Source organism: Fringilla coelebs (genome assembly GCF_963513975.1).
Source record: "Fringilla coelebs genome assembly, chromosome: 3".
Taxonomy (NCBI): Eukaryota; Metazoa; Chordata; class Aves; order Passeriformes; family Fringillidae; genus Fringilla; species Fringilla coelebs.
This window is the reverse complement of record NC_140030.1, coordinates 80,324,228-80,392,567: the sequence shown is the minus strand read 5'-3', so window position 1 is coordinate 80,392,567 and position 68,340 is coordinate 80,324,228.

Here is a 68,340-nt window from a genome sequence, read left to right as displayed (position 1 = left end):
GCAAAGGTGGCAGGCATGTTGTGGCAATTTTGCGCTCTCCTTGGGGCGCATTTCGCAGCTGCAGTGTGCCTGGAGCTGGGGGCTTTGTGGTTTCCGAGACGCTAACCCTAGGCCTAACCCTAACCATAACCCTAGGCAGGGAAATCCTTATTAGCCTAGCGCTGGTCCCAAGAAAAAAGCCATGGAGACAGGCATGTTGTGGCAATTTTGCGCTCTCGTTGGGGTGCCTTTCGCAGCTGCAGTGTGCCTGGAGCTGGGGGCTTTGTGGTTTCCGAGACGCTAACCCTAGGCGTAACCCTAACCCTAACCCTAGTTTGGCAAATCAGTCCTGGCCTAGGGCTGCTCCCAAGAAAAAAGCCGTGGCGGCAGAACTGTTGTGGCAATTTTGCGCTCTCCTTGGGGTGCCTTTCGCAGCTGCAGTGTGCCTGGAGCTGGGGGCTTTGTGGTTTCCGAGACGCTAACCCTAGGCGTAACCCTAACCCTAACCCTAGGCCAGGAAATCGGCCTGGGCCTAGGGATGCTCACAGGAAAAGAGTGCAGGAGGCACGAATGTTGTAGCAATTTTGCGCTCTCCTTGGGGTGCCTTTCGCAGCTGCAGTGTGCCTGGAGCTGGGGGCTTTGTGGTTTCCGGGATGCTAACCCTAGGCCTAACCCTAACCCTAACCCTAGGCAGGGAAATCAGACCTGGCCTAGGGCTGCTCCCAGAAAAAAGCTATGGAGACAGGCATGTTGTGGCAATTTTGCGCTCTCCTTGGGGCGCCTTTCGCAGCTGCAGTGTGCCTGGAGCTGGGGGCTTTGTGGTTTCCGAGATGCTAACCCTAGGCCAAACCGTAACCCTAACCCTAGTCCGGGAAATCATTATTAGCCTAGCGCTGGTCCCAAGAAGAAAGCCCAGGCGGCAGCCATGTTGTGGCAATTTTGCGCTCTCCTTGGGGTGCCTTTCGCAGCTGCAGTGTGCCTGGAGCTGGGGGCTTTGTGGTTTCCGAGACGCTAACCCTAGGCGTAACCCTAACCCTAACCCTAGGCAGGGAAATCGGTCCAGGCCTAGGGCTGCTCCCAAGAAAAAAGCCGTGGAGGCAGGCATGTTGTGGCAATTTTGCGCTCTCCTTGGGGCGCCTTTCGCAGCTGCAGTGTGCCTGGAGCTGGGGGCTTTGTGGTTTCCGAGACGCTAACCCTAGGCGTAACCCTAACCCTAACCCTAGGCAGGGAAATCAGTCCAGGCCTAGGGCTGCTCCCAAGAAGAAAGCAAAGGTGGCAGGCATGTTGTGGCAATTTTGCGCTCTCCTTGGGGTGCCTTTCGCAGCTGCAGTGTGCCTGGAGCTGGGGGCTTTGTGGTTTCCGAGACGCTAACCCTAGGCGTAACCCTAACCCTAACCCTAGGCAGGGAAATCAGTCCTGGCCTAGGGCTGCTCCCAAGGAAAATGCCGTGGAGGCCGATATGTTGTGGCAATTTTGCGCTCTCCTTGGGGTGCCTTTCGCAGCTGCTGTGTGCCTGGAGCTGGGGGCTTTGTGGTTTCCGAGACGCTAACCCTAGGCGTAACCCTAACCCTAACCCTAGGCAGGGAAATCAGTCCTGGCCTAGGGCTGCTCCCAAGAAGAAAGCAAAGGTGGCAGGCATGTTGTGGCAATTTTGCGCTCTCCTTGGGGCGCCTTTCGCCACTGCAGTGTGCCTGGAGCTGGGGGCTTTGTGGTTTCCGAGATGTTAAACCTAGGCCTAACCCTAACCCTAACCCTAGTCCGGGAAATCAGTCCTGGCCGAGGGCTGCTCCCAGAAAAAAGCTATGGAGACAGGCATGTTGTGGCAATTTTGCGCTCTCCTTGGGGCGCCTTTCGCAGCTGCAGTGTGCCTGGAGCTGGGGGCTTTGTGGTTTCCGAGATGCTAACCCTAGGCCAAACCCTTACCCTAACCCTAGGCAGGGAAATCATTATTAGCCTAGCGCTGGTCGCAAGAAATAAGCCACGGAGACAGGCATGTTGTGGCAATTTTGCGCTCTCCTTGGGGTGCCTTTCGCAGCTGCAGTGTGCCTGGAGCTGGGGGCTTTGTGGTTTCCGAGACGCTAACCCTAGGCGTAACCCTAACCCTAACCCTAGGCAGGGAAATCGGCCTGGGCCTAGGGATGCTCACAGGAAAAGAGTGCAGGAGGCAGGAATGTAGTAGGAATTTTGCGCTCTCCTTGGGGCGCCTTTCGCAGCTGCAGTGTGCCTGGAGCTGGGGGCTTTGTGGTTTCCGAGATGTTAAACCTAGGCCTAACCCTAACCCTAACCCTAGTCCGGGAAATCAGTCCTGGCCAAGGGCTGCTCCCAGAAAAAAGCTATGGAGACAGGCATGTTGTGGCAATTTTGCGCTCTCCTTGGGGCGCCTTTCGCAGCTGCAGTGTGCCTGGAGCTGGGGGCTTTGTGGTTTCCGAGATGCTAACCCTAGGCCAAACCCTAACCCTAACCCTAGGCAGGGAAATCATTATTAGCCTAGCGCTGGTCCCAAGAAAAAAGCCATGGAGACAGGCATGTTGTGGCAATTTTGCGCTCTCCTTGGGGTGCCTTTCGCAGCTGCAGTGTGCCTGGAGCTGGGGGCTTTGTGGTTTCCGAGACGCTAACCCTAGGCGTAACCCTAACCCTAACCCTAGGCCGGGAAATTGGCCTGTGCCTAGGGATGCTCCCAAGAAGAAAGCCCAGGCGGCAGCCATGTTGTGGCAATTTTGCGCTCTCCTTGGGGTGCCTTTCGCAGCTGCAGTGTGCCTGGAGCTGGGGGCTTTGTGGTTTCCGAGACGCTAACCCTAGGCGTAACCCTAACCCTAACCCTAGGCAGGGAAATCGGTCCAGGCCTAGGGCTGCTCCACAGAAAAAAGCCGTGGAGGCAGGCATGTTGTGGCAATTTTGCGCTCTCCTTGGGTTGCGTTTCGCAGCTACAGTGTGCCTGGAGCTGGGGGCTTTGTGGTTTCCGAGACGCTAACCCTAGGCGTAACCCTAACCCTAACCCTAGGCAGGGAAATCCTTATTAGCCTAGCGCTGGTCCCAAGAAAAAAGCGATGGAGACAGGCATGTTGTGGCAATTTTGCGCTCTCCTTGGGGTGCCTTTCGCAGCTGCAGTGTGCCTGGAGCTGGGGGCTTTGTGGTTTCCGAGACGCTAACCCTAGGCGTAACCCTAACCCTAACCCTAGGCAGGGAAATCGGCCAGGGCCTAGGGATGCTCCCAAGAAAAAAGCCCAGGCGGCAGCCATGTTGTGGCAATTTTGCGCTCTCCTTGGGGTGCCTTTCGCAGCTGCAGTGTGCCTGGAGCTGGGGGCTTTGTGGTTTCCGAGACGCTAACCCTAGGCGTAACCATAACCCTAACCCTAGGCAGGGAAATCGGCCTGGGCCTAGGGATGCTCACAGGAAAAGAGTGCAGGAGGCAGGAATATTGTAGGAATTTTGCGCTCTCCTTGGGGCGACTTTCGCAGCTGCAGTGTGCCTGGAGCTGGGGGCTTTGTGGTTTCCGAGATGCTAAACCTAGGCCTAACCCTAACCCTAACCCTAGGCAGGGAAATCAGACCTGGCCTAGGGCTGCTCCCAGAAAAAAGCTATGGAGACAGGCATGTTGTGGCAATTTTGCGCTCTCCTTGGGGCGCCTTTCGCAGCTGCAGTGTGCCTGGAGCTGGGGGCTTTGTGGTTTCCGAGATGCTAACCCTAGGCCAAACCGTAACCCTAACCCTAGTCCGGGAAATCATTATTAGCCTAGCGCTGGTCCCAAGAAAAAAGCCATGGAGGCAGGCATGTTGTGGCAATTTTGCGCTCTCCTTGGGGTGCCTTTCGCAGCTGCAGTGTGCCTGGAGCTGGGGGCTTTGTGGTTTCCGAGACGCTAACCCTAGGCGTAACCCTAACCCTTACCCTAGGCCGGGAAATTGGTCCAGGCCTAGGGATGCTCCCAAGAAGAAAGCCCAGGCGGCAGCCATGTTGTGGCAATTTTGCGCTCTCCTTGGGGTGCCTTTCGCAGCTGCAGTGTGCCTGGAGCTGGGGGCTTTGTGGTTTCCGAGACGCTAACCCTAGGCGTAACCCTAACCCTAACCCTAGGCAGGGAAATCGGCCTGGGCCTAGGGATGCTCACAGGAAAAGAGTGCAGGAGGCAGGAATGTAGTAGGAATTTTGCGCTCTCCTTGGGGCGCCTTTCGCAGCTGCAGTGTGCCTGGAGCTGGGGGCTTTGTGGTTTCCGAGATGTTAAACCTAGGCCTAACCCTAACCCTAACCCTAGTCCGGGAAATCAGTCCTGGCCAAGGGCTGCTCCCAGAAAAAAGCTATGGAGACAGGCATGTTGTGGCAATTTGGCGCTCTCCTTGGGGCGCCTTTCGCAGCTGCAGTGTGCCTGGAGCTGGGGGCTTTGTGGTTTCCGAGATGCTAACCCTAGGCCAAACCCTAACCCTAACCCTAGGCAGGGAAATCATTATTAGCCTAGCGCTGGTCCCAAGAAAAAAGCCATGGAGACAGGCATGTTGTGGCAATTTTGCGCTCTCCTTGTGGTGCCTTTTGCAGCTGCAGTGTGCCTGGAGCTGGGGGCTTTGTGGTTTCCGAGACGCTAACCCTAGGCGTAACCCTAACCCTAACCCTAGGCCGGGAAATTGGCCTGTGCCTAGGGATGCTCCCAAGAAGAAAGCCCAGGCGGCAGCCATGTTGTGGCAATTTTGCACTCTCCTTGGGGTGCCTTTCGCAGCTGCAGTGTGCCTGGAGCTGGGGGCTTTGTGGTTTCCGAGACGCTAACCCTAGGCGTAACCCTAACCCTAGGCAGGGAAATCGGTCCAGGCCTAGGGCTGCTCCCAAGAAAAAAGCCGTGGAGGCAGGCATGTTGTGGCAATTTTGCGCTCTCCTTGGGTTGCGTTTCGCAGCTACAGTGTGCCTGGAGCTGGGGGCTTTGTGGTTTCCGAGACGCTAACCCTAGGCGTAACCCTAACCCTAACCCTAGGCAGGGAAATCCTTATTAGCCTAGCGCTGGTCCCAAGAAAAAAGCGATGGAGACAGGAATGTTGTGGCAATTTTGCGCTCTCCTTGGGGTGCCTTTCGCAGCTGCAGTGTGCCTGGAGCTGGGGGCTTTGTGGTTTCCGAGACGCTAACCCTAGGCCTAACCCTAACCCTAACCCTAGTCCGGGAAATCACTCCTGGCCGAGGGCTGCTCCCAGAAAAAAGCTATGGAGACAGGCATGTTGTGGCAATTTTGCGCTCTCCTTGGGGCGCCTTTCGCAGCTGCAGTGTGCCTGGAGCTGGGGGCTTTGTGGTTTCCGAGACGCTAACCCTAGGCGTAACCCTAACCCTAACCCTAGGCAGGGAAATCGGCCTGGGCCTAGGGATGCTCACAGGAAAAGAGTGCAGGAGGCAGGAATGTAGTAGGAATTTTGCGCTCTCCTTGGGGCGCCTTTCGCAGCTGCAGTGTGCCTGGAGCTGGGGGCTTTGTGGTTTCCGAGATGTTAAACCTAGGCCTAACCCTAACCCTAACCCTAGTCCGGGAAATCAGTCCTGGCCAAGGGCTTCTCCCAGAAAAATGCTATGGAGACAGGCATGTTGTGGCAATTTGGCGCTCTCCTTGGGGCGCCTTTCGCAGCTGCAGTGTGCCTGGAGCTGGGGGCTTTGTGGTTTCCGAGATGCTAACCCTAGGCCAAACCCTAACCCTAACCCTAGGCAGGGAAATCATTATTAGCCTAGCGCTGGTCCCAAGATAAAAGCCATGGAGACAGGCATGTTGTGGCAATTTTGCGCTCTCCTTGTGGTGCCTTTTGCAGCTGCAGTGTGCCTGGAGCTGGGGGCTTTGTGGTTTCCGAGACGCTAACCCTAGGCGTAACCCTAACCCTAACCCTAGGCCGGGAAATTGGCCTGTGCCTAGGGATGCTCCCAAGAAGAAAGCCCAGGCGGCAGCCATGTTGTGGCAATTTTGCACTCTCCTTGGGGTGCCTTTCGCAGCTGCAGTGTGCCTGGAGCTGGGGGCTTTGTGGTTTCCGAGACGCTAACCCTAGGCGTAACCCTAACCCTAACCCTAGGCAGGGAAATCCTTATTAGCCTAGCGCTGGTCCCAAGAAAAAAGCGATGGAGACAGGCATGTTGTGGCAATTTTGCGCTCTCCTTGGGGTGCCTTTCGCAGCTGCAGTGTGCCTGGAGCTGGGGGCTTTGTGGTTTCCGAGACGCTAACCCTAGGCGTAACCCTAACCCTAACCCTAGGCAGGGAAATCGGCCAGGGCCTAGGGATGCTCCCAAGAAAAAAGCCCAGGCGGCAGCCATGTTGTGGCAATTTTGCGCTCTCCTTGGGGTGCCTTTCGCAGCTGCAGTGTGCCTGGAGCTGGGGCTTTGTGGTTTCCGAGACGCTAACCCTAGGCGTAACCCTAACCCTAACCCTAGTCCGAGAAATCAGTCCTGGCCTAGGGCTGCTCCCAAGAAAAAAGCCGTGGAGGCAGATATGTTGTGGCAATTTTGCGCTCTCCTTGGGGTGCCTTTCGCAGCTGCTGTGTGCCTGGAGCTGGGGGCTTTGTGGTTTCCGAGACGCTAACCCTAGGCGTAACCCTAACCCTAACCCTAGGCAGGGAAATCAGTCCTGGCCTAGGGCTGCTCCCAAGGAAAATGCCGTGGAGGCAGATATGTTGTGGCAATTTTGCGCTCTCCTTGGGGTGCCTTTCGCAGCTGCTGTGTGCCTGGAGCTGGGGGCTTTGTGGTTTCCGAGACGCTAACCCTAGGCGTAACCCTAACCCTAACCCTAGGCAGGGAAATCAGTCCTGTCCTAGGGCTGCTCCCAAGAAGAAAGCAAAGGTGGCAGGCATGTTGTGGCAATTTTGCGCTCTCCTTGGGGCGCCTTTCGCCGCTGCAGTGTGCCTGGAGCTGGGGGCTTTGTGGTTTCCGAGATGTTAAACCTAGGCCTAACCCTAACCCTAACCCTAGGCAGGGAAATCAGTCCTGGCCGAGGGCTGCTCCCAGAAAAAAGCTATGGAGACAGGCATGTTGTGGCAATTTTGCGCTCTCCTTGGGGCGCCTTTCGCAGCTGCAGTGTGCCTGGAGCTGGGGGCTTTGTGGTTTCCGAGACGCTAACCCTAGGCGTAACCCTAACCCTAACCCTAGGCAGGGAAATCGGCCTGGGCCTAGGGATGCTCACAAGAAAAGAGTGCAGGAGGCAGGAATGTAGTAGGAATTTTGCGCTCTCCTTGGGGTGCCTTTCGCAGCTGCAGTGTGCCTGGAGCTGGGGGCTTTGTGGTTTCCGAGATGTTAAACCTAGGCCTAACCCTAACCCTAACCCTAGTCCGGGAAATCAGTCCTGGCCAAGGGCTGCTCCCAGAAAAAAGCTATGGAGACAGGCATGTTGTGGCAATTTTGCGCTCTCCTTGGGGCGCCTTTCGCAGCTGCAGTGTGCCTGGAGCTGGGGGCTTTGTGGTTTCCGAGATGCTAACCCTAGGCCAAACCCTAACCCTAACCCTAGGCAGGGAAATCATTATTAGCCTAGCGCTGGTCCCAAGAAAAAAGCCATGGAGACAGGCATGTTGTGGCAATTTTGCGCTCTCCTTGGGGTGCCTTTCGCAGCTGCAGTGTGCCTGGAGCTGGGGGCTTTGTGGTTTCCGAGACGCTAACCCTAGGCGTAACCCTAACCCTAACCCTAGGCCGGGAAATTGGCCTGTGCCTAGGGATGCTCCCAAGAAGAAAGCCCAGGCGGCAGCCATGTTGTGGCAATTTTGCGCTCTCTTTGGGGTGCCTTTCGCAGCTGCAGTGTGCCTGGAGCTGGGGGCTTTGTGGTTTCCGAGACGCTAACCCTAGGCGTAACCCTAACCCTAACCCTAGGCAGGGAAATCGGTCCAGGCCTAGGGGTGCTCCACAGAAAAAAGCCGTGGAGGCAGGCATGTTGTGGCAATTTTGCGCTCTCCTTGGGTTGCGTTTCGCAGCTACAGTGTGCCTGGAGCTGGGGGCTTTGTGGTTTCCGAGACGCTAACCCTAGGCGTAACCCTAACCCTAACCCTAGGCAGGGAAATCCTTATTAGCCTAGCGCTGGTCCCAAGAAAAAAGCGATGGAGACAGGCATGTTGTGGCAATTTTGCGCTCTCCTTGGGGTGCCTTTCGCAGCTGCAGTGTGCCTGGAGCTGGGGGCTTTGTGGTTTCCGAGACGCTAACCCTAGGCGTAACCCTAACCCTAACCCTAGGCAGGGAAATCGGCCTGGGCCTAGGGATGCTCCCAAGAAAAAAGCCCAGGCGGCAGGCATGTTGTGGCAATTTTGCGCTCTCCTTGGGGTGCCTTTCGCAGCTGCAGTGTGCCTGGAGCTGGGGGCTTTGTGGTTTCCGAGATGCTAACCCTAGGCGTAACCCTAACCCTAACCCTAGTCCGGGAAATCAGTCCTGGCCTAGGGCTGCTCCCAGAAAAAAGCCGTGGAGGCAGGCATGTTGTGGCAATTTTGCGCTCTCCTTGGGGTGCCTTTCGCAGCTGCAATGTGTCTGGAGCTGGGGGCTTTGTGGTTTCCGAGATGCTAACCCTAGCTCTAACCCTAACCCTAACCCTAGGCAGGGAAATCATTATTAGCCTAGCGCTGGTCCCAAGAAAAAAGCCATGGAGACAGGCATGTTGTGGCAATTTTGCGCTCTCCTTGGGGTGCCTTTCGCAGCTGCAGTGTGCCTGGAGCTGGGGCTTTGTGGTTTCCGAGACGCTAACCCTAGGCGTAACCCTAACCCTAACCCTAGGCAGGGAAATCGGCCTGGGCCTAGGGATGCTCACAGGAAAAGAGTGCAGGAGGCAGGAATGTTGTAGGAATTTTGCGCTCTCCTTGGGGCGCTTTTCGCAGCTGCAGTGTGCCTGGAGCTGGGGGCTTTGTGGTTTCCGAGATGCTAACCCTAGGCCAAACCCTAACCCTAACCCCAGGCAGGGAAATCATTATTAGCCTAGCGCTGGTCCCAAGAAAAAAGCCATGGAGACAGGCATGTTGTGGCAATTTTGCGCTCTCCTTGGGGTGCCTTTCGCAGCTGCAGTGTGCCTGGAGCTGGGGGCTTTGTGGTTTCCGAGACGCTAACCCTAGGCGTAACCCTAACCCTAACCCTAGGCCGGGAAATCGGCCTGGGCCTAGGGATGCTCCCAAGAAAAAAGCCACGGAGACAGGCATGTTGTGGCAATTTTGCGCTCTCCTTGGGGTGCCTTTCGCAGCTGCAGTGTGCCTTGAGCTGGGGGCTTTGTGGATTCCGAGACGCTAACCCTAGGCGTAACCCTAACCCTAACCCTAGGCCGGGAAATCGGCCTGGGCCTAGGGATGCTCACAGGAAAAGAGTGCAGGAGGCACGAATGTTGTAGCAATTTTGCGCTCTCCTTGGGGTGCCTTTCGCAGCTGCTGTGTGCCTGGAGCTGGAGGCTTTGTGGTTTCCGAGATGCTAACCCTAGGCCTAACCCTAACCCTAACCCTAGGCAGGGAAATCATTATTAGCCTAGCGCTGGTCCCAAGAAATAAGCCACGGAGACAGGCATGTTGTGGCAATTTTGCGCTCTCCTTGGGGTGCCTTTCGCAGCTGCAGTGTGCCTGGAGCTGGGGGCTTTGTGGTTTCCGAGACGCTAACCCTAGGCGTAACCCTAACCCTAACCCTAGGCAGGGAAATCGGCCTGGGCCTAGGGATGCTCACAGGAAAAGAGTGCAGGAGGCAGGAATGTTGTAGGAATTTTGCGCTCTCCTTGGGGCGCCTTTCGCAGCTGCAGTGTGCCTGGAGCTGGGGGCTTTGTGGTTTCCGAGATGCTAACCCTAGGCCTAACCCTAACCCTAACCCTAGTTTGGGAAATCAGTCCTGGCCTAGGGCTGCTCCCAGAAAAAAGCCATGGAGACAGGCATGTTGTGGCAATTTTGCGCTCTCCTTGGGGTGCCTTTCGCAGCTGCAGTGTGCCTGGAGCTGGGGGCTTTGTGGTTTCCGAGACGCTAACCCTAGGCGTAACCCTAACCCTAACCCTAGGCCGGGAAATCGGCCTGGGCCTAGGGATGCTCCCAAGAAAAAAGCCACGGAGACAGGCATGTTGTGGCAATTTTGCGCTCTCCTTGGGGTGCCTTTCGCAGCTGCAGTGTGCCTTGAGCTGGGGGCTTTGTGGTTTCCGAGACGCTAACCCTAGGCGTAACCCTAACCCTAACCCTAGGCCGGGAAATCGGCCTGGGCCTAGGGATGCTCACAGGAAAAGAGTGCAGGAGGCACGAATGTTGTAGCAATTTTGCGCTCTCCTTGGGGTGCCTTTCGCAGCTGCTGTGTGCCTGGAGCTGGAGGCTTTGTGGTTTCCGAGATGCTAACCCTAGGCCTAACCCTAACCCTAACCCTAGGCAGGGAAATCATTATTATCCTAGCGCTGGTCCCAAGAAATAAGCCACGGAGACAGGCATGTTGTGGCAATTTTGCGCTCTCCTTGGGGTGCCTTTCGCAGCTGCAGTGTGCCTGGAGCTGGGGGCTTTGTGGTTTCCGAGACGCTAACCCTAGGCGTAACCCTAACCCTAACCCTAGGCAGGGAAATCGGCCTGGGCCTAGGGATGCTCACAGGAAAAGAGTGCAGGAGGCAGGAATGTTGTAGGAATTTTGCGCTCTCCTTGGGGCGCCTTTCGCAGCTGCAGTGTGCCTGGAGCTGGGGGCTTTGTGGTTTCCGAGATGCTAACCCTAGGCCTAACCCTAACCCTAACCCTAGGCAGGGAAATCATTATTAGCCTAGCGCTCGTCCCAAGAAATAAGCCACGGAGACAGGCATGTTGTGGCAATTTTGCGCTCTCCTTGGGGTGCCTTTCGCAGCTGCAGTGTGCCTGGAGCTGGGGGCTTTGTGGTTTCCGAGACGCTAACCCTAGGCGTAACCCTAACCCTAACCCTAGGCAGGGAAATCGGCCTGGGCCTAGGGATGCTCACAGGAAAAGAGTGCAGGAGGCAGGAATGTTGTAGGAATTTTGCGCTCTCCTTGGGGCGCCTTTCGCAGCTGCAGTGTGCCTGGAGCTGGGGGCTTTGTGGTTTCCGAGATGCTAACCCTAGGCCTAACCCTAACCCTAACCCTAGTTTGGGAAATCAGTCCTGGCCTAGGGCTGCTCCCAGAAAAAAGCCATGGAGACAGGCATGTTGTGGCAATTTTGCGCTCTCCTTGGGGTGCCTTTCGTAGCTGCAGTGTGCCTGGAGCTGGGGGCTTTGTGGTTTCCGAGATGCTAACCCTAGGCCAAACCCTAACCCTAACCCTAGGCAGGGAAATCATTATTAGCCTAGCGCTGGTCCCAAGAAAAAAGCCATGGAGACAGACATGTTGTGGCAATTTTGCGCTCTCCTTGTGGTGCCTTTCGCAGCTGCAGTGTGCCTGGAGCTGGGTGCTTTGTGGTTTCCGAGACGCTAACCCTAGGCGTAACCCTAACCCTAACCCTAGGCAGGGAAATCGGCCTGGGCCTAGGGATGCTCCCAAGAAAAAAGTCACGGAGAGAGACATGTTGTGGCAATTTTGCGCTCTCCTTGGGGTGCCTTTCGCAGCTGCTGTGTGCCTGGAGCTGGGGGCTTTGTGGTTTCCGAGACGCTAACCCTAGGCGTAACCCTAACCCTAGGCAGGGAAATCGGCCTGGGCCTAGGGATGCTCACAGGAAAAGAGTGCAGGAGGCAGGAATGTTGTAGCAATTTTGCGCTCTCCTTGGGGCGCCTTTCGCAGCTGCAGTGTGCCTGGAGCTGGGGGCTTTGTGGTTTCCGAGATGCTAACCCTAGGCCTAACCCTAACCCTAACCCTAGGCAGGGAAATCAGTCCTGGCCTAGGGCTGCTCCCAGAAAAAAGCCATGGAGACAGGCATATTGTGGCAATTTTGCGCTCTCCTTGGGGTGCCTTTCGTAGCTGCAGTTTGCCTGGAGCTGGGGGCTTTTTGGTTTCCGAGATGGTAACCCTTGGCCAAACCCTAACCCTAACCCTAGGCAGGGAAATCATTATTAGCCTAGCGCTGGTCCCAAGAAATAAGCCACGGAGACAGGCATGTTGTGGCAATTTTGCGCTCTCCTTGGGGTGCCTTTCGCAGCTGCAGTGTGCCTGGAGCTGGGGGCTTTGTGGTTTCCGAGACGCTAACCCTAGGCGTAACCCTAACCCTAACCCTAGGCAGGGAAATCAGTCCTGGCCTAGGGCTGATCCCAGAAAAAAGCCGTGCAGGCAGGCATGTTGTGGCAATTTTGCGCTCTCCTTGGGGTGCCTTTCGTAGCTGCAGTGTGCCTGGAGCTGGGGGCTTTGTGGTTTCCGAGACGCTAACCCTAGGCGTAACCCTAACCCTAACACTAGGCTGGGAAAATTATTTCTGGGTAAACGCTGCTCCAAAGTAAAAGGCAATGGAGGCAGATATGTCGTGGCAATTTTGCGCTCTCCTTGGGGTGCCTTTCGCAGCTGCAGTGTGCCTGGAGCTGGGTGCTTTGTGGTTTCCGAGACGCTAGCCCTAGGCGTAACCCTAACCCTAACCCTAGTCCGGGAAATCAGTCCTGGCCTAGGGCTGCTCCCAAGAAGAAAGCAAAGGTGGCAGGCATGTTGTGGCAATTTTGCGCTCTCCTTGGGGTGCCTTTCGCAGCTGCAGTGTGCCTGGAGCTGGGGGCTTTGTGGTTTCCGAGACGCTAACCCTAGGCGTAACCCTAACCCTAACCCTAGGCAGGGAAATCGGTCCAGGCCTAGGGCTGCTCCCAAGAAAAAAGCCGTGGAGGCAGGCATGTTGTGGCAATTTTGCGCTCTCCTTGGGGTGGCTTTCGCAGCTGCAGTGTGCCTGGAGCTGGGGGCTTTGTGGTTTCCGAGACGCTAACCCTAGGCGTAACCCTAACCCTAACCCTAGGCAGGGAAATCGGCCTGGGCCTAGGGATGCTCACAGGAGAAGAGTGCAGGAGGGAGGAATGTTGTAGCAATTTTGCGCTCTCCTTGGGGTGCCTTTCGCAGCTGCAGTGTGCCTGAAGCTGGGGGCTTTGTGGTTTCCGAGACGCTAACCCTAGGCGTAACCCTAACCCTAACCCTAGGCAGGGAAATCAGTCCAGGCCTACGGCTGCTCCCAAGAAAAAAGCCGTGGAGGCAGGCATGTTGTGGCAATTTTGCGCTCTCCTTGGGGTGCCTTTCGCAGCTGCAGTGTGCCTGGAGCTGGGGGCTTTGTGGTTTCCGAGACACTAACCCTAGGCGTAACCCTAACCCTAACCCTAGGCCGGGAAATCGGCCTGGGCCTAGGGATGCTCCCAAGAAAAAAGCCCAGGCGGCAGATATGTTGTGGCAATTTTGCGCTCTCCTTGGGGTGCCTTTCGCAGCTGCTGTGTGCCTGGAGCTGGGGGCTTTGTGGTTTCCGAGACGCTAACCCTAGGCGTAACCCTAACCCTAACCCTAGGCCGGGAAATCGGCCTGGGCCTAGGGATGCTCCCAAGAAAAAAGCCCAGGCGGCAGCCATGTTGTGGCAATTTTGCGCTCTCCTTGTGGTGCCTTTCGCAGCTGCAGTGTGCCTGGAGCTGGGGGCTTTGTGGTTTCCGAGACGCTAACCCTAGGCGTAACCCTAACCCTTACCCTAGGCAGGGAAATCAGTCCAGGCCTACGGCTGCTCCCAAGAAAAAAGCCGTTGAGGCAGAACTGTAGTGGCAATTTTGCGCTCTCCTTGGGGTGCCTTTCGCAGCTGCAGTGTGCCTGGAGCTGGGGGCTTTGTGGTTTCCGAGACGCTAACCCTAGGCGTAACCCTAACCCTAGGCCGGGAAATCGGCCTGGGTCTAGGGATGCTCACAGGAAAAGAGTGCAGGAGGCAGGAATGTAGTAGGAATTTTGCGCTCTCCTTGGGGCGCCTTTCGCAGCTGCAGTGTGCCTGGAGCTGGGGGCTTTGTGGTTTCCGAGATGCTAACCCTAGGCGTAACCCTAACCCTAACCCTAGGCCGGGAAATCGGCCTGGGCCTAGGGATGCTCCCAAGAAAAAATCCCAGGCGGCAGCCATGTTGTGGCAATTTTGCGCTCTCCTTGGGGTGCCTTTCGCAGCTGCAGTGTGCCTGGAGCTGGGGGCTTTGTGGTTTCCGAGACGCTAACCCTAGGCCTAACCCTAACCCTAACCCTAGGCAGGGAAATCAGTCCTGGCCTAGGGCTGCTCCCAAGAAAAAAGCCATGGAGACAGGCATGTTGTGGCAATTTTGCGCTCTCCTTGGGGCGCCTTTCGCAGCTGCAGTGTGCCTGGAGCTGGGGGCTTTGTGGTTTCCGAGACGCTAACCCTAGGCGTAACCCTAACCCTAACACTAGTCTGGGAAAATTATTTCTGGGTAAAGGCTGCTCCAAAGTAAAAGGCAATGGAGGCAGATATGTTGTGGCAATTTTGCGCTCCCCTTGGGGTGCCTTTCGCAGCTGCAGTGTGCCTGGAGCTGGGTGCTTTGTGGTTTCCGAGACGCTAACCCTAGGCGTAACCCTAACCCTAACCCTAGGCAGGGAAATCGGCCTGGGCCTAGAGATGCTCACAGGAAAACAGTGCAGGTGGCAGGAATGTTGTAGGAATTTTGCGCTCTCCTTGGGGTGCCTTTCGCAGCTGCAGTGTGCCTGGAGCTGGGGGCTTTGTGGTTTCCGAGATGCTTACCCTAGGCCTAACCCTAACCCTAACCCTAGGCAGGGAAATCCTTATTAGCCTAGCGCTGGTCCCAAGAAAAAAGCCGCGGAGGCAGATATGTTGTGGCAATTTTACGCTCTCCTTGGGGTGCCTTTCGCAGCTGCAGTGTGCCTGGAGCTGGGGGCTTTGTGGTTTCCGAGACGCTAACCCTAGGCGTAACCCTAACCCTAACCCTAGTCCGGGAAATCGGCCTGGGCCTAGGGATGCTCACAGGAAAAGCGTGCAGGATGCACGAATGTTGTAGGAATTTTGCACTCTCCTTGGGGTGCCTTTCGCAGCTGTAGTGTGCCTGGAGCTGGGGGCTTTGTGGTTTCCGAGACGCTAACCCTAGGCGTAACCCTAACCCTAACCCTAGGCAGGGAAATCAGTCCTGGCCTAGGGCTGCTCCCAGAAAAAAGCCGCGCAGGCAGGCATGTTGTGGCAATTTTGCGCTCTCCTTGGGGTGCCTTTCGTAGCTGCAGTGTGCCTGGAGCTGGGGGCTTTGTGGTTTCCGATTTGCTAACCCTAGGCCAAACCCTAACCCTAACCCTAGGCAGGGAAATCATTATTAGCCTAGCGCTGGTCCCGAGAAAAAAGCCATGGAGAAAGACATGTTGTGGCAATTTTGCGCTCTCCTTGTGGTGCCTTTCGCAGCTGCAGTGTGCCTGGAGCTGGGGGCTTTGTGGTTTCCGAGACGCTAACCCTAGGCGTAACCCTAACCCTAACCCTAGGCAGGGAAATCATTATTAGCCTAGCGCTGGTCCCAAGAAATAAGCCACGGAGACAGGCATGTTGTGGCAGTTTTGCGCTCTCCTTGGGGTGCCTTTCGCAGCTGCTGTGTGCCTGGAGCTGGGGGCTTTGTGGTTTCCGAGACGCTAACCCTAGGCGTAACCCTAACCCTAACCCTAGGCAGGGAAATCAGTCCTGGCCTAGGGCTGCTCCCAGAAAAAAGCCGTGCAGGCAGGCATGTTGTGGCAATTTTGCGCTCTCCTTGGGGTGCCTTTCGTAGCTGCAGTGTGCCTGGAGCTGGGGGCTTTGTGGTTTCCGCGATGCTAACCCTAGGCCTAACCCTAACCCTAACCCTAGGCAGGGAAATCATTATTAGCCTAGCGCTGGTCCCAAGAAAAAAGCCATGGAGACAGGCATGTTGTGGCAATTTTGCGCTCTCCTTGGGGCGCCTTTCGCAGCTGCAGTGTGCCTGGAGCTGGGGGCTTTGTGGTTTCCGAGACGCTAACCCTAGGCGTAACCCTAACCCTAACACTAGGCTGGGAAAATTATTTCTGGGTAAAAGGCTGCTCCAAAGTAAAAGGCAATGGAGGCAGATATGTTGTGGCAATTTTGCGCTCTCCTTGGGGTGCCTTTCGCAGCTGCAGTGTGCCTGGAGCTGGGGGCTTTGTGGTTTCCGAGACGCTAACCCTAGGCGTAACCCTAACCCTAACCCTAGTCCGGGAAATCGGCCTGGGCCTAGGGATGCTCACAGGAAAAGCGTGCAGGAGGCAGGAATGTTGTAGGAATTTTGCGCTCTCCTTGGGGTGCCTTTCGCAGCTGCAGTGTGCCTGGAGCTGGGGGCTTTGTGGTTTCCGAGACGCTAACCCTAGGCGTAACCCTAACCCTAACCCTAGGCAGGGAAATCGGCCTGGGCCTAGGGATGCTCACAGGAAAAGAGTGCAGGAGGCAGGAATGTTGTAGGAATTTTGTGCTCTCCTTGGGGCGCCTTTCGCAGCTGCAGTGTGCCTGGAGCTGGGGGCTTTGTGGTTTCCGAGATGCTAACCCTAGGCCTAACCCTAATCCTAACCCTAGGCAGGGAAATCAGACCTGGCCTAGGGCTGCTCCCAGAAAAAAGCCATGGAGACAGGCATGTTGTGGCAATTTTGCACTCTCCTTGGGGTGCCTTTCGTAGCTGCAGTGTGCCTGGAGCTGGGGGCTTTGTGGTTTCCGAGATGCTAACCCTAGGCCAAACCCTAACCCTAACCCTAGGCAGGGAAATCATTATTAGCCTAGCGCTGGTCCCAAGAAAAAAGCCATGGAGACAGGCATGTTGTGGCAATTTTGCGCTCTCCTTGGGGCGCCTTTCGCAGCTGCAGTGTGCCTGGAGCTCGGGGCTTTGTGGTTTCCGAGACGCTAACCCTAGGCGTAACCCTAACCCTAACCCTCGTCCGGGAAATCAGTCCTGGCCTAGGGCTGCTCCCAAGAAGAAAGCAAAGGTGGCAGGCATGTAGTGGCAATTTTGCGCTCTCCTTGGGGTGCCTTTCGCAGCTGCAGTGTGCCTGGAGCTGGGGGCTTTGTGGTTTCCGAGACGCTAACCCTAGGCGTAACCCTAACCCTAACCCTAGTCCGGCAAATCGGTCCAGGCCTAGGGCTGCTCCCAAGAAAAAAGCCGTGGAGGCAGGCATGTTGTGGCAATTTTGCGCTCTCCTTGGGGTGCCTTTCGCAGCTGCAGTGTGCCTGGAGCTGGGGGCTTTGTGGTTTCCGAGACGCTAACCCTAGGCGTAACCCTAACCCTAACCCTAGTCCGGGAAATCGGCCTGGGCCTAGGGATGCTCACAGGAAAAGCGTGCAGGAGGCACGAATGTTGTAGCAATTTTGTGCTCTCCTTGGGGTGCCTTTCGTAGCTGCAGTGTGCCTGGAGCTGGGGGCTTTGTGGTTTCCGAGATACTAACCCTAGGCCTAACCTTAACCCTAACCCTAGGCAGGGAAATCATTATTAGCCTAGCGCTGGTCCCCAGAAAAAAGCCATGGAGACAGGCATGTTGTGGCAATATTTCGCTCTCCTTGGGGTGCCTTTCGCAGCTGCAGTGTGCCTGGAGCTGGGGGCTTTGTGGTTTCCGAGACGCTAACCCTAGGCGTAACCCTAACCCTAACCCTAGTCCGGGAAATCAGCCTGGGCCTAGGGATGCTCACAGGAAAAGCGTGCAGGAGGCACGAATGTTGTAGCAATTTTGCGCTCTCCTTGGGGTGCCTTTCGCAGCTGCAGTGTGCCTGGAGCTGGGGGCTTTGTGGTTTCCGAGACGCTAACCCTAGGCGTAACCCTAACCCTAACCCTAGGCCATGAAATCGGCCTGGGCCTGGGGATGCTCCCACAAATAAAGCCCAGGCGGCAGCCATGTTGTGGCAATTTTGCGCTCTCCTTGGGGTGCCTTTCGCAGCTGCAGTGTGCCTGGAGCTGGGGGCTTTGTGGTTTCCGAGACGCTAACCCTAGGCGTAACCCTAACCCTAACCCTAGGCAGGGAAATCGGCCTGGGCCTAGGGATGCTCACAGGAAAAGAGTGCAGGAGGCAGGAATGTTGTAGGAATTTTGCGCTCTCCTTGGGGCGCCTTTCGCAGCTGCAGTGTGCCTGGAGCTGGGGGCTTTGTGGTTTCCGAGATGCTAACCCTAGGCGTAACCCTAACCCTAACCCTAGGCCGGGAAATCGGCCTGGGCCTAGGGATGCTCACAGGAAAAGAGATCAGGAGGCAGGAATGTTGTAGCAATTTTGCGCTCTCCTTGGGGTGCCTTTCGCAGCTGCAGTGTGCCTGGAGCTGGGGGCTTTGTGGTTTCCGAGACGCTAACCCTAGGCGTAACCCTAACCCTAACCCTAGGCCGGGAAATCAGTCCAGGCCTAGGGCTGCTCCCAAGAAAAAAGCCGTGGAGGCAGGCATGTTGTGGCAATTTTGCGCTCTCCTTGGGGTGCCTTTCGCAGCTGCAGTGTGCCTGGAGCTGGAGGCTTTGTGGTTTCCGAGACGCTAACCCTAGGCGTAACCCTAACCCTTACCCTAGGCAGGGAAATCAGTCCAGGCCTATAGCTGCTCCCAAGAAAAAAGCCGCGGAGGCAGAACTGTAGTGGCAATTTTGCGCTCTCCTTGGGGTGCCTTTCGCAGCTGCAGTGTGCCTGGAGCTGGGGGCTTTGTGGTTTCCGAGACGCTAACCCTAGGCGTAACCCTAACCCTAACCCTAGGCAGGGAAATCGGCCTGGGCCTAGGGATGCTCACAGGAAAAGAGTGCAGGAGGCAGGAATGTTGTAGGAATTTTGCGCTCTCCTTGGGGGGCCTTTCGCCGCTGCAGTGTGCCTGGAGCTGGGGGCTTTGTGGTTTGCGAGATGCTAACCCTAGGCCTAACCCTAACCCTAACCCTAACCCTAGTTTGGGAAATCAGACCTGGCCTAGGGCTGCTCCCAGAAAAAAGCCATGGAGACAGGCATGTTGTGGCAATTTTGCGCTCTCCTTGGGGTGCCTTTCGTAGCTGCAGTGTGCCTGGAGCTGGGGGCTTTGTGGTTTCTGAGATGCTAACCCTAGGCCTAACCCTAACCCTAACCCTAGGCAGGGAAATCATTATTAGCCTAGCGCTGGTCCCAAGAAAAAAGCCATGGAGACAGACATGTTGTGGCAATTCTGCGCTCTCCTTGTGGTGCCTTTCGCAGCTGCAGTGTGCCTGGAGCTGGGGGCTTTGTGGTTTCCGAGACGCTAACCCTAGGCGTAACCCTAACCCTAACCCTAGGCAGGGAAATCGGCCTGGGCCTAGGGATGCTCACAGGAAAAGAGTGCAGGAGGCAGGAATGTTGTAGGAATTTTGCGCTCTCCTTGAGGCGCCTTTCGCAGCTGCAGTGTGCCTGGAGCTGGGGGCTTTGTGGTTTCCGAGACGCTAACCCTAGGCGTAACCCTAACCCTAACACTAGGCTGGGAAAATTATTTCTGGGTAAAGGCTGCTCCAAAGTAAAAGGCAATGGAGGCAGATATGTTGTGGCAATTTTGCGCTCTCCTTGGGGTGCCTTTCGCAGCTGCAGTGTGCCTGGAGCTGGGTGCTTTGTGGTTTCCGAGACGCTAACCCTAGGCGTAACCCTAACCCTAACCCTAGGCAGGGAAATCATTATTAGCCTAGCGCTGGTCCCAAGAAAAAAGCCATGGAGACAGGCATGTTGTGGCAATTTTGCGCTCTCCTTGGGGTGCCTTTCGCAGCTGCAGTGTGCCTGGAGCTGGGGGCTTTGTGGTTTCCGAGACGCTAACCCTAGGCGTAACCCTAACCCTAACCCTGGGCAGGGAAATCAGTCCAGGCCTAGGGATGCTCCCAAGAAAAAAGCTCAGGCGGCAGCCATGTTGTGGCAATTTTGCGCTCTCCTTGGGGTGCCTTTCGCAGCTGCAGTGTGCCTGGAGCTGGGGGCTTTGTGGTTTCCGAGACGCTAACCCTAGGCGTAACCCTAACCCTAACCCTAGGCCGGGAAATCGGCCTGGGCCTAGGGATGCTCACAGGAAAAGAGTGCAGGAGGCAGGAATGTTGTAGCAATTTTGCGCTCTCCTTTGGGTGCCTTTCGCAGCTGCTGTGTGCCTGGAGCTGGGGGCTTTGTGGTTTCCGAGACGCTAACCCTAGGCGTAACCCTAACGCTAACCCTGGGCAGGGAAATCAGTCCTGGCCTAGGGCTGTTCCCAAGAAGAAAGCAAAGGTGGCAGGCATGTTGTGGCAATTTTGCGCTCTCCTTGGGGTGCCTTTCGCAGCTGCAGTGTGCCTGGAGCTGGGGGCTTTGTGGTTTCCGAGATGCTAACCCTAGGCGTAACCCTAACCCTAACCCTAGTCCGGGAAATCGGTCCAGGCCTAGGGCTGCTCCCAAGAAAAAAGCCGTGGAGGCAGATATGTTGTGGCAATTTTGCGCTCTCCTTGGGGTGCCTTTCGCAGCTGCAGTGTGCCTGGAGCTGGGGGCTTTGTGGTTTCCGAGACGCTAATCCTAGGCGTAAACCTAACCCTAACCCTTGGCAGGGAAATCGGTCCAGGCCTAGGGCTGCTCCCAAGAAAAAAGCCGTGGAGGCAGGCATGTTGTGGCAATTTTGCGCTCTCCTTGGGGTGCCTTTCGCAGCTGCAGTGTGCCTGGAGCTGGGGGCTTTGTGGTTTCCGAGACGCTAACCCTAGGCGTAACCCTAACCCTAACCCTAGGCAGGGAAATCAGTCCAGGCCTACGGCTGCTCCCAAGAAAAAAGCCGTGGAGGCAGAACTGTAGTGGCAATTTTGCGCTTTCCTTGGGGTGCCTTTCGCAGCTGCTGTGTGCCTGGAGCTGGGGGCTTTGTGGTTTCCGAGATGCTAACCCAAGGCCTAACCCTAACCCTAGGCAGGGAAATCATTATTAGCCTAGCGCTGGTCCCAAGAAATAAGCCACGGAGACAGGCATGTTGTGGCAATTTTGCGCTCTCCTTGGGGTGCCTTTCGCAGCTGCAGTGTGCCTGGAGCTGGGGGCTTTGTGGTTTCCGAGACGCTAACCCTAGGCGTAACCCTAACCCTAACCCTAGGCAGGGAAATCGGTCCAGGCCTAGGGCTGCTCCCAAGAAAAAAGCCGTGGAGGCAGGCATGTTGTGGCAATTTTGCGCTCTCCTTGGGGTGCCTTTCGCAGCTGCAGTGTGCCTGGAGCTGGGGGCTTTGTGGTTTCCGAGACGCTAACCCTAGGCGTAACCCTAACCCTAACCCTAGGCCGGGAAATCGGCCTGGGCCTAGGGATGCTCACAGGAAAAGAGTGCAGGAGGCAGGAATGTTGTAGCAATTTTGCGCTCTCCTTTGGGTGCCTTTCGCAGCTGCTGTGTGCCTGGAGCTGGGGGCTTTGTGGTTTCCGAGACGCTAACCCTAGGCGTAACCCTAACGCTAACCCTGGGCAGGGAAATCAGTCCTGGCCTAGGGCTGTTCCCAAGAAGAAAGCAAAGGTGGCAGGCATGTTGTGGCAATTTTGCGCTCTCCTTGGGGTGCCTTTCGCAGCTGCAGTGTGCCTGGAGCTGGGGGCTTTGTGGTTTCCGAGACGCTAACCCTAGGCGTAACCCTAACCCTAGGCCGGGAAATCGGCCTGGGCCTAGGGATGCTCCCAAGAAAAAAGCCCAGGCGGCAGCCATGTTGTGGCAATTTTGCGCTCTCCTTGGGGTGCCTTTCGCAGCTGCAGTGTGCCTGGAGCTGGGGGCTTTGTGGTTTCCGAGACGCTAACCCTAGGCGTCACCCTAACCCTAACCCTAGGCAGGGAAATCAGTCCTGGCCTAGGGCTGCTCCGAAGAAAAAAGCCGTGCAGGCAGGCATGTTGTGGCAATTTTGCGCTCTCCTTGGGGTGCCTTTCGCAGCTGCTGTGTGCCTGGAGCTGGGGGCTTTGTGGTGTCCGAGACGCTAACCCTAGGCGTAACCCTAACCCTAACCCTAGGCAGGGACATCGGCCTGGGCCTAGGGATGCTCACAGGAAAAGAGTGCAGGAGGCAGGAATGTTGTAGGAATTTTGCGCTCTCCTTGGGGCGCCTTTCGCAGCTGCAATGTGCCTGGAGCTGGGGGCTTTGTGGTTTCCGAGACGCTAACCCTAGGCGTAACCCTAACCCAAACCCTAGGCCGGGAAATCGGCCTGGGCCTATGGATGCTCCTAAGAAAAAAGCCCAGGCGGCAGCCATGTTGTGGCAATTTTGCGCTCTCCTTGGGGTGCCTTTCGCAGCTGCAGTGTGCCTGGAGCTGGGGGCTTTGTGGTTTCCGAGACGCTAACCCTAGGCGTAACCCTAATCCTAACCCTAGTCCGGGAAATCAGTCCTGGCCTAGGGCTGCTCCCAGAAAAAAGCCGTGCAGGCAGGCATGTTGTGGCAATTTTGCGCTCTCCTTGGGGTGCCTTTCGCAGCTGCAGTGTGCCTGGAGCTGGGGGCTTTGTGGTTTCCGAGACGCTAACCCTAGGCGTAACCCTAACCCTAACACTAGGCTGGGAAAATTATTTCTGGGTAAAGGCTGCTCCAAAGTAAAAGGCAATGGAGGCAGATATGTTGTGGCAATTTTGCGCACTCCTTGGGGTGCCTTTCGCAGCTGCAGTGTGCCTGGAGCTGGGTGCTTTGTGGTTTCCGAGACGCTAACCCTAGGCGTAACCCTAACCCTAACCCTAGGCAGGGAAATCATTATTAGCCTAGCGCTGGTCCCAAGAAAAAAGCCATGGAGACAGGCATGTTGTGGCAATTTTGCGCTCTCCTTGGGGTGCCTTTCGCAGCTGCAGTGTGCCTGGAGCTGGGGGCTTTGTGGTTTCCGAGACGCTAACCCTAGGCGTAACCCTAACCCTAACCCTGGGCAGGGAAATCAGTCATGGCCTAGGGATGCTCCCAAGTAGAAAGCTCAGGCGGCAGCCATGTTGTGGCAATTTTGCGCTCTCCTTGGGGTGCCTTTCGCAGCTGCAGTGTGCCTGGAGCTGGGGGCTTTGTGGTTTCCGAGACGCTAACCCTAGGCGTAACCCTAACCCTAACCCTAGTCCGGGAAATCAGTCCTGGCCTAGGGCTGCTCCCAAGAAGAAAGCAAAGGTGGCAGGCATGTTGTGGCAATTTTGCGCTCTCCTTGGGGTGCCTTTCGCAGCTGCAGTGTGCCTGGAGCTGGGGGCTTTGTGGTTTCCGAGACGCTAACCCTAGGCGTAAACCTAACCCTTACCCTAGGCAGGGAAATCGGTCCAGGCCTAGGGCTGCTCCCAAGAAAAAAGCCGTGGAGGCAGGCATGTTGTGGCAATTTTGCGCTCTCCTTGGGGTGCCTTTCGCAGCTGCAGTGTGCCTGGAGCTGGGGGCTTTGTGGTTTCCGAGACGCTAACCCTAGGCGTAACCCTAACCCTTTCCCTAGGCACGGAAATCAGTCCAGGCCTAGGGCTGCTCCCAAGAAAAAAGCCGTGGAGGCAGAACTGTAGTGGCAATTTTGCGCTCTCCTTGGGGTGCCTTTCGCAGCTGCAGTGTGCCTGGAGCTGGGGGCTTTGTGGTTTCCGAGACGCTAACCCTAGGCGTAACCCTAACCCTAACCCTAGGCAGGGAAATCGGCCTGGGCCTAGGGATGCTCACAGGAAAAGAGTGCAGGAGGCAGGAATGTTGTAGGAATTTTGCGCTCTCCTTGGGGCGCCTTTCGCAGCTGCAGTGTGCCTGGAGCTGGGGGCTTTGTGGTTTCCGAGATGCTAACCCTAGGCCTAACCCTAACCCTAACCCTAGGCAGGGAAATCAGTCCTGGCCTAGGGCTGCTCCCAGAAGAAAACCATGGAGACAGGCATGTTGTGGCAATTTTGCTCTCTCCTTGGGGTGCCTTTCGTAGCTGCAGTGTGCCTGGAGCTGGGGGCTTTGTGGTTTCCGAGATGCTAACCCAAGGCCTAACCCTAACCCTAACCCTAGGCAGGGAAATCATTATTAGCCTAGCGCTGGTCCCAAGAAAAAAGCCATGGAGACAGGCATGTTGTGGCAATTTTGGGCTCTCCTTGGGGTGCCTTTCGTAGCTGCAGTGCTCCTGGAGCTGGGGGCTTTGTGGTTTCCGAGACGCTAACCCTAGGCGTAACCCTAACCCTAACCCTAGTCCGGGAAATCGGCCTGGGCCTAGGGATGCTCACAGGAAAAGCGTGCAGAAGGCACGAATGTTGTAGCAATTTTGCGCTCTCCTTGGGGTGCCTTTCGCAGCTGCAGTGTGCCTGGAGCTGGGGGCTTTGTGGTTTCCGAGACGCTAACCCTAGGCGTAACCCTAACCCTAACCCTAGTCCGGGAAATCAGTCCTGGCCTAGGGCTGCTCCCAGAAAAAAGCCGTGCAGGCAGGCATGTTGTGGCAATTTTGCGCTCTCCTTGGGGTGCCTTTCGTAGCTGCAGTGTGCCTGGAGCTGGGGGCTTTGTGGTTTCCGAGATGCTAACCCTAGGCCTAACCCTAACCCTAACCCTAACCCTAGGCAGGGAAATCATTATTAGCCTAGCGCTGGTCCCAAGAAAAAAGCCATGGAGACAGGCATGTTGTGGCAATTTTGCGCTCTCCTTGGGGCGCCTTTCGCAGCTGCAGTGTGCCTGGAGCTGGGGGCTTTGTGGTTTCCGAGACGCTAACCCTAGGCGTAACCCTAACCCTAACACTAGGCTGGGAAAATTATTTCTGGGTAAAGGCTGCTCCAAAGTAAAAGGCAATGGAGGCAGATATGTTGTGGCAATTTTGCGCTCTCCTTGGGGTGCCTTTCGCAGCTGCAGTGTGCCTGGAGCTGGGGGCTTTGTGGTTTCCGAGACGCTAACCCTAGGCGTAACCCTAACCCTAACCCTAGGCCGGGAAATCGGCCTGGGCCTAGGGATGCTCCCAAGAAAAAAGCCCAGGCGGCAGCCATGTTGTGGCAATTTTGCGCTCTCCTTGGGGTGCCTTTCGCAGCTGCAGTGTGCCTGGAGCTGGGGGCTTTGTGGTTTCCGAGACGCTAACCCTAGGCGTAACCCTAACCCTAACCCTAGGCAGGGAAATCAGTCCTGGCCTAAGGCAGCTCCCAAGAAGAAAGCTAACGTGGCAGGCATGTTGTGGCAATTTTGCGCTCTCCTTGGGGTGCCTTTCGCAGCTGCTGTGTGCCTGGAGCTGGGGGCTTTGTGGTTTCCAAGATGCTAACCCTAGGCCTAAGCCTAACCCTAACCCTAGGCAGGGAAATCATTATTAGCCTAGCGCTGGTCCCCAGAAAAAAGCCATGGAGACAGGCATGTTGTGGTAATTTTGCGCTCTCCTTGGGGTGCCTTTCGCAGCTGCAGTGTGCCTGGAGCTGGGGGCTTTGTGGTTTCCGAGACGCTAACCCTAGGCGTAACCCTAACCCTAACCCTAGTCCGGGAAATCGGCCTGGACCTAGGGATGCTCACAGGAAAAGAGTGCAGGAGGCAGGAATGTTGTAGCAATTTTGCGCTCTCCTTACGGTGCCTTTCGCAGCTGCTGTGTGCCTGGAGCTGGGGGCTTTGTGGTTTCCGAGACGCTAACCCTAGGCGTAACCCTAACCCTAACCCTAGTCCGGGAAATCGGCCTGGGCCTAGGGATGCTCACAAGAAAAAAGCCCAGGCGGCAGCCATGTTGTGGCAATTTTTCGCTCTCCTTGGGGTGCCTTTCGCAGCTGCAGTGTGCCTGGAACTGGGGGCTTTGTGGTTTCCGAGACGCTAACCCTAGGCGTAACCCTAACCCTAACCCTAGTTTGGGAAATCGGCCCGGGCCTAGGGATGCTCCCAAGAAAAAAGCCCAGGCGGCAGCCATGTTGTGGCAATTTTGCGCTCTCCTTTGGGTGCCTTTCGCAGCTGCAGTGTGCCTGGAACTGGGGGCTTTGTGGTTTCCGAGACGCTAACCCTAGGCCTAACCCTAACCCTAACCCTAGGCAGGGAAATCAGTCCAGGCCTACGGCTGCTCCCAAAAAAAAGCCGTGGAGGCAGAACTGTAGTGGCAATTTTGCGCTCTCCTTGGGGTGCCTTTCGCAGCTGCAGTGTGCCTGGAGCTGGGGGCTTTGTGGTTTCCGAGACGCTAACCCTAGGTGTAACCCTAACCCTAACCCTAGGCAGGGAAATCGGCCTGGGCCTAGGGATGCTCACAGGAAAAGAGTGCAGGAGGCAGGAATGTTGTAGGAATTTTGCGCTCTCCTTGGGGCGCCTTTCGCAGCTGCAGTGTGCCTGGAGCTGGGGGCTTTGTGGTTTCCGAGATGCTAACCCTAGGCCTAACCCTAACCCTAACCCTAGGCAGGGAAATCAGTCCAGGCCTAGGGCTGCTCCCAAGAAAAAAGCCGTGGAGGCAGGCATGTTGTGGCAATTTTGCGCTCTCCTTGGGGTGCCTTTCGCAGCTGCAGTGTGCCTGGAGCTGGGGGCTTTGTGGTTTCCGAGACGCTAACCCTAGGCGTAACCCTAACCCTTACCCTAGGCACGGAAATCAGTCCAGGCCTAGGGCTGCTCCCAAGAAAAAAGCCGTGGAGGCAGAACTGTAGTGGCAATTTTGCGCTCTCCTTGGGGTGCCTTTCGCAGCTGCAGTGTGCCTGGAGCTGGGGGCTTTGTGGTTTCCGAGACGCTAACCCTAGGCGTAACCCTAACCCTAACCCTAGGCAGGGAAATCGGCCTGGGCCTAGGGATGCTCACAGGAAAAGAGTGCAGGAGGCAGGAATGTTGTAGGAATTTTGCGCTCTCCTTGGGGCGCCTTTCGCAGCTGCAGTGTGCCTGGAGCTGGGGGCTTTGTGGTTTCCGAGATGCTAACCCTAGGCGTAACCCTAACCCTAACCCTAGGCAGGGAAATCAGTCCTGGCCTAGGGCTGCTCCCAGAAGAAAACCATGGAGACAGGCATGTTGTGGCAATTTTGCTCTCTCCTTGGGGTGCCTTTCGTAGCTGCAGTGTGCCTGGAGCTGGGGGCTTTGTGGTTTCCGAGATGCTAACCCAAGGCCTAACCCTAACCCTAACCCTAGGCAGGGAAATCATTATTAGCCTAGCGCTGGTCCCAAGAAAAAAGCCATGGAGACAGGCATGTTGTGGCAATTTTGGGCTCTCCTTGGGGTGCCTTTCGTAGCTGCAGTGCTCCTGGAGCTGGGGGCTTTGTGGTTTCCGAGACGCTAACCCTAGGCGTAACCCTAACCCTAACCCTAGTCCGGGAAATCGGCCTGGGCCTAGGGATGCTCACAGGAAAAGCGTGCAGAAGGCACGAATGTTGTAGCAATTTTGCGCTCTCCTTGGGGTGCCTTTCGCAGCTGCAGTGTGCCTGGAGCTGGGGGCTTTGTGGTTTCCGAGACGCTAACCCTAGGCGTAACCCTAACCCTAACCCTAGTCCGGGAAATCAGTCCTGGCCTAGGGCTGCTCCCAGAAAAAAGCCGTGCAGGCAGGCATGTTGTGGCAATTTTGCGCTCTCCTTGGGGTGCCTTTCGTAGCTGCAGTGTGCCTGGAGCTGGGGGCTTTGTGGTTTCCGAGATGCTAACCCTAGGCCTAACCCTAACCCTAACCCTAACCCTAGGCAGGGAAATCATTATTAGCCTAGCGCTGGTCCCAAGAAAAAAGCCATGGAGACAGGCATGTTGTGGCAATTTTGCGCTCTCCTTGGGGCGCCTTTCGCAGCTGCAGTGTGCCTGGAGCTGGGGGCTTTGTGGTTTCCGAGACGCTAACCCTAGGCGTAACCCTAACCCTAACACTAGGCTGGGAAAATTATTTCTGGGTAAAGGCTGCTCCAAAGTAAAAGGCAATGGAGGCAGATATGTTGTGGCAATTTTGCGCTCTCCTTGGGGTGCCTTTCGCAGCTGCAGTGTGCCTGGAGCTGGGGGCTTTGTGGTTTCCGAGACGCTAACCCTAGGCGTAACCCTAACCCTAACCCTAGGCCGGGAAATCGGCCTGGGCCTAGGGATGCTCCCAAGAAAAAAGCCCAGGCGGCAGCCATGTTGTGGCAATTTTGCGCTCTCCTTGGGGTGCCTTTCGCAGCTGCAGTGTGCCTGGAGCTGGGGGCTTTGTGGTTTCCGAGACGCTAACCCTAGGCGTAACCCTAACCCTAACCCTAGGCAGGGAAATCAGTCCTGGCCTAAGGCAGCTCCCAAGAAGAAAGCTAACGTGGCAGGCATGTTGTGGCAATTTTGCGCTCTCCTTGGGGTGCCTTTCGCAGCTGCTGTGTGCCTGGAGCTGGGGGCTTTGTGGTTTCCGAGACGCTAACCCTAGGCGTAACCCTAACCCTAACCCTAGGCAGGGAAATCGGTCCAGGACTAGGGATGCTCCCAAGAAAAAAGCCCAGGCGGCAGCCATGTTGTGGCAATTTTGCGCTCTCCTTGGGGTGCCTTTCGCAGCTGCAGTGTGCCTGGAGCTGGGGGCTTTGTGGTTTCCAAGATGCTAACCCTAGGCCTAAGCCTAACCCTAACCCTAGGCAGGGAAATCATTATTAGCCTAGCGCTGGTCCCCAGAAAAAAGCCATGGAGACAGGCATGTTGTGGTAATTTTGCGCTCTCCTTGGGGTGCCTTTCGCAGCTGCAGTGTGCCTGGAGCTGGGGGCTTTGTGGTTTCCGAGACGCTAACCCTAGGCGTAACCCTAACCCTAACCCTAGTCCGGGAAATCGGCCTGGACCTAGGGATGCTCACAGGAAAAGAGTGCAGGAGGCAGGAATGTTGTAGCAATTTTGCGCTCTCCTTTGGGTGCCTTTCGCAGCTGCTGTGTGCCTGGAGCTGGGGGCTTTGTGGTTTCCGAGACGCTAACCCTAGGCGTAACCCTAACCCTAACCCTAGTCCGGGAAATCGGCCTGGGCCTAGGGATGCTCACAAGAAAAAAGCCCAGGCGGCAGCCATGTTGTGGCAATTTTTCGCTCTCCTTGGGGTGCCTTTCGCAGCTGCAGTGTGCCTGGAACTGGGGGCTTTGTGGTTTCCGAGACGCTAACCCTAGGCGTAACCCTAACCCTAACCCTAGTTTGGGAAATCGGCCCGGGCCTAGGGATGCTCCCAAGAAAAAAGCCCAGGCGGCAGCCATGTTGTGGCAATTTTGCGCTCTCCTTTGGGTGCCTTTCGCAGCTGCAGTGTGCCTGGAACTGGGGGCTTTGTGGTTTCCGAGACGCTAACCCTAGGCCTAACCCTAACCCTAACCCTAGGCAGGGAAATCAGTCCAGGCCTACGGCTGCTCCCAAAAAAAAGCCGTGGAGGCAGAACTGTAGTGGCAATTTTGCGCTCTCCTTGGGGTGCCTTTCGCAGCTGCAGTGTGCCTGGAGCTGGGGGCTTTGTGGTTTCCGAGACGCTAACCCTAGGCGTAACCCTAACCCTAACCCTAGGCAGGGAAATCGGCCTGGGCCTAGGGATGCTCACAGGAAAATAGTGCAGGAGGCACGAATGTTGTAGGAATTTTGCGCTCTCCTTGGGGCGCCTTTCGCAGCTGCAGTGTGCCTGGAGCTGGGGGCTTTGTGGTTTCCGAGATGCTAACCCTAGGCCTAACCCTAACCCTAACCCTAGGCAGGGAAATCAGTCCTGGCCTAGGGCTGCTCCCAGAAAAAAGCCATGGAGACAGGCATGTTGTGGCAATTTTGCGCTCTCCTTGGGGTGCCTTTCGTAGCTGCAGTGTGCCTGGAGCTGGGGGCTTTGTGGTTTCCAAGACGCTAACCCTAGGCATATCCCTAACCCTAACCCTAGTCCGGGAAATCAGTCCTGGCCTAGGGCTGCTCCCAAGAAGAAAGCCCAGGCGGCAGCCATGTTGTGGCAATTTTGTGCTCTCCTTGGGGTGCCTTTCGCAGCTGCAGTGTGCCTGGAGCTGGGGGCTTTGTGGTTTCCGAGACGCTAACCCTAGGCGTAACCCTAACCCTAACCCTAGTCCGGGAAATCAGTCCTGGCCTAGGGCTGCTCCCAAGAAGAAAGCAAAGGTGGCAGGCATGTTGTGGCAATTTTGCGCTCTCCTTGGGGTGCCTTTCGCAGCTGCAGTGTGCCTGGAGCTGGGGGCTTTGTGGTTTCCGAGACGCTAACCCTAGGCGTAACCCTAACCCTAACCCTGGGCAGGGAAATCAGTCCAGGCCTAGGGATGCTCCCAAGAAAAAAGCCCAGGCGGCAACCATGTTGTGGCAATTTTGCGCTCTCCTTGGGGTGCCTTTCGCAGCTGCAGTGTGCCTGGAGCTGGGGGCTTTGTGGTTTCCGAGACGCTAACCCTAGGCGTAACCCTAACCCTAACCCTAGGCCGGGAAATCGGTCCAGACCTAGGGCTGCTCCCAAGAAAAAAGCCGTGGAGGCAGGCATGTTATGGCAATTTTGCGCTCTCCTTGGGGTGCCTTTCGCAGCTGCAGTGTGCCTGGAGCTGGGGGCTTTGTGGTTTGCGAGACGCTAACCCTAGGCGTAACCCTAACCCTAACCCTAGTCCAGGCAATCGGCCTGGGCCTAGGGACGCTCACAAGGAAAAGCGTGCAGGAGGCACGAATGTTGTAGCAATTTTGTGTTCTCCTTGGGGTGCCTTTCGCAGCTGCAGTGTGCCTGGAGCTGGGGGCTTTGTGGTTTCCGAGACGCTAACCCTAGGCGTAACCCTAACCCTAACCCTAGGCCGGGAAATCGGCCTGGGCCTAATGATGCTCCCAAGAAAAAAGCCCAGGCGGCAGCCATGTTGTGGCAATTTTGCACTCTCCTTGGGGTGCCTTTCGCAGCTGCAGTGTGCCTGGAGCTGGGGGCTTTGTGGTTTCCGAGACGCTAACCCTAGGCGTAACCCTAACCCTAACCCTAGGCCGGGAAATCGGTCAGGGCCTAGGGCTGCTCCCAAGAAAAAAGCCGTGGAGGCAGACCTGTTGCCGCTATTTTGCGCTCTCCTTGGGGTGCCTTTCGCAGCTGCAGTGTGCCTGGAGCTGGGGGCTTTGTGGTTTCCGAGACGCTAACCCTAGGCGTAACCCTAACTCTAACCATAGGTAGGGAAAATTAGTCCTGGGTAAAGGCTGCTCCAAAGAAAAAGGCAATGGAGGCAGAACTGTTGTGGCAATTTTGCGCTCTCCTTGGGGTGCCTTTCGCAGCTGCAGTGTGCCTGGAGCTGGGGGCTTTGTGGTTTCCGAGACGCTAACCCTAGGCGTAACCCTAACCCTAACCCTAGTCCGGAAAAACGGCCTGGCCCTAGGGACCCTCACAGGAAAAGAGATCAGGAGGCAGGAATGTTGTAGCAATTTTGCGCTCTCCTTGGGGCGCCTTTCGCAGCTGCAGTGTGCCTGGAGCTGGGGGTTTTGTGGTTTCCGAGATGCTAACCCTAGGCCTAACCCTAACCCTAACCCTAGGCAGGGAAATCAGTCCTGGCCTAGGGCTGCTCCCAGAAAAAAGCCATGGAGACAGGCATGTTGTGGCAATTTTGCGCTCTCCTTGGGGTGCCTTTTGTAGCTGCAGTGTGCCTGGAGCTGGGGGCTTTGTGGTTTCCGAGACGCTAACCCTAGGCGTAACCCTAACCCTAACCCTAGGCCGGGAAATCGGCCTGGGCCTAGGGATGCTCACAGGAAAAGAGTGCAGGAGGCAGGAATGTTGTAGCAATTTTGCGCTCTCCTTTGGGTGCCTTTCGCAGCTGCTGTGTGCCTGGAGCTGGGGGCTTTGTGGTTTCCGAGACGCTAACCCTAGGCGTAACCCTAACGCTAACCCTGGGCAGGGAAATCAGTCCTGGCCTAGGGCTGTTCCCAAGAAGAAAGCAAAGGTGGCAGGCATGTTGTGGCAATTTTGCGCTCTCCTTGGGGTGCCTTTCGCAGCTGCAGTGTGCCTGGAGCTGGGGGCTTTGTGGTTTCCGAGATGCTAACCCTAGGCGTAACCCTAACCCTAACCCTAGTCCGGGAAATCGGTCCAGGCCTAGGGCTGCTCCCAAGAAAAAAGCCGTGGAGGCAGATATGTTGTGGCAATTTTGCGCTCTCCTTGGGGTGCCTTTCGCAGCTGCAGTGTGCCTGGAGCTGGGGGCTTTGTGGTTTCCGAGACGCTAATCCTAGGCGTAAACCTAACCCTAACCCTTGGCAGGGAAATCGGTCCAGGCCTAGGGCTGCTCCCAAGAAAAAAGCCGTGGAGGCAGGCATGTTGTGGCAATTTTGCGCTCTCCTTGGGGTGCCTTTCGCAGCTGCAGTGTGCCTGGAGCTGGGGGCTTTGTGGTTTCCGAGACGCTAACCCTAGGCGTAACCCTAACCCTAACCCTAGGCAGGGAAATCAGTCCAGGCCTACGGCTGCTCCCAAGAAAAAAGCCGTGGAGGCAGAACTGTAGTGGCAATTTTGCACTTTCCTTGGGGTGACTTTCGCAGCTGCTGTGTGCCTGGAGCTGGGGGCTTTGTGGTTTCCGAGATGCTAACCCAAGGCCTAACCCTAACCCTAGGCAGGGAAATCATTATTAGCCTAGCGCTGGTCCCAAGAAATAAGCCACGGAGACAGGCATGTTGTGGCAATTTTGCGCTCTCCTTGGGGTGCCTTTCGCAGCTGCAGTGTGCCTGGAGCTGGGGGCTTTGTGGTTTCCGAGACGCTAACCCTAGGCGTAACCCTAACCCTAACCCTAGGCCGGGAAATCGGCCTGGGCCTAGGGATGCTCCCAAGAAAAAAGCCCAGGCGGCAGCCATGTTGTGGCAATTTTGCGCTCTCCTTGGGGTGCCTTTCGCAGCTGCAGTGTGCCTGGAGCTGGGGGCTTTGTGGTTTCCGAGACGCTAACCCTAGGCGTCACCCTAACCCTAACCCTAGGCAGGGAAATCAGTCCTGGCCTAGGGCTGCTCCCAAGAAAAAAGCCGTGCAGGCAGGCATGTTGTGGCAATTTTGCGCTCTCCTTGGGGTGCCTTTCGCAGCTGCTGTGTGCCTGGAGCTGGGGGCTTTGTGGTGTCCGAGACGCTAACCCTAGGCGTAACCCTAACCCTAACCCTAGGCAGGGACATCGGCCTGGGCCTAGGGATGCTCACAGGAAAAGAGTGCAGGAGGCAGGAATGTTGTAGGAATTTTGCGCTCTCCTTGGGGCGCCTTTCGCAGCTGCAATGTGCCTGGAGCTGGGGGCTTTGTGGTTTCCGAGACGCTAACCCTAGGCGTAACCCTAACCCAAACCCTAGGCCGGGAAATCGGCCTGGGCCTATGGATGCTCCTAAGAAAAAAGCCCAGGCGGCAGCCATGTTGTGGCAATTTTGCGCTCTCCTTGGGGTGCCTTTCGCAGCTGCAGTGTGCCTGGAGCTGGGGGCTTTGTGGTTTCCGAGACGCTAACCCTAGGCGTAACCCTAATCCTAACCCTAGTCCGGGAAATCAGTCCTGGCCTAAGGCTGCTCCCAGAAAAAAGCCGTGCAGGCAGGCATGTTGTGGCAATTTTGCGCTCTCCTTGGGGTGCCTTTCGCAGCTGCAGTGTGCCTGGAGCTGGGGGCTTTGTGGTTTCCGAGACGCTAACCCTAGGCGTAACCCTAACCCTAACACTAGGCTGGGAAAATTATTTCTGGGTAAAGGCTGCTCCAAAGTAAAAGGCAATGGAGGCAGCTATGTTGTGGCAATTTTGCGCACTCCTTGGGGTGCCTTTCGCAGCTGCAGTGTGCCTGGAGCTGGGTGCTTTGTGGTTTCCGAGACGCTAACCCTAGGCGTAACCCTAACCCTAACCCTAGGCAGGGAAATCATTATTAGCCTAGCGCTGGTCCCAAGAAAAAAGCCATGGAGACAGGCATGTTGTGGCAATTTTGCGCTCTCCTTGGGGTGCCTTTCGCAGCTGCAGTGTGCCTGGAGCTGGGGGCTTTGTGGTTTCCGAGACGCTAACCCTAGGCGTAACCCTAACCCTAACCCTAGTCCGGGAAATCAGTCCTGGCCTAGGGCTGCTCCCAAGAAGAAAGCAAAGGTGGCAGGCATGTTGTGGCAATTTTGCGCTCTCCTTGGGGTGCCTTTCGCAGCTGCAGTGTGCCTGGAGCTGGGGGCTTTGTGGTTTCCGAGACGCTAACCCTAGGCGTAAACCTAACCCTTACCCTAGGCAGGGAAATCGGTCCAGGCCTAGGGCTGCTCCCAAGAAAAAAGCCGTGGAGGCAGGCATGTTGTGGCAATTTTGCGCTCTCCTTGGGGTGCCTTTCGCAGCTGCAGTGTGCCTGGAGCTGGGGGCTTTGTGGTTTCCGAGACGCTAACCCTAGGCGTAACCCTAACCCTTACCCTAGGCACGGAAATCAGTCCAGGCCTAGGGCTGCTCCCAAGAAAAAAGCCGTGGAGGCAGAACTGTAGTGGCAATTTTGCGCTCTCCTTGGGGTGCCTTTCGCAGCTGCAGTGTGCCTGGAGCTGGGGGCTTTGTGGTTTCCGAGACGCTAACCCTAGGCGTAACCCTAACCCTAACCCTAGGCAGGGAAATCGGCCTGGGCCTAGGGATGCTCACAGGAAAAGAGTGCAGGAGGCAGGAATGTTGTAGGAATTTTGCGCTCTCCTTGGGGCGCCTTTCGCAGCTGCAGTGTGCCTGGAGCTGGGGGCTTTGTGGTTTCCGAGATGCTAACCCTAGGCCTAACCCTAACCCTAACCCTAGGCAGGGAAATCAGTCCTGGCCTAGGGCTGCTCCCAGAAGAAAACCATGGAGACAGGCATGTTGTGGCAATTTTGCTCTCTCCTTGGGGTGCCTTTCGTAGCTGCAGTGTGCCTGGAGCTGGGGGCTTTGTGGTTTCCGAGATGCTAACCCAAGGCCTAACCCTAACCCTAACCCTAGGCAGGGAAATCATTATTAGCCTAGCGCTGGTCCCAAGAAAAAAGCCATGGAGACAGGCATGTTGTGGCAATTTTGGGCTCTCCTTGGGGTGCCTTTCGTAGCTGCAGTGCTCCTGGAGCTGGGGGCTTTGTGGTTTCCGAGACGCTAACCCTAGGCGTAACCCTAACCCTAACCCTAGTCCGGGAAATCGGCCTGGGCCTAGGGATGCTCACAGGAAAAGCGTGCAGAAGGCACGAATGTTGTAGCAATTTTGCGCTCTCCTTGGGGTGCCTTTCGCAGCTGCAGTGTGCCTGGAGCTGGGGGCTTTGTGGTTTCCGAGACGCTAACCCTAGGCGTAACCCTAACCCTAACCCTAGGCCGGGAAATCAGTCCTGGCCTAGGGCTGCTCCCAGAAAAAAGCCGTGCAGGCAGGCATGTTGTGGTAATTTTGCGCTCTCCTTGGGGTGCCTTTCGTAGCTGCAGTGTGCCTGGAGCTGGGGGCTTTGTGGTTTCCGAGATGCTAACCCTAGGCCTAACCCTAACCCTAACCCTAACCCTAGGCAGGGAAATCATTATTAGCCTAGCGCTGGTCCCAAGAAAAAAGCCATGGAGACAGGCATGTTGTGGCAATTTTGCGCTCTCCTTGGGGCGCCTTTCGCAGCTGCAGTGTGCCTGGAGCTGGGGGCTTTGTGGTTTCCGAGACGCTAACCCTAGGCGTAACCCTAACCCTAACACTAGGCTGGGAAAATTATTTCTGGGTAAAGGCTGCTCCAAAGTAAAAGGCAATGGAGGCAGATATGTTGTGGCAATTTTGCGCTCTCCTTGGGGTGCCTTTCGCAGCTGCAGTGTGCCTGGAGCTGGGGGCTTTGTGGTTTCCGAGACGCTAACCCTAGGCGTAACCCTAACCCTAACCCTAGGCCGGGAAATCGGCCTGGGCCTAGGGATGCTCCCAAGAAAAAAGCCCAGGCGGCAGCCATGTTGTGGCAATTTTGCGCTCTCCTTGGGGTGCCTTTCGCAGCTGCAGTGTGCCTGGAGCTGGGGGCTTTGTGGTTTCCGAGACGCTAACCCTAGGCGTAACCCTAACCCTAACCCTAGGCAGGGAAATCAGTCCTGGCCTAAGGCAGCTCCCAAGAAGAAAGCTAACGTGGCAGGCATGTTGTGGCAATTTTGCGCTCTCCTTGGGGTGCCTTTCGCAGCTGCTGTGTGCCTGGAGCTGGGGGCTTTGTGGTTTCCGAGACGCTAACCCTAGGCGTAACCCTAACCCTAACCCTAGGCAGGGAAATCGGTCCAGGACTAGGGATGCTCCCAAGAAAAAAGCCCAGGCGGCAGCCATGTTGTGGCAATTTTGCGCTCTCCTTGGGGTGCCTTTCGCAGCTGCAGTGTGCCTGGAGCTGGGGGCTTTGTGGTTTCCAAGATGCTAACCCTAGGCCTAAGCCTAACCCTAACCCTAGGCAGGGAAATCATTATTAGCCTAGCGCTGGTCCCCAGAAAAAAGCCATGGAGACAGGCATGTTGTGGTAATTTTGCGCTCTCCTTGGGGTGCCTTTCGCAGCTGCAGTGTGCCTGGAGCTGGGGGCTTTGTGGTTTCCGAGACGCTAACCCTAGGCGTAACCCTAACCCTAACCCTAGGCCGGGAAATCGGCCTGGACCTAGGGATGCTCACAGGAAAAGAGTGCAGGAGGCAGGAATGTTGCAGCAATTTTGCGCTCTCCTTACGGTGCCTTTCGCAGCTGCTGTGTGCCTGGAGCTGGGGGCTTTGTGGTTTCCGAGACGCTAACCCTAGGCGTAACCCTAACCCTAACCCTAGTCCGGGAAATCGGCCTGGGCCTAGGGATGCTCACAAGAAAAAAGCCCAGGCGGCAGCCATGTTGTGGCATTTTTTCGCTCTCCTTGGGGTGCCTTTCGCAGCTGCAGTGTGCCTGGAACTGGGGGCTTTGTGGTTTCCGAGACGCTAACCCTAGGCGTAACCCTAACCCTAACCCTAGTTTGGGAAATCGGCCCGGGCCTAGGGATGCTCCCAAGAAAAAAGCCCAGGCGGCAGCCATGTTGTGGCAATTTTGCGCTCTCCTTTGGGTGCCTTTCGCAGCTGCAGTGTGCCTGGAACTGGGGGCTTTGTGGTTTCCGAGACGCTAACCCTAGGCCTAACCCTAACCCTAACCCTAGGCAGGGAAATCAGTCCAGGCCTACGGCTGCTCCCAAAAAAAAGCCGTGGAGGCAGAACTGTAGTGGCAATTTTGCGCTCTCCTTGGGGTGCCTTTCGCAGCTGCAGTGTGCCTGGAGCTGGGGGCTTTGTGGTTTCCGAGACGCTAACCCTAGGCGTAACCCTAACCCTAACCCTAGGCAGGGAAATCGGCCTGGGCCTAGGGATGCTCACAGGAAAATAGTGCAGGAGGCACGAATGTTGTAGGAATTTTGCGCTCTCCTTGGGGCGCCTTTCGCAGCTGCAGTGTGCCTGGAGCTGGGGGCTTTGTGGTTTCCGAGACGCTAACCCTAGGCGTAACCCTAACCCTTACCCTAGGCACGGAAATCAGTCCAGGCCTAGGGCTGCTCCCAAGAAAAAAGCCGTGGAGGCAGAACTGTTGTGGCAATTTTGCGCTCTCCTTGGGGTGCCTTTCGCAGCTGCAGTGTGCCTGGAGCTGGGGGCTTTGTGGTTTCCGAGACGCTAACCCTAGGCGTAACCCTAACCCTAACCCTAGGCAGGGAAATCGGCCTGGGCCTAGGGATGCTCACAGGAAAAGAGTGCAGGAGGCAGGAATGTTGTAGGAATTTTGCGCTCTCCTTGGGGCGCCTTTCGCAGCTGCAGTGTGCCTGGAGCTGGGGGCTTTGTGGTTTCCGAGATGCTAACCCTAGGCCTAACCCTAACCCTAACCCTAGGCAGGGAAATCAGTCCTGGCCTAGGGCTGCTCCCAGAAGAAAACCATGGAGACAGGCATGTTGTGGCAATTTTGCTCTCTCCTTGGGGTGCCTTTCGTAGCTGCAGTGTGCCTGGAGCTGGGGGCTTTGTGGTTTCCGAGATGCTAACCCAAGGCCTAACCCTAACCCTAACCCTAGGCAGGGAAATCATTATTAGCCTAGCGCTGGTCCCAAGAAAAAAGCCATGGAGACAGGCATGTTGTGGCAATTTTGGGCTCTCCTTGGGGTGCCTTTCGTAGCTGCAGTGCTCCTGGAGCTGGGGGCTTTGTGGTTTCCGAGACGCTAACCCTAGGCGTAACCCTAACCCTAACCCTAGTCCGGGAAATCGGCCTGGGCCTAGGGATGCTCACAGGAAAAGCGTGCAGAAGGCACGAATGTTGTAGCAATTTTGCGCTCTCCTTGGGGTGCCTTTCGCAGCTGCAGTGTGCCTGGAGCTGGGGGCTTTGTGGTTTCCGAGACGCTAACCCTAGGCGTAACCCTAACCCTAACCCTAGGCAGGGAAATCAGTCCTGGCCTAGGGCTGCTCCCAGAAAAAAGCCGTGCAGGCAGGCATGTTGTGGCAATTTTGCGCTCTCCTTGGGGTGCCTTTCGTAGCTGCAGTGTGCCTGGAGCTGGGGGCTTTGTGGTTTCCGAGATGCTAACCCTAGGCCTAACCCTAACCCTAACCCTAACCCTAGGCAGGGAAATCATTATTAGCCTAGCGCTGGTCCCAAGAAAAAAGCCATGGAGACAGGCATGTTGTGGCAATTTTGCGCTCTCCTTGGGGCGCCTTTCGCAGCTGCAGTGTGCCTGGAGCTGGGGGCTTTGTGGTTTCCGAGACGCTAACCCTAGGCGTAACCCTAACCCTAACACTAGGCTGGGAAAATTATTTCTGGGTAAAGGCTGCTCCAAAGTAAAAGGCAATGGAGGCAGATATGTTGTGGCAATTTTGCGCTCTCCTTGGGGTGCCTTTCGCAGCTGCAGTGTGCCTGGAGCTGGGGGCTTTGTGGTTTCCGAGACGCTAACCCTAGGCGTAACCCTAACCCTAACCCTAGGCCGGGAAATCGGCCTGGGCCTAGGGATGCTCCCAAGAAAAAAGCCCAGGCGGCAGCCATGTTGTGGCAATTTTGCGCTCTCCTTGGGGTGCCTTTCGCAGCTGCAGTGTGCCTGGAGCTGGGGGCTTTGTGGTTTCCGAGACGCTAACCCTAGGCGTAACCCTAACCCTAACCCTAGGCAGGGAAATCAGTCCTGGCCTAAGGCAGCTCCCAAGAAGAAAGCTAACGTGGCAGGCATGTTGTGGTAATTTTGCGCTCTCCTTGGGGTGCCTTTCGCAGCTGCAGTGTGCCTGGAGCTGGGGGCTTTGTGTTTTCCGAGACGCTAACCCTAGGCGTAACCCTAACCCTAACCCTAGGCAGGGAAATCGGTCCAGGACTAGGGATGCTCCCAAGAAAAAAGCCCAGGCGGCAGCCATGTTGTGGCAATTTTGCGCTCTCCTTGGGGTGCCTTTCGCAGCTGCAGTGTGCCTGGAGCTGGGGGCTTTGTGGTTTCCAAGATGCTAACCCTAGGCCTAAGCCTAACCCTAACCCTAGGCAGGGAAATCATTATTAGCCTAGCGCTGGTCCCCAGAAAAAAGCCATGGAGACAGGCATGTTGTGGTAATTTTGCGCTCTCCTTGGGGTGCCTTTCGCAGCTGCAGTGTGCCTGGAGCTGGGGGCTTTGTGGTTTCCGAGACGCTAACCCTAGGCGTAACCCTAACCCTAACCCTAGTCCGGGAAATCGGCCTGGACCTAGGGATGCTCACAGGAAAAGAGTGCAGGAGGCAGGAATGTTGTAGCAATTTTGCGCTCTCCTTACGGTGCCTTTCGCAGCTGCTGTGTGCCTGGAGCTGGGGGCTTTGTGGTTTCCGAGACGCTAACCCTAGGCGTAACCCTAACCCTAACCCTAGTCCGGGAAATCGGCCTGGGCCTAGGGATGCTCACAAGAAAAAAGCCCAGGCGGCAGCCATGTTGTGGCAATTTTTCGCTCTCCTTGGGGTGCCTTTCGCAGCTGCAGTGTGCCTGGAACTGGGGGCTTTGTGGTTTCCGAGACGCTAACCCTAGGCGTAACCCTAACCCTAACCCTAGTTTGGGAAATCGGCCCGGGCCTAGGGATGCTCCCAAGAAAAAAGCCCAGGCGGCAGCCATGTTGTGGCAATTTTGCGCTCTCCTTTGGGTGCCTTTCGCAGCTGCAGTGTGCCTGGAACTGGGGGCTTTGTGGTTTCCGAGACGCTAACCCTAGGCCTAACCCTAACCCTAACCCTAGGCAGGGAAATCAGTCCAGGCCTACGGCTGCTCCCAAAAAAAAGCCGTGGAGGCAGAACTGTAGTGGCAATTTTGCGCTCTCCTTGGGGTGCCTTTCGCAGCTGCAGTGTGCCTGGAGCTGGGGGCTTTGTGGTTTCCGAGACGCTAACCCTAGGCGTAACCCTAACCCTAACCCTAGGCAGGGAAATCGGCCTGGGCCTAGGGATGCTCACAGGAAAATAGTGCAGGAGGCACGAATGTTGTAGGAATTTTGCGCTCTCCTTGGGGCGCCTTTCGCAGCTGCAGTGTGCCTGGAGCTGGGGGCTTTGTGGTTTCCGAGATGCTAACCCTAGGCCTAACCCTAACCCTAACCCTAGGCAGGGAAATCAGTCCTGGCCTAGGGCTGCTCCCAGAAAAAAGCCATGGAGACAGGCATGTTGTGGCAATTTTGCGCTCTCCTTGGGGTGCCTTTCGTAGCTGCAGTGTGCCTGGAGCTGGGGGCTTTGTGGTTTCCAAGACGCTAACCCTAGGCGTATCCCTAACCCTAACCCTAGTCCGGGAAATCAGTCCTGGCCTAGGGCTGCTCCCAAGAAGAAAGCCCAGGCGGCAGCCATGTTGTGGCAATTTTGTGCTCTCCTTGGGGTGCCTTTCGCAGCTGCAGTGTGCCTGGAGCTGGGGGCTTTGTGGTTTCCGAGACGCTAACCCTAGGCGTAACCCTAACCCTAACCCTAGTCCGGGAAATCAGTCCTGGCCTAGGGCTGCTCCCAAGAAGAAAGCAAAGGTGGCAGGCATGTTGTGGCAATTTTGCGCTCTCCTTGGGGTGCCTTTCGCAGCTGCAGTGTGCCTGGAGCTGGGGGCTTTGTGCTTTCCGAGACGCTAACCCTAGGCGTAACCCTAACCCTAACCCTGGGCAGGGAAATCAGTCCAGGCCTAGGGATGCTCCCAAGAAAAAAGCCCAGGCGGCAACCATGTTGTGGCAATTTTGCGCTCTCCTTGGGGTGCCTTTCGCAGCTGCAGTGTGCCTGGAGCTGGGGGCTTTGTGGTTTCCGAGACGCTAACCCTAGGCGTAACCCTAACCCTAACCCTGGGCAGGGAAATCAGTCCAGGCCTAGGGATGCTCCCAAGAAAAAAGCCCAGGCGGCAGCCATGTTGTGGCAATTTTGTGCTCTCCTTGGGGTGCCTTTCGCAGCTGCAGTGTGCCTGGAGCTGGGGGCTTTGTGGTTTCCGAGACGCTAACCCTAGGCGTAACCCTAACCCTAACCCTAGTCCGGGAAATCAGTCCTGGCCTAGGGCTGCTCCCAAGAAGAAAGCAAATGTGGCAGGCATGTTGTGGCAATTTTGCGCTCTCCTTGGGGTGCCTTTCGCAGCTGCAGTGTGCCTGGAGCTGGGGGCTTTGTGGTTTCCGAGACGCTAACCCTAGGCGTAACCCTAACCCTAACCCTGGGCAGGGAAATCAGTCCAGGCCTAGGGATGCTCCCAAGAAAAAAGCCCAGGCGGCAACCATGTTGTGGCAATTTTGCGCTCTCCTTGGGGTGCCTTTCGCAGCTGCAGTGTGCCTGGAGCTGGGGGCTTTGTGGTTTCCGAGACGCTAACCCTAGGCGTAACCCTAACCCTAACCCTAGGCCGGGAAATCGGTCCAGACCTAGGGCTGCTCCCAAGAAAAAAGCCGTGGAGGCAGGCATGTTGTGGCAATTTTTCGCTCTCCTTGGGGTGCCTTTCGCAGCTGCAGTGTGCCTGGAGCTGGGGGCTTTGTGGTTTCCGAGACGCTAACCCTAGGCGTAACCCTAACCCTAACCCTAGTCCAGGAAATCGGCCTGGGCCTAGGGACGCTCACAGGAAAAGCGTGCAGGAGGCACGAATGTTGTAGCAATTTTTGTTCTCCTTGGGGTGCCTTTCGCAGCTGCAGTGTGCCTGGAGCTGGGGGCTTTGTGGTTTCCGAGACGCTAACCCTAGGCGTAACCCTAACCCTAACACTAGGCCGGGAAATCGGCCTGGGCCTAATGATGCTCCCAAGAAAAAAGCCCAGGCGGCAGCCATGTTGTGGCAATTTTGCACTCTCCTTGGGGTGCCTTTCGCAGCTGCAGTGTGCCTGGAGCTGGGGGCTTTGTGGTTTCCGAGACGCTAACCCTAGGCGTAACCCTAACCCTAACCCTAGTCCGGGAAATCGGTCAGGGCCTAGGGCTGCTCCCAAGAAAAAAGCCGTGGAGGCAGACCTGTTGCCGCTATTTTGCGCTCTCCTTGGGGTGCCTTTCGCAGCTGCAGTGTGCCTGGAGCTGGGGGCTTTGTGGTTTCCGAGACGCTAACCCTAGGCGTAACCCTAACTCTAACCATAGGTAGGGAAAATTAGTCGTGGGTAAAGGCTGCTCCAAAGAAAAAGGCAATGGAGGCAGAACTCTTGTGGCAATTTTGCGCTCTCCTTGGGGTGCCTTTCACAGCTGCAGTGTGCCTGGAGCTGGGGGCTTTGTGGTTTCCGAGACGCTAACCCTAGGCGTAACCCTAACCCTAACCCTAGTCCGGGAAATCGGCCTGGCCCTAGGGACCCTCACAGGAAAAGAGATCAGGAGGCAGGAATGTTGTAGCAATTTTGCGCTCTCCTTGGGACGCCTTTCGCAGCTGCAGTGTGCCTGGAGCTGGGGGTTTTGTGGTTTCCGAGATGCTAACCCTAGGCCTAACCCTAACCCTAACCCTAGGCAGGGAAATCAGTCCTGGCCTAGGGCTGCTCCCAGAAAAAAGCCATGGAGACAGGCATGTTGTGGCAATTTTGCGCTCTCCTTGGGGTGCCTTTCGTAGCTGCAGTGTGCCTGGAGCTGGGGGCTTTGTGGTTCCCGAGATGCTAACCCTAGGCCAAACCCTAACCCTAACCCTAGGCAGGGAAATCATTATTAGCCTAGCGCTGGTCCCAAGAAAAAAGCCATGGAGACAGACATGTTGTGGCAATTTTGCGCTCTCCTTGGGGTGCCTTTCGCAGCTGCAGTGTGCCTGGAGCTGGGGGCTTTGTGGTTTCCGAGACGCTAACCCTAGGCGTAACCCTAACCCTAACCCTAGGCCGGGAAATCGGCCTGGGCCTAGGGATGCTCCCAAGAAAAAAGCCATGGAGACAGGCATGTTGTGGCAATTTTGCGCTCTCCTTGGGGTGCCTTTCGCAGCTGCAGTGTGCCTGGAGCTGGGGGCTTTGTGGTTTCCGAGACGCTAACCCTAGGCGTAACCCTAACCCTAACCCTAGGCAGGGAAATCATTATTAGCCTAGCGCTGGTCCCAAGAAAAAAGCCATGGAGACAGGCATGTTGTGGCAATTTTGCGCTCTCCTTGGGGTGCCTTTCGCAGCTGCAGTGTGCCTGGAGCTGGGGGCTTTGTGGTTTCCGAGACGCTAACCCTAGGCGTAACCCTAACCCTAACCCTAGGCAGGGAAATCGGCCTGGGCCTAGGGATGCTCACAGGAAAAGAGTGCAGGAGGCAGGAATGTTTTGGCAATTTTGCGCTCTCCTTGGGGTGCCTTTCGCAGCTGCAGTGTGCCTGGAGCTGGGGGCTTTGTGGTTTCCGAGATGCTAACCCTAGGCGTAACCCTAACCCTAACCCTAGGCAGGGAAATCATTATTAGCCTAGCGCTGGTCCCAAGAAATAAGCCACGGAGACAGGCATGTTGTGGCAATTTTGCGCTCTCCTTGGGGTGCCTTTCGCAGCTGCAGTGTGCCTGGAGCTGGGGGCTTTGTGGTTTCCGAGACGCTAACCCTAGGCCTAACCCTAACCCTAACCCTAGTCCGGGAAATCGGCCTGGGCCTAGGGATGCTCACAGGAAAAGAGTGCAGGAGGCAGGAATGTTGTAGGAATTTTGCGCTCTCCTTGGGGTGCCTTTCGCAGCTGCTGTGTGCCTGGAGCTGGGGGCTTTGTGGTTTCCGAGACGCTAACCCTAGGCGTAACCCTAACCCTAACCCTAGGCAGGGAAATCGGTCAGGGCCTAGGGATGCTCACAAGAAAAATGACGTGGAGGCAGGCATGTTGTGGCAATTTTGCGCTCTCCTTGGGGCGCCTTTCGTAGCTGCAGTGTGCCTGGAGCTGGGGGCTTTGTGGTTTCCGAGACGCTAACCCTAGGCGTAACCCTAACCCTAACCCTAGGCAGGGAAATCCTTATTAGCCAAGCGCTGGTCCCCAGAAAAAAGCCATGGAGACAGGCATGTTGTGGCAATTTTTCGCTCTCCTTGGGGTGCCTTTCGCAGCTGCAGTGTGCCTGGAGCTGGGGGCTTTGTGGTTTCCGAGACGCTAACCCTAGGCGTAACCCTAACCCTAACCCTAGGCCGGGAAATCGGCCTTGTCCTAGGGATGCTCCCAAGAAGAAAGCCGTGGAGGCAGTCATGTTGTGGCAATTTTGCGCTCTCCTTGGGGTGCCTTTCGCAGCTGCAGTGTGCCTGGAGCTGGGGGCTTTGTGGTTTCCGAGACGCTAACCCGAGGCGTAATCCTAACCCTAACCCTAGGCAGGGAAATCGGCCTGGGCCTACGACTGCTCCTAAGAAAAAAGCCGTGGCGGCAGGCATGTTGTGGCAATTTTGCGCTCTCCTTGGGGTGCCTTTCGCACCTGCAGTGTGCCTGGAGCTGGGGGCTTTGTGGTTTCCGAGACGCTAACCCTAGGCGTAACCCTAACCCTAACCCTAGGCAGGGAAATCGGCCTGGGCCTAGGGATGCTCACAGGAAAAGAGATCAGGAGGCAGGATTGTTGTAGCAATTTTGCGCTCTCCTTGGGGTGCCTTTCGCAGCTGCAGTGTGCCTGGAGCTGGGGGCTTTGTGGTTTCCGAGACGCTAACCCTAGGCGTAACCCTAACCCTAACCCTAGACAGGGAAATCGGTCCAGGCCTAGGGCTGCTCCCAAGAAAATAGCCGTGGAGGCAGGCATGTTGTGGCAATTTTGCACTCTCCTTGGGGTGCCTTTCGCAGCTGCAGTGTGCCTGGAGCTGGGGGCTTTGTGGTTTCCGAGACGCTAACCCTAGGCGTAACCCTAACCCTAACGCTAGTCCGGGAAATCGGCCTGGGCCTAGGGACGCTCACAGGAAAAGCGTGCAGGAGGGACGAATGTTGTAGCAATTTTGTGTTCTCCTTGGGGTGCCTTTCGCAGCTGCAGTGTGCCTGGAGCTGGGGGCTTTGTGGTTTCCGAGACGCTAACCCTAGGCGTAACCCTAACCCTAACCCTAGGCCGGGAAATCGGCCTGGGCCTAGGGATGCTCCCAAGAAAAAAGCCCAGGCGGCAGCCATGTTGTGGCAATTTTGCGCTCTCCTTGGGGTGCCTTTCGCAGCTGCAGTGTGCCTGGAGCTGGGGGCTTTGTGGTTTCCGAGACGCTAACCCTAGGCGTAACCCTAACCCTAACCCTAGGCCGGGAAATCGGTCAGGGCCTAGGGCTGCTCCCAAGAAAAAAGCCGTGGAGGCAGACCTGTTGCCGCTATTTTGCGCTCTCCTTGGGGTGCCTTTCGCAGCTGCAGTGTGCCTGGAGCTGGGGGCTTTGTGGTTTCCGAGACGCTAACCCTAGGCGTAACCCTAACCCTAACCCTAGGCAGGGAAATCGGTCCAGGCCTACGGCTGCTCCCAAGAAAAAAGCCGTGGAGGCAGAACTGTTGTGGCAATTTTTCGCTCTCCTTGGGGTGCCTTTCGCAGCTGCTGTGTGCCTGGAGCTGGGGGCTTTGTGGTTTCCGAGACGCTAACCCTAGGTGTAACCCTAACCCTAACCCTAGGCAGGGAAATCGGCCTGGGCCTAGGGATGCTCACAGGAAAAGAGATCAGGAGGCAGGAATGTTGTAGCAATTTTGCGCTCTCCTTGGGGTGCCTTTCGCAGCTGCAGTGTGCCTGGAGCTGGGGGCTTTGTGGTTCCTGAGATGCTAACCCTAGGCGTAACCCTAACCCTAACCCTAGGCAGGGAAATCATTATTAGCCTAGCGCTGGTCCCAAGAAAAAAGCCATGGAGACAGACATGTTGTGGCAATTTTGCGCTCTCCTTGGGGTGCCTTTCGCAGCTGCAGTGTGCCTGGAGCTGGGGGCTTTGTGGTTTCCGAGACGCTAACCCTAGGCGTAACCCTAACCCTAACCCTAGGCCGGGAAATCGGCCTGGGCCTAGGGATGCTCCCAAGAAAAAAGCCATGGAGACAGGCATGTTGTGGCAATTTTGCGCTCTCCTTGGGGTGCCTTTCGCAGCTGCAGTGTGCCTGGAGCTGGGTGCTTTGTGGTTTCCGAGACGCTAACCCTAGGCGTAACCCTAACCCTAACCCTAGGCAGGGAAGTCATTATTAGCCTTGCGCTGGTCCCAAGAAAAAAGCCATGGAGACAGGCATGTTGTGGCAATTTTGCGCTCTCCTTGGGGTGCCTTTCGCAGCTGCAGTGTGCCTGGAGCTGGGGGCTTTGTGGTTTCCGAGACGCTAACCCTAGGCGTAACCCTAACCCTAGGCAGGGAAATCAGTTCTGGCCTAGGGCTGCTACCAAGAAAAAAGCCGTGGAGGCAGAACTGTTGTGGCAATTTTGCGCTCTCCTTGGGGTGCCTTTCGCAGCTGCTGTGTGCCTGGAGCTGGGGGCTTTGTGGTTTCCGAGACGCCAACCCTAGGCATAACCCTAACCCTAACCCTAGTCCGGGAAATCGGCCTGGGCCTAGGGATGCTCACAGGAAAAGAGTGCAGGAGGCAGGAATGTTGTAGGAATTTTGCGCTCTCCTTGGGGCGCCTTTCGCAGCTGCAGTGTGCCTGGAGCTGGGGGCTTTGTGGTTTTCGAGATGCTAACCCTAGGCCTAACCCTAACCCTAACCCTAGGCAGGGAAATCATTATTAGCCTAGCGCTGGTCCCAAGAAATTAGCCACGGAGACAGGCATGTTGTGGCAATTTTGCGCTCTCCTTGGGGTGCCTTTCGCAGCTGCAGTGTGCCTGGAGCTGGGGGCTTTGTGGTTTCCGAGACGCTAACCCTAGGCGTAACCCTAACCCTAACCCTAGGCAGGGAAATCGGCCTGGGCCTAGGAAAGCTCCCAAGAAAAAAGCCCAGGCGGCAGGAATGTTGTAGCAATTTTGCGCTCTCCTTGGGGTGCCTTTCGCAGCTGCAGTGTGCCTGGAGCTGGGGGCTTTGTGGTTTCCGAGACGCTAACCCTAGGCGTAACCCTAACCCTAACCCTAGTCCAGGAAATCGGCCTGGGCCTAGGGACGCTCACAGGAAAAGCGTGCAGGAGGCACGAATGTTGTAGCAATATTGTGTTCTCCTTGGGGTGCCTTTCGCAGCTGCAGTGTGCCTGGAGCTGGGGGCTTTGTGGTTTCCGAGACGCTAACCCTAGGCGTAACCCTAACCCTAACACTAGGCCGGGAAATCGGCCTGGGCCTAATGATGCTCCCAAGAAAAAAGCCCAGGCGGCAGCCATGTTGTGGCAATTTTGCACTCTCCTTGGGGTGCCTTTCGCAGCTGCAGTGTGCCTGGAGCTGGGGGCTTTGTGGTTTCCGAGACGCTAACCCTAGGCGTAACCCTAACCCTAACCCTAGGCCGGGAAATCGGTCAGGGCCTAGGGCTGCTCCCAAGAAAAAAGCCGTGGAGGCAGACCTGTTGCCGCTATTTTGCGCTCTCCTTGGGGTGCCTTTCGCAGCTGCAGTGTGCCTGGAGCTGGGGGCTTTGTGGTTTCCGAGACGCTAACCCTAGGCGTAACCCTAACTCTAACCATAGGTAGGGAAAATTAGTCGTGGGTAAAGGCTGCTCCAAAGAAAAAGGCAATGGAGGCAGAACTCTTGTGGCAATTTTGCGCTCTCCTTGGGGTGCCTTTCACAGCTGCAGTGTGCCTGGAGCTGGGGGCTTTGTGGTTTCCGAGACGCTAACCCTAGGCGTAACCCTAACCCTAACCCTAGTCCGGGAAATCGGCCTGGCCCTAGGGACCCTCACAGGAAAAGAGATCAGGAGGCAGGAATGTTGTAGCAATTTTGCGCTCTCCTTGGGACGCCTTTCGCAGCTGCAGTGTGCCTGGAGCTGGGGGTTTTGTGGTTTCCGAGATGCTAACCCTAGGCCTAACCCTAACCCTAACCCTAGGCAGGGAAATCAGTCCTGGCCTAGGGCTGCTCCCAGAAAAAAGCCATGGAGACAGGCATGTTGTGGCAATTTTGCGCTCTCCTTGGGGTGCCTTTCGTAGCTGCAGTGTGCCTGGAGCTGGGGGCTTTGTGGTTCCCGAGATGCTAACCCTAGGCCAAACCCTAACCCTAACCCTAGGCAGGGAAATCATTATTAGCCTAGCGCTGGTCCCAAGAAAAAAGCCATGGAGACAGACATGTTGTGGCAATTTTGCGCTCTCCTTGGGGTGCCTTTCGCAGCTGCAGTGTGCCTGGAGCTGGGGGCTTTGTGGTTTCCGAGACGCTAACCCTAGGCGTAACCCTAACCCTAACCCTAGGCCGGGAAATCGGCCTGGGCCTAGGGATGCTCCCAAGAAAAAAGCCATGGAGACAGGCATGTTGTGGCAATTTTGCGCTCTCCTTGGGGTGCCTTTCGCAGCTGCAGTGTGCCTGGAGCTGGGGGCTTTGTGGTTTCCGAGACGCTAACCCTAGGCGTAACCCTAACCCTAACCCTAGGCAGGGAAATCATTATTAGCCTAGCGCTGGTCCCAAGAAAAAAGCCATGGAGACAGGCATGTTGTGGCAATTTTGCGCTCTCCTTGGGGTGCCTTTCGCAGCTGCAGTGTGCCTGGAGCTGGGGGCTTTGTGGTTTCCGAGACGCTAACCCTAGGCGTAACCCTAACCCTAACCCTAGGCAGGGAAATCGGCCTGGGCCTAGGGATGCTCACAGGAAAAGAGTGCAGGAGGCAGGAATGTTGTAGGAATTTTGCGCTCTCCTTGGGGCGCCTTTCGCAGCTGCAGTGTGCCTGGAGCTGGGGGCTTTGTGGTTTCCGAGATGCTAACCCTAGGCGTAACCCTAACCCTAACCCTAGGCAGGGAAATAATTATTAGCCTAGCGCTGGTCCCAAGAAATAAGCCACGGAGACAGGCATGTTGTGGCAATTTTGCGCTCTCCTTGGGGTGCCTTTCGCAGCTGCAGTGTGCCTGGAGCTGGGGGCTTTGTGGTTTCCGAGACGCTAACCCTAGGCCTAACCCTAACCCTAACCCTAGTCCGGGAAATCGGCCTGGGCCTAGGGATGCTCACAGGAAAAGAGTGCAGGAGGCAGGAATGTTGTAGGAATTTTGCGCTCTCCTTGGGGTGCCTTTCGCAGCTGCTGTGTGCCTGGAGCTGGGGGCTTTGTGGTTTCCGAGACGCTAACCCTAGGCGTAACCCTAACCCTAACCCTAGGCAGGGAAATCGGTCAGGGCCTAGGGATGCTCACAAGAAAAATGACGTGGAGGCAGGCATGTTGTGGCAATTTTGCGCTCTCCTTGGGGCGCCTTTCGTAGCTGCAGTGTGCCTGGAGCTGGGGGCTTTGTGGTTTCCGAGACGCTAACCCTAGGCGTAACCCTAACCCTAACCCTAGGCAGGGAAATCCTTATTAGCCAAGCGCTGGTCCCCAGAAAAAAGCCATGGAGACAGGCATGTTGTGGCAATTTTTCGCTCTCCTTGGGGTGCCTTTCGCAGCTGCAGTGTGCCTGGAGCTGGGGGCTTTGTGGTTTCCGAGACGCTAACCCTAGGCGTAACCCTAACCCTAACCCTAGGCCGGGAAATCGGCCTTGTCCTAGGGATGCTCCCAAGAAGAAAGCCGTGGAGGCAGTCATGTTGTGGCAATTTTGCGCTCTCCTTGGGGTGCCTTTCGCAGCTGCAGTGTGCCTGGAGCTGGGGGCTTTGTGGTTTCCGAGACGCTAACCCGAGGCGTAATCCTAACCCTAACCCTAGGCAGGGAAATCGGCCTGGGCCTACGACTGCTCCTAAGAAAAAAGCCGTGGCGGCAGGCATGTTGTGGCAATTTTGCGCTCTCCTTGGGGTGCCTTTCGCAGCTGCAGTGTGCCTGGAGCTGGGGGCTTTGTGGTTTCCGAGACGCTAACCCTAGGCGTAACCCTAACCCTAACCCTAGGCAGGGAAATCGGCCTGGGCCTAGGGATGCTCACAGGAAAAGAGATCAGGAGGCAGGATTGTTGTAGCAATTTTGCGCTCTCCTTGGGGTGCCTTTCGCAGCTGCAGTGTGCCTGGAGCTGGGGGCTTTGTGGTTTCCGAGACGCTAACCCTAGGCGTAACCCTAACCCTAACCCTAGGCAGGGAAATCGGTCCAGGCCTAGGGCTGCTCCCAAGAAAAAAGCCGTGGAGGCAGGCATGTTGTGGCAATTTTGCACTCTCCTTGGGGTGCCTTTCGCAGCTGCAGTGTGCCTGGAGCTGGGGGCTTTGTGGTTTCCGAGACGCTAACCCTAGGCGTAACCCTAACCCTAACGCTAGTCCGGGAAATCGGCCTGGGCCTAGGGACGCTCACAGGAAAAGCGTGCAGGAGGGACGAATGTTGTAGCAATTTTGTGTTCTCCTTGGGGTGCCTTTCGCAGCTGCAGTGTGCCTGGAGCTGGGGGCTTTGTGGTTTCCGAGACGCTAACCCTAGGCGTAACCCTAACCCTAACCCTAGGCCGGGAAATCGGCCTGGGCCTAGGGATGCTCCCAAGAAAAAAGCCCAGGCGGCAGCCATGTTGTGGCAATTTTGCGCTCTCCTTGGGGTGCCTTTCGCAGCTGCAGTGTGCCTGGAGCTGGGGGCTTTGTGGTTTCCGAGACGCTAACCCTAGGCGTAACCCTAACCCTAACCCTAGGCCGGGAAATCGGTCAGGGCCTAGGGCTGCTCCCAAGAAAAAAGCCGTGGAGGCAGACCTGTTGCCGCTATTTTGCGCTCTCCTTGGGGTGCCTTTCGCAGCTGCAGTGTGCCTGGAGCTGGGGGCTTTGTGGTTTCCGAGACGCTAACCCTAGGCGTAACCCTAACCCTAACCCTAGGCAGGGAAATCGGTCCAGGCCTACGGCTGCTCCCAAGAAAAAAGCCGTGGAGGCAGAACTGTTGTGGCAATTTTTCGCTCTCCTTGGGGTGCCTTTCGCAGCTGCTGTGTGCCTGGAGCTGGGGGCTTTGTGGTTTCCGAGACGCTAACCCTAGGTGTAACCCTAACCCTAACCCTAGGCAGGGAAATCGGCCTGGGCCTAGGGATGCTCACAGGAAAAGAGATCAGGAGGCAGGAATGTTGTAGCAATTTTGCGCTCTCCTTGGGGCGCCTTTCGCAGCTGCAGTGTGCCTGGAGCTGGGGGCTTTGTGGTTCCTGAGATGCTAACCCTAGGCGTAACCCTAACCCTAACCCTAGGCAGGGAAATCATTATTAGCCTAGCGCTGGTCCCAAGAAAAAAGCCATGGAGACAGACATGTTGTGGCAATTTTGCGCTCTCCTTGGGGTGCCTTTCGCAGCTGCAGTGTGCCTGGAGCTGGGGGCTTTGTGGTTTCCGAGACGCTAACCCTAGGCGTAACCCTAGCCCTAACCCTAGGCCGGGAAATCGGCCTGGGCCTAGGGATGCTCCCAAGAAAAAAGCCATGGAGACAGGCATGTTGTGGCAATTTTGCGCTCTCCTTGGGGTGCCTTTCGCAGCTGCAGTGTGCCTGGAGCTGGGTGCTTTGTGGTTTCCGAGACGCTAACCCTAGGCGTAACCCTAACCCTAACCCTAGGCAGGGAAGTCATTATTAGCCTTGCGCTGGTCCCAAGAAAAAAGCCATGGAGACAGGCATGTTGTGGCAATTTTGCGCTCTCCTTGGGGTGCCTTTCGCAGCTGCAGTGTGCCTGGAGCTGGGGGCTTTGTGGTTTCCGAGACGCTAACCCTAGGCGTAACCCTAACCCTAGGCAGGGAAATCAGTTCTGGCCTAGGGCTGCTACCAAGAAAAAAGCCGTGGAGGCAGAACTGTTGTGGCAATTTTGCGCTCTCCTTGGGGTGCCTTTCGCAGCTGCTGTGTGCCTGGAGCTGGGGGCTTTGTGGTTTCCGAGACGCCAACCCTAGGCATAACCCTAACCCTAACCCTAGTCCGGGAAATCGGCCTGGGCCTAGGGATGCTCACAGGAAAAGAGTGCAGGAGGCAGGAATGTTGTAGGAATTTTGCGCTCTCCTTGGGGCGCCTTTCGCAGCTGCAGTGTGCCTGGAGCTGGGGGCTTTGTGGTTTTCGAGATGCTAACCCTAGGCCTAACCCTAACCCTAACCCTAGGCAGGGAAATCATTATTAGCCTAGCGCTGGTCCCAAGAAATTAGCCACGGAGACAGGCATGTTGTGGCAATTTTGCGCTCTCCTTGGGGTGCCTTTCGCAGCTGCAGTGTGCCTGGAGCTGGGGGCTTTGTGGTTTCCGAGACGCTAACCCTAGGCGTAACCCTAACCCTAACGCTAGGCAGGGAAATCGGCCTGGGCCTAGGAAAGCTCCCAAGAAAAAAGCCCAGGCGGCAGGAATGTTGTAGCAATTTTGCGCTCTCCTTGGGGTGCCTTTCGCAGCTGCAGTGTGCCTGGAGCTGGGGGCTTTGTGGTTTCCGAGACGCTAACCCTAGGCGTAACCCTAACCCTAACCCTAGTCCGGGAAATCAGTCCTGGCCTAGGGCTGCTCCCAAGAAGAAAGCAAAGGTGGCAGGCATGTTGTGGCAATTTTGCGCTCTCATTGGGGTGCCTTTCGCAGCTGCAGTGTGCCTGGAGCTGGGGGCTTTGTGGTTTCCGAGACGCTAACCCTAGGCGTAACCCTAACCCTAACCCTTGGCAGGGAAATCGGCCTGGGCCTAGAGATGCTCACAGGAAAAGAGTGCAGAAGGCAGGAATGTTGTAGGAATTTTGCGCTCTCCTTGGGGCGCCTTTCGCAGCTGCAGTGTGCCTGGAGCTGGGGGCTTTGTGGTTTCCGAGATGCTAACCCTAGGCCTAAACCTAACCCTAACTTTAGGCAGGGAAATCCTTATTAGCCTAGCGATGGTCGCAAGAAAAAAGCCATGGAGACAGGCATGTTGTGGCAATTTTGTGCTCTCCTTGGGGTGCCTTTCGCAGCTGCAGTGTGCCTGGAGCTGGGGGCTTTGTGGTTTCCGAGACGCTAACCCTAGGCGTAACCCTAACCCTAACCCTAGGCCGGGAAATCGGCCTGGGCCTAGGGATGCTCCCAGGAAAAAAGCCCAGGCGGCAGCCATGTTGTGGCAATTTTGCGCTCTCCTTGGGGTGCCTTTCGCAGCTGCAGTGTGCCTGGAGCTGGGGGCTTTGTGGTTTGCGAGACGCTAACCCTAGGCGTAACCCTAACCCTAACCCTAGTCCGGGAAATCAGTCCTGGCCTAGGGCTGCTCCCAAGAAGAAAGCAAAGGTGGCAGGCATGTTGTGGCAATTTTGCGCTCTCCTTGGGGTGCCTTTCGCAGCTGCAGTGTGCCTGGAGCTGGGGGCTTTGTGGTTTCCGAGACGCTAACCCTGGGCGTAACCCTAACCCTAACCCTAGGCCGGGAAATCGGCCTGGGCCTAGGGATGCTCACAGGAAAAGTGTGCAGGAGGCAGGAATGTTGTAGGAATTTTGTGCTCTCCTTGGGGCGCCTTTCGCAGCTGCAGTGTGCCTGGAGCTGGGGGCTTTGTGGTTTCCGAGATGCTAACCCTAGGCCTAACCCTAACCCTAACCCTAGGCAGGGAAATCATTATTAGCCTAGCGCTGGTCCCAAGAAATAAGCCACGGACACAGGCATGTTGTGGCAATTTTGCGCTCTCCTTGGGGTGCCTTTCGCAGCTGCAGTGTGCCTGGAGCTGGGGGCTTTGTGGTTTCCGAGACGCTAACCCTAGGCGTAACCCTAACCCTAACCCTAGGCAGGGAAATCAGTCCAGGCCTACGGCTACTCCCAAGAAAAAAGCCGTGGAGGCAGGCATGTTGTGGCAATTTTTCGCTCTCCTTAAGGTGCCTTTCGCAGCTGCAGTGTGCCTGGAGCTGGGGGCTTTGTGGTTTCCGAGACGCTAACCCTAGGCGTAAACCTAACCCTAACCCTAGTCCGGGAAATCAGCCTGGGCCTAGGGATGCTCACAGGAAAAGAGTGCAGGAGGCAGGAATGTTGTAGGAATTTTGCGCTCTCCTTGGGGCGCCTTTCGCAGCTGCAGTGTGCCTGGAGCTGGGGGCTTTGTGGTTTCCGAGACGCTAACCCTAGGCGTAACCCTAACCCTAACCCTAGGCCGGGAAATCGGCCTGGGCCTAGGGATGCTCCCAGGAAAAAAGCCCAGGCGGCAGCCATGTTGTGGCAATTTTGCGCTCTCCTTGGGGTGCCTTTCGCAGCTGCAGTGTGCCTGGAGCTGGGGGCTTTGTGGTTTGCGAGACGCTAACCCTAGGCGTAACCCTAACCCTAACCCTAGTCCGGGAAATCAGTCCTGGCCTAGGGCTGCTCCCAAGAAGAAAGCAAAGGTGGCAGGCATGTTGTGGCAATTTTGCGCTCTCCTTGGGGTGCCTTTCGCAGCTGCAGTGTGCCTGGAGCTGGGGGCTTTGTGGTTTCCGAGACGCTAACCCTGGGCGTAACCCTAACCCTAACCCTAGGCCGGGAAATCGGCCTGGGCCTAGGGATGCTCCCAAGAAAAAAGCCATGGAGACAGGCATGTTGTGGCAATTTTGCGCTCTCCTTGGGGTGCCTTTCGCAGCTGCAGTGTGCCTGGAGCTGGGGGCTTTGTGGTTTCCGAGACGCTAACCCTAGGCGTAACCCTAACCCTAACCCTAGGCAGGGAAATCATTATTAGCCTAGCGCTGGTCCCAAGAAAAAAGCCATGGAGACAGGCATGTTGTGGCAATTTTGCGCTCTCCTTGGGGTGCCTTTCGCAGCTGCAGTGTGCCTGGAGCTGGGGGCTTTGTGGTTTCCGAGACGCTAACCCTAGGCGTAACCCTAACCCTAGGCAGGGAAATCAGTTCTGGCCTAAGGCTGCTCCCAAGAAAAAAGCCGTGGAGGCAGAACTGTTCTGGCAATTTTGCGCTCTCCTTGGGGTGCCTTTCGCAGTTGCTGTGTCCCTGGAGCTGGGGGCTTTGTGGTTTCCGAGACGCTAACCCTAGGCGTAACCCTAACCCTAACCCTAGGCAGGGAAATCGGCCTGGGCCTAGGGATGCTCACAGGAAAAGAGTGCAGGAGGCAGGAATGTTGTAGGAATTTTGCGCTCTCCTTGGGGCGCCTTTCGCAGCTGCAGTGTGCCTGGAGCTGGGGGCTTTGTGGTTTCCGAGATGCTAACCCTAGGCCTAACCCTAACCCTAACCCTAGGCAGGGAAATCATTATTAGCCTAGCGCTGGTCCCAAGAAATAAGCCACGGAGACAGGCATGTTGTGGCAATTTTGCGCTCTCCTTGGGGTGCCTTTCGCAGCTGCAGTGTGCCTGGAGCTGGGGGCTTTGTGGTTTCCGAGACGCTAACCCTAGGCGTAACCCTAACCCTAACCCTAGGCAGGGAAATCGGCCTGGGCCTAGGGATGCTCCCAAGAAAAAAGCCGTGGAGGCAGAACTGTTGTGGCAATTTTGCGCTCTCCTTGGGGTGCCTTTCGCAGCTTCAGTGTGCCTGGAGCTGGGGGCTTTGTGGTTTCCGAGACGCTAACCCTAGGCGTAACCCTAACCCTAACCCTAGGCCGGGAAATCGGCCTGGGCCTAGGGATGCTCACAGGAAAAGTGTGCAGGAGGCAGGAATGTTGTAGGAATTTTGTGCTCTCCTTGGGGCGCCTTTCGCAGCTGCAGTGTGCCTGGAGCTGGGGGCTTTGTGGTTTCCGAGATGCTAACCCTAGGCCTAACCCTAACCCTAACCCTAGGCAGGGAAATCATTATTAGCCTAGCGCTGGTCCCAAGAAATAAGCCACGGACACAGGCATGTTGTGGCAATTTTGCGCTCTCCTTGGGGTGCCTTTCGCAGCTGCAGTGTGCCTGGAGCTGGGGGCTTTGTGGTTTCCGAGACGCTAACCCTAGGCGTAACCCTAACCCTAACCCTAGGCAGGGAAATCAGTCCAGGCCTACGGCTACTCCCAAGAAAAAAGCCGTGGAGGCAGGCATGTTGTGGCAATTTTTCGCTCTCCTTAAGGTGCCTTTCGCAGCTGCAGTGTGCCTGGAGCTGGGGGCTTTGTGGTTTCCGAGACGCTAACCCTAGGCGTAAACCTAACCCTAACCCTAGTCCGGGAAATCAGCCTGGGCCTAGGGATGCTCACAGGAAAAGAGTGCAGGAGGCAGGAATGTTGTAGGAATTTTGCGCTCTCCTTGGGGCGCCTTTCGCAGCTGCAGTGTGCCTGGAGCTGGGGGCTTTGTGGTTTCCGAGATGCTAACCCTAGGCCTAACCCTAACCCTAACTTTAGGCAGGGAAATCATTATTAGCCTAGCGCTGGTCCCAAGAAAAAAGCCATGGAGACAGACATGTTGTGGCAATTTTGCGCTCTCCTTGGGGTGCCTTTCGCAGCTGCAGTGTGCCTGGAGCTGGGGGCTTTGTGGTTTCCGAGACGCTAACCCTAGGCGTAACCCTAACCCTAACCCTAGGCCGGGAAATCGGCCTGGGCCTAGGGATGCTCCCAAGAAAAAAGCCATGGAGACAGGCATGTTGTGGCAATTTTGCGCTCTCCTTGGGGTGCCTTTCGCAGCTGCAGTGTGCCTGGAGCTGGGTGCTTTGTGGTTTCCGAGACGCTAACCCTAGGCGTAACCCTAACCCTAACCCTAGGCAGGGAAGTCATTATTAGCCTTGCGCTGGTCCCAAGAAAAAAGCCATGGAGACAGGCATGTTGTGGCAATTTTGCGCTCTCCTTGGGGTGCCTTTCGCAGCTGCAGTGTGCCTGGAGCTGGGGGCTTTGTGGTTTCCGAGACGCTAACCCTAGGCGTAACCCTAACCCTAGGCAGGGAAATCAGTTCTGGCCTAGGGCTGCTACCAAGAAAAAAGCCGTGGAGGCAGAACTGTTGTGGCAATTTTGCGCTCTCCTTGGGGTGCCTTTCGCAGCTGCTGTGTGCCTGGAGCTGGGGGCTTTGTGGTTTCCGAGACGCCAACCCTAGGCATAACCCTAACCCTAACCCTAGTCCGGGAAATCGGCCTGGGCCTAGGGATGCTCACAGGAAAAGAGTGCAGGAGGCAGGAATGTTGTAGGAATTTTGCGCTCTCCTTGGGGCGCCTTTCGCAGCTGCAGTGTGCCTGGAGCTGGGGGCTTTGTGGTTTTCGAGATGCTAACCCTAGGCCTAACCCTAACCCTAACCCTAGGCAGGGAAATCATTATTAGCCTAGCGCTGGTCCCAAGAAATTAGCCACGGAGACAGGCATGTTGTGGCAATTTTGCGCTCTCCTTGGGGTGCCTTTCGCAGCTGCAGTGTGCCTGGAGCTGGGGGCTTTGTGGTTTCCGAGACGCTAACCCTAGGCGTAACCCTAACCCTAACCCTAGGCAGGGAAATCGGCCTGGGCCTAGGAAAGCTCCCAAGAAAAAAGCCCAGGCGGCAGGAATGTTGTAGCAATTTTGCGCTCTCCTTGGGGTGCCTTTCGCAGCTGCAGTGTGCCTGGAGCTGGGGGCTTTGTGGTTTCCGAGACGCTAACCCTAGGCGTAACCCTAACCCTAACCCTAGTCCGGGAAATCAGTCCTGGCCTAGGGCTGCTCCCAAGAAGAAAGCAAAGGTGGCAGGCATGTTGTGGCAATTTTGCGCTCTCATTGGGGTGCCTTTCGCAGCTGCAGTGTGCCTGGAGCTGGGGGCTTTGTGGTTTCCGAGACGCTAACCCTAGGCGTAACCCTAACCCTAACCCTTGGCAGGGAAATCGGCCTGGGCCTAGAGATGCTCACAGGAAAAGAGTGCAGAAGGCAGGAATGTTGTAGGAATTTTGCGCTCTCCTTGGGGCGCCTTTCGCAGCTGCAGTGTGCCTGGAGCTGGGGGCTTTGTGGTTTCCGAGATGCTAACCCTAGGCCTAAACCTAACCCTAACTTTAGGCAGGGAAATCCTTATTAGCCTAGCGATGGTCGCAAGAAAAAAGCCATGGAGACAGGCATGTTGTGGCAATTTTGTGCTCTCCTTGGGGTGCCTTTCGCAGCTGCAGTGTGCCTGGAGCTGGGGGCTTTGTGGTTTCCGAGACGCTAACCCTAGGCGTAACCCTAACCCTAACCCTAGGCCGGGAAATCGGCCTGGGCCTAGGGATGCTCCCAGGAAAAAAGCCCAGGCGGCAGCCATGTTGTGGCAATTTTGCGCTCTCCTTGGGGTGCCTTTCGCAGCTGCAGTGTGCCTGGAGCTGGGGGCTTTGTGGTTTGCGAGACGCTAACCCTAGGCGTAACCCTAACCCTAACCCTAGTCCGGGAAATCAGTCCTGGCCTAGGGCTGCTCCCAAGAAGAAAGCAAAGGTGGCAGGCATGTTGTGGCAATTTTGCGCTCTCCTTGGGGTGCCTTTCGCAGCTGCAGTGTGCCTGGAGCTGGGGGCTTTGTGGTTTCCGAGACGCTAACCCTGGGCGTAACCCTAACCCTAACCCTAGGCCGGGAAATCGGCCTGGGCCTAGGGATGCTCACAGGAAAAGTGTGCAGGAGGCAGGAATGTTGTAGGAATTTTGTGCTCTCCTTGGGGCGCCTTTCGCAGCTGCAGTGTGCCTGGAGCTGGGGGCTTTGTGGTTTCCGAGATGCTAACCCTAGGCCTAACCCTAACCCTAACCCTAGGCAGGGAAATCATTATTAGCCTAGCGCTGGTCCCAAGAAATAAGCCACGGACACAGGCATGTTGTGGCAATTTTGCGCTCTCCTTGGGGTGCCTTTCGCAGCTGCAGTGTGCCTGGAGCTGGGGGCTTTGTGGTTTCCGAGACGCTAACCCTAGGCGTAACCCTAACCCTAACCCTAGGCAGGGAAATCAGTCCAGGCCTACGGCTACTCCCAAGAAAAAAGCCGTGGAGGCAGGCATGTTGTGGCAATTTTTCGCTCTCCTTAAGGTGCCTTTCGCAGCTGCAGTGTGCCTGGAGCTGGGGGCTTTGTGGTTTCCGAGACGCTAACCCTAGGCGTAAACCTAACCCTAACCCTAGTCCGGGAAATCAGCCTGGGCCTAGGGATGCTCACAGGAAAAGAGTGCAGGAGGCAGGAATGTTGTAGGAATTTTGCGCTCTCCTTGGGGCGCCTTTCGCAGCTGCAGTGTGCCTGGAGCTGGGGGCTTTGTGGTTTCCGAGACGCTAACCCTAGGCGTAACCCTAACCCTAACCCTAGGCCGGGAAATCGGCCTGGGCCTAGGGATGCTCCCAGGAAAAAAGCCCAGGCGGCAGCCATGTTGTGGCAATTTTGCGCTCTCCTTGGGGTGCCTTTCGCAGCTGCAGTGTGCCTGGAGCTGGGGGCTTTGTGGTTTGCGAGACGCTAACCCTAGGCGTAACCCTAACCCTAACCCTAGTCCGGGAAATCAGTCCTGGCCTAGGGCTGCTCCCAAGAAGAAAGCAAAGGTGGCAGGCATGTTGTGGCAATTTTGCGCTCTCCTTGGGGTGCCTTTCGCAGCTGCAGTGTGCCTGGAGCTGGGGGCTTTGTGGTTTCCGAGACGCTAACCCTGGGCGTAACCCTAACCCTAACCCTAGGCCGGGAAATCGGCCTGGGCCTAGGGATGCTCCCAAGAAAAAAGCCATGGAGACAGGCATGTTGTGGCAATTTTGCGCTCTCCTTGGGGTGCCTTTCGCAGCTGCAGTGTGCCTGGAGCTGGGGGCTTTGTGGTTTCCGAGACGCTAACCCTAGGCGTAACCCTAACCCTAACCCTAGGCAGGGAAATCATTATTAGCCTAGCGCTGGTCCCAAGAAAAAAGCCATGGAGACAGGCATGTTGTGGCAATTTTGCGCTCTCCTTGGGGTGCCTTTCGCAGCTGCAGTGTGCCTGGAGCTGGGGGCTTTGTGGTTTCCGAGACGCTAACCCTAGGCGTAACCCTAACCCTAGGCAGGGAAATCAGTTCTGGCCTAAGGCTGCTCCCAAGAAAAAAGCCGTGGAGGCAGAACTGTTGTGGCAATTTTGCGCTCTCCTTGGGGTGCCTTTCGCAGTTGCTGTGTCCCTGGAGCTGGGGGCTTTGTGGTTTCCGAGACGCTAACCCTAGGCGTAACCCTAACCCTAACCCTAGGCAGGGAAATCGGCCTGGGCCTAGGGATGCTCACAGGAAAAGAGTGCAGGAGGCAGGAATGTTGTAGGAATTTTGCGCTCTCCTTGGGGCGCCTTTCGCAGCTGCAGTGTGCCTGGAGCTGGGGGCTTTGTGGTTTCCGAGATGCTAACCCTAGGCCTAACCCTAACCCTAACCCTAGGCAGGGAAATCATTATTAGCCTAGCGCTGGTCCCAAGAAATAAGCCACGGAGACAGGCATGTTGTGGCAATTTTGCGCTCTCCTTGGGGTGCCTTTCGCAGCTGCAGTGTGCCTGGAGCTGGGGGCTTTGTGGTTTCCGAGACGCTAACCCTAGGCGTAACCCTAACCCTAACCCTAGGCAGGGAAATCGGCCTGGGCCTAGGGATGCTCCCAAGAAAAAAGCCGTGGAGGCAGAACTGTTGTGGCAATTTTGCGCTCTCCTTGGGGTGCCTTTCGCAGCTGCAGTGTGCCTGGAGCTGGGGGCTTTGTGGTTTCCGAGACGCTAACCCTAGGCGTAACCCTAACCCTAACCCTAGGCCGGGAAATCGGCCTGGGCCTAGGGATGCTCACAGGAAAAGTGTGCAGGAGGCAGGAATGTTGTAGGAATTTTGTGCTCTCCTTGGGGCGCCTTTCGCAGCTGCAGTGTGCCTGGAGCTGGGGGCTTTGTGGTTTCCGAGATGCTAACCCTAGGCCTAACCCTAACCCTAACCCTAGGCAGGGAAATCATTATTAGCCTAGCGCTGGTCCCAAGAAATAAGCCACGGACACAGGCATGTTGTGGCAATTTTGCGCTCTCCTTGGGGTGCCTTTCGCAGCTGCAGTGTGCCTGGAGCTGGGGGCTTTGTGGTTTCCGAGACGCTAACCCTAGGCGTAACCCTAACCCTAACCCTAGGCAGGGAAATCAGTCCAGGCCTACGGCTACTCCCAAGAAAAAAGCCGTGGAGGCAGGCATGTTGTGGCAATTTTTCGCTCTCCTTAAGGTGCCTTTCGCAGCTGCAGTGTGCCTGGAGCTGGGGGCTTTGTGGTTTCCGAGACGCTAACCCTAGGCGTAAACCTAACCCTAACCCTAGTCCGGGAAATCAGCCTGGGCCTAGGGATGCTCACAGGAAAAGAGTGCAGGAGGCAGGAATGTTGTAGGAATTTTGCGCTCTCCTTGGGGCGCCTTTCGCAGCTGCAGTGTGCCTGGAGCTGGGGGCTTTGTGGTTTCCGAGATGCTAACCCTAGGCCTAACCCTAACCCTAACTTTAGGCAGGGAAATCCTTATTAGCCTAGCGCTGGTCCCAAGAAAAAAGCCATGGAGACAGGCATGTTGTGGCAATTTTGCGTTCTCCTTGGGGTGCCTTTCGCAGCTGCAGTGTGCCTGGAGCTGGGGGCTTTGTGGTTTCCGAGACGCTAACCCTAGGCGTAACCCTAACCCTAACCCTAGGCCGGGAAATCAGTCCAGGCCTACGGCTACTCCCAAGAAAAAAGCCGTGGAGGCAGGCATGTTGTGGCAATTTTTCGCTCTCCTTGGGGTGCCTTTCGCAGCTGCAGTGTGCCTGGAGCTGGGGGCTTTGTGGTTTCCGAGACGCTAACCCTAGGCGTAACCCTAACCCTAACCCTAGGCCGGGAAATCGGCCTGGGCCTAGGGATGCTCCCAAGAAAAAAGCCATGGAGACAGGCATGTTGTGGCAATTTTGCGCTCTCCTTGGGGTGCCTTTCGCAGCTGCAGTGTGCCTGGAGCTGGGGGCTTTGTGGTTTCCGAGACGCTAACCCTGGGCGTAACCCTAACCCTAACCCTAGGCCGGGAAATCGGCCTGGGCCTAGGGATGCTCCCAAGAAAAAAGCCATGGAGACAGGCATGTTGTGGCAATTTTGCGCTCTCCTTGGGGTGCCTTTCGCAGCTGCAGTGTGCCTGGAGCTGGGGGCTTTGTGGTTTCCGAGACGCTAACCCTAGGCGTAACCCTAACCCTAACCCTAGGCAGGGAAATCATTATTAGCCTAGCGCAGCTCCCAGAAAAAAGCCATGGAGACAGGCATGTTGTGGCAATTTTGCGCTCTCCTTGGGGTGCCTTTCGCAGCTGCAGTGTGCCTGGAGCTGGGGGCTTTGTGGTTTCCGAGACGCTAACCCTAGGCGTAACCCTAACCCTAGGCAGGGAAATCAGTTCTGGCCTAGGGCTGCTCCCAAGAAAAAAGCCGTGGAGGCAGAACTGTTCTGGCAATTTTGCTCTCTCCTTGGGGTGCCTTTCGCAGTTGCTGTGTCCCTGGAGCTGGGGGCTTTGTGGTTTCCGAGACGCTAACCCTAGGCGTAACCCTAACCCTAACCCTAGGCAGGGAAATCGGCCTGGGCCTAGGGATGCTCACAGGAAAAGTGTGCAGGAGGCAGGAATGTTGTAGGAATTTTGTGCTCTCCTTGGGGCGCCTTTCGCAGCTGCAGTGTGCCTGGAGCTGGGGGCTTTGTGGTTTCCGAGATGCTAACCCTAGGCCTAACCCTAACCCTAACCCTAGGCAGGGAAATCATTATTAGCCTAGCGCTGGTCCCAAGAAATAAGCCACGGACACAGGCATGTTGTGGCAATTTTGCGCTCTCCTTGGGGTGCCTTTCGCAGCTGCAGTGTGCCTGGAGCTGGGGGCTTTGTGGTTTCCGAGACGCTAACCCTAGGCGTAACCCTAACCCTAACCCTAGGCAGGGAAATCAGTCCAGGCCTACGGCTACTCCCAAGAAAAAAGCCGTGGAGGCAGGCATGTTGTGGCAATTTTTCGCTCTCCTTAAGGTGCCTTTCGCAGCTGCAGTGTGCCTGGAGCTGGGGGCTTTGTGGTTTCCGAGACGCTAACCCTAGGCATAAACCTAACCCTAACCCTAGTCCGGGAAATCGGCCTGGGCCTAGGGATGCTCACAGGAAAAGAGTGCAGGAGGCAGGAATGTTGTAGGAATTTTGCGCTCTCCTTGGGGCGCCTTTCGCAGCTGCAGTGTGCCTGGAGCTGGGGGCTTTGTGGTTTCCGAGATGCTAACCCTAGGCCTAACCCTAACCCTAACTTTAGGCAGGGAAATCCTTATTAGCCTAGCGCTGGTCCCAAGAAAAAAGCCATGGAGACAGGCATGTTGTGGCAATTTTGCGCTCTCCTTGGGGTGCCTTTCGCAGCTGCAGTGTGCCTGGAGCTGGGGGCTTTGTGGTTTCCGAGACGCTAACCCTAGGCGTAACCCTAACCCTAACCCTAGTCCGGGAAATCGGCCTGGGCCTAGAGATGCTCACAGGAAAAGCGTGCAGAAGGCAGGAATGTTGTAGGAATTTTGCTCTCTCCTTGGGGCGCCTTTCGCAGCTGCAGTGTGCCTGGAGCTGGGGGCTTTGTGGTTTCTGAGACGCTAACCCTAGGCGTAACCCTAACCCTAACCCTAGGCCGGGAAATCAGTCCTGGCCTAGGGCTGCTCCCAAGAAGAAAGCAAAGGTGGCAGGCATGTTGTGGCAATTTTGCGCTCTCCTTGGGGTGCCTTTCGCAGCTGCAGTGTGCCTGGAGCTGGGGGCTTTGTGGTTTCCGAGACGCAAACCCTAGGCGTAACCCTAACCCTAACCCTAGGCAGGGAAATCGGCCTGGGCCTAGAGATGCTCAAAGGAATAGCGTGCAGAAGGCAGGAATGTTGTAGGAATTTTGCTCTCTCCTTGGGGCGCCTTTCGCAGCTGCAGTGTGCCTGGAGCTGGGGGCTTTGTGGTTTCCGAGACGCTAACCCTAGGCGTAACCCTAACCCTAACCCTAGGCAGGGAAAATTAGTCCTGGGTAAAGGCTGCTCCAAAGAAAATAGCAATGGAGGCAGATATGTTGTGGCAATTTTGCGCTCTCCTTGGGGTGCCTTTCGCAGCTGCAGTGTGCCTGGAGCTGGGGGCTTTGTGGTTTCCAAGACGCTAACCCGAGGCCTAACCCTAACCCTAACCCTAACCCTAGTCCGGGAAATCAGTCCTGGCCTAGGGCTGCTACCAAGAAAAAAGCTGTGGAGGCAGAACTTTTGTGGCAATTTTGCGCTCTCCTTGGGGTGCCTTTCGCAGCTGCAGTGTGCCTGGAGCTGGGGGCTTTGTGGTTTCCGAGACGCTAACCCTAGGCGTAACCCTAACCCTAACCCTAGGCTGGGAAATAAGTCCCGGCCTAGGGCAGCTCCCAAGAAGAAAGCAAAGGTGGCAGGCATGTTGTGGCAATTTTGCGCTCTCCTTGGGGTGCCTTTCGCAGCTGCAGTGTGCCTGGAGCTGGGGGCTTTGTGGTTTCCGAGACGCTAACCCTAGGCGTAACCCTAACCCTAACCCTGGTCCGGGAAATCGGCCTGGGCCTAGGGATGCTCCCAAGAAAAAACCCCAGGCAGCAGCCATGTTGTGGCAATTTTGCGCTCTCCTTGGGGTGCCTTTCGCAGCTGCAGTGTGCCTGGAGCTGGGGGCTTTGTGGTTTCCGAGACGCTAACCCTAGGCTTAACCCTAACCCTAACCCTAGGCTGGGAAATCAGTCCCGGCCTAGGGACGCTCCCAAGAAGAAAGCAAAGGTGGCAGGCATGTTGTGGCAATTTTGCGCTCTCCTTGGGGTGCCTTTCGCAGCTGCAGTGTGCCTGGAGCTGGGGGCTTTGTGGTTTCCGAGACGCTAACCCTAGGCGTAACCCTACCCTAACCCTAGGCAGTGAAGTCGGTCATTGCCGAGGGCTGCTCCCAAGAAAAAAGCCGTGGAGGCAGACTTGTTGTGGCAATTTTGCGCTCTCCTTGGGGTGCCTTTCGCAGTTGCTGTGTCCCTGGAGCTGGGGGCTTTGTGGTTTCCGAGACGCTAACCCTAGGCGTAACCCTAACCCTAACCCTAGGCAGGGAAATCGGCCTGGGCCTAGGGATGCTCACAGGAAAAGTGTGCAGGAGGCAGGAATGTTGTAGGAATTTTGTGCTCTCCTTGGGGCGCCTTTCGCAGCTGCAGTGTGCCTGGAGCTGGGGGCTTTGTGGTTTCAGAGATGCTAACCCTAGGCCTAACCCTAACCCTAACCCTAGGCAGGGAAATCATTATTAGCCTAGCGCTGGTCCCAAGAAATAAGCCACGGACACAGGCATGTTGTGGCAATTTTGCGCTCTCCTTGGGGTGCCTTTCGCAGCTGCAGTGTGCCTGGAGCTGGGGGCTTTGTGGTTTCCGAGACGCTAACCCTAGGCGTAACCCTAACCCTAACCCTAGGCCGGGAAATCGGTCAGGGCCTAGGGCTGCTCCCAAGAAAAAAGCCGTGGAGGCAGACCTGTTGCCGCTATATTGCGCTCTCCTTGGGGTGCCTTTCGCAGCTGCAGTGTGCCTGGAGCTGGGGGCTTTGTGGTTTCCGAGACGCTAACCCTAGGCGTAAACCTAACCCTAACCCTAGTCCGGGAAATCGGCCTGGGCCTAGGGATGCTCACAGGAAAAGAGTGCAGGAGGCAGGAATGTTGTAGGAATTTTGCGCTCTCCTTGGGGCGCCTTTCGCAGCTGCAGTGTGCCTGGAGCTGGGGGCTTTGTGGTTTTCGAGATGCTAACCCTAGGCCTAACCCTAACCCTAACTTTAGGCAGGGAAATCCTTATTAGCCTAGCGCTGGTCCCAAGAAAAAAGCCATGGAGACAGGCATGTTGTGGCAATTTTGCGCTCTCCTTGGGGTGCCTTTCGCAGCTGCAGTGTGCCTGGAGCTGGGGGCTTTGTGGTTTCCGAGACGCTAACCCTAGGCGTAACCCTAACCCTAACCCTAGGCCGGGAAATCAGTCCAGGCCTACGGCTACTCCCAAGAAAAAAGCCGTGGAGGCAGGCATGTTGTGGCAATTTTTCGCTCTCCTTGGGGTGCCTTTCGCAGCTGCAGTGTGCCTGGAGCTGGGGGCTTTGTGGTTTCCGAGACGCTAACCCTAGGCGTAACCCTAACCCTAACCCTAGTCCGGGAAATCGGCCTGGGCCTAGGGATGCTCACAGGAAAAGAGTGCAGGAGGCAGGAATGTTGTAGGAATTTTGCGCTCTCCTTGGGGCGCCTTTCGCAGCTGCAGTGTGCCTGGAGCTGGGGGCTTTGTGGTTTCCGAGATGCTAACCCTAGGCCTAACCCTAACCCTAACTTTAGGCAGGGAAATCCTTATTAGCCTAGCGCTGGTCGCAAGAAAAAAGCCATGGAGACAGGCATGTTGTGGCAATTTTCTGCTCTCCTTGGGGTGCCTTTCGCAGCTGCAGTGTGCCTGGAGCTGCGGGCTTTGTGGTTTCCGAGACGCTAACCCTAGGCGTAACCCTAACCCTAGGCCGGGAAATCGGCCTGGGCCTAGGGATGCTCCAAAGAAAAAAGCCGTGGAGGCAGCCATGTTGTGGCAATTTTGGGCTCTCCTTGGGGTGCCTTTCGCAGCTGCAGTGTGCCTGGAGCTGGGGGCTTTGTGGTTTCCGAGACGCTAACCCTAGGCGTAACCCTAACCCTAGGCTGGGAAATCAGTCCCGGCCTAGGGCAGCTCCCAAGAAGAAAGCAAAGGTGGCAGGCATGTTGTGGCAATTTTGCGCTCTCCTTGGGGTGCCTTTCGCAGCTGCAGTGTGCCTGGAGCTGGGGGCTTTGTGGTTTCCGAGACGCTAACCCTAGGCGTAACCCTAACCCTAACCCTAGGCAGGGAAATCGGCCTGGGCCTAGGGATGCTCACAGGAAAAGCGTGCTGGAGGCACGAATGTTGTGGCAATTTTGTGCTCTCCTTGGGGTGCCTTTCGCAGCTGCAGTGTGCCCGGAGCTGGGGGCTTTGTGGTTTCCGAGACGCTAACCCTAGGCGTAACCCTAACCCTAACCATAGGCAGGGAAATCAGTCCTTGCCTAGGGCTGCTCCCAAGAAAAAAGCCATGGAGGCAGGCATGTTGTGGCAATTTTGCGCTCTCCTTGGGGTGCCTTTCGCAGCTGCTGTGTGCCTGGAGCTGGGGGCTTTGTGGTTTCCGAGACGCTAACCCTAGGCGTAACCAAAACCCTAACCCTAGTCCGGGAAATCGGCCTGGGCCTAGGGATTCTCCCAAGAAAAAACCCCAGGCAGCAGCCATGTTGTGGCAATTTTGCGCTCTCCTTGGGGTGCCTTTCGCAGCTGCAGTGTGCCTGGAGCTGGGGGCTTTGTGGTTTCCGAGACGCTAACCCTAGGCTTAACCCTAACCCTAACCCTAGGCTGGGAAATCAGTCCCGGCCTAGGGACGCTCCCAAGAAGAAAGCAAAGGTGGCAGGCATGTTGTGGCAATTTTGCGCTCTCCTTGGGGTGCCTTTCGCAGCTGCAGTGTGCCTGGAGCTGGGGGCTTTGTGGTTTCCGAGACGCTAACCCTAGGCGTAACCCTACCCTAACCCTAGGCAGTGAAGTCGGTCAGGGCCGAGGGCTGCTCCCAAGAAGAAAGCCGTGGAGGCAGACTTGTTGTGGCAATTTTGCGCTCTCCTTGGGGTGCCTTTCGCAGCTGCAGTGTGCCTGGAGCTGGGGGCTTTGTGGTTTCCAAGATGCTAACCCTAGGCCTAACCCTAACCCTAACCCTAGGCAGGGAAATCGTTATTAGCCTAGCGCTGGTCCCAAGAAAAACTCCATGGACACAGGCATGTTGTGGCAATTTTGCGCTCTCATTGGGGTGCCTTTCGCAGCTGCAGTGTGCCTGGAGCTGGGGGCTTTGTGGTTTCCGAGACGCTAACAATAGGCGTAACCCTAACCCTAACCCTAGTCCGGGAAATCAGTCCTGGCCTAGGGCTGCTCCCAAGAAGAAAGCAAAGGTGGCAGGCATGTTGTGGCAATTTTGCGCTCTCCTTGGGGTGCCTTTCGCAGCTGCAGTGTGCCTGGAGCTGGGGGCTTTGTGGTTTCCGAGACGCTAACCCTAGGCGTAACCCTAACCCTAACCCTAGGCAGGGAAATCGGCCTGGGCCTAGAGATGCTCACAGGAAAAGAGTGCAGAAGGCAGGAATGTTGTAGGAATTTTGCTCTCTCCTTGGGGCGCCTTTCACAGCTGCAGTGTGCCTGGAGCTGGGGGCTTTGTGGTTTCCGAGATGCTAACCCTAGGCCTAACCCTAACCCTAACCCTAGGCAGGGAAATCATTATTAGCCTAGCGCTGGTCCCAAGAAAAAAGCCATGGAGACAGGCATGTTGTGGCAATTTTGCGCTCTCCTTGGGGTGCCTTTCGCAGCTGCAGTGTGCCTGGAGCTGGGGGCTTTGTGGTTTCCGAGACGCTAACCCTAGGCGTAACCCTAACCCTAACCCTAGGCCGGGAAATCGGCCTGGGCCTAGGGATGCTCCCAAGAAAAAAGCCCAGGCGGCAGGCAGGTTGTGTCAATTTTGCGCTCTCCTTGGGGTGCCTTTCGCAGCTGCAGTGTGCCTGGAGCTGGGGGTTTTGTGGTTTCCGAGACGCTAACCCTAGGCGTAACCCTAACCCTAACCCTAGGCAGGGAAATCAGTCCTGGCCTAGGGCTGCTCCCAGAAAAAAGCCCAGGTTGCAGGCATGTTGTGGCAATTTTGCGCTCTCCTTGGGGTGCCTTTCGCAGCTGCAGTGTGCCTGGAGCTGGGGGCTTTGTGGTTTCCGAGATGCTAACCTTAGGCCTTACCCTAACCCTAACCCTAGGCAGGGAAATCATTATTAGCCAAGTGCTGGTCGCAAGAAAAAAGCCATGGAGACAGGCATGTTGTGGCAATTTTGCGCTCTCCTTGCGGTGCCTTTCGCAGCTGCTGTGTGCCATGAGCTGGGGGCTTTGTGGTTTCCGAGACGCTAACCCTAGGCGTAACCCTAACCCTAACCCTAGGCAGGGAAATCAGTCCAGGCCTAGGGCTGCTCCCAAGAAAAAAGCCGTGGAGGCAGACTTGTTGTGGCAATTTTGCGCTCTCCTTGGGGTGCCTTTCGCAGCTGCAGTGTGCCTGGAGCTGGGGGCTTTGTGGTTTCCGAGACGCTAACCCTAGGCGTAACCCTAACCCTAACCCTAACCCTAGGCAGGGAAAATTAGTCCTGGGTAAAGGCTGCTCCAAAGAAAAAGGCAATGGAGGCAGATATGTTGTGGCAATTTTGCGCTCTCCTTGGGGTGCCTTTCGCA